The sequence below is a fragment of the Geotrypetes seraphini genome, chromosome 3, assembly GCF_902459505.1.
Source record: "Geotrypetes seraphini chromosome 3, aGeoSer1.1, whole genome shotgun sequence".
Lineage (NCBI taxonomy): Eukaryota > Metazoa > Chordata > Amphibia > Gymnophiona > Dermophiidae > Geotrypetes > Geotrypetes seraphini.
This window is the reverse complement of record NC_047086.1, coordinates 183,371,439-183,443,527: the sequence shown is the minus strand read 5'-3', so window position 1 is coordinate 183,443,527 and position 72,089 is coordinate 183,371,439. Positions and strand designations below refer to the sequence as shown.

The window sequence follows — 72,089 nt, the reverse complement described above, 5'->3', positions numbered from 1 at the left end:
TGTTTTGCTTTTTCTTTCACGATTGTAGTTCTTCCCTTTCTTTCCTAATGTTTGAAGTAAGTCCATATGTCTTATTATATGTTTTATTAAGCCACTTTGGTTTTGTCTAGTATCCCTGACTTTTAAACAGTTTTTATGTAAATTTTATATTGTACACCGCTTAGAAACCTGATTAAGCGGTTTAAAACATTTTTTAATAAACTTGAAACTTGAAGCTGTGGTAACCTAAAGAAAACTGTCCTGATAACTTTATTAATTTGAAGCTCCAGTGTAAGATGAATACCTAGAGTAAAACCAAGAGCAGAAGAAGATCTATTAACCTGTAAAACTAGGCCTGTTGTTAAAGTCAGAGTTTGACTAGAAAAAATTCTAAAAGTACACAAACTAAAATGTCTGTCCACTGGGTTCCAGTTAATGTGAATACTGAAGTAACAGTGATTAGGTCCCAAAAGTATTTCCAGTATATTTAAAAAAAAAAAAACCACAGATTCATAGTCTGTGACTCTGAAGAAAGAGCTAAGGCACGTGCAAACAGTAAGTCATTCTCATAAATGTATTTCTTTTAATTATATTTATTTCAAAGTACTATCTGGATTTCTCTTAATTTTCAGACTATGCATTAAGGGATAAAATACAGACAGCAGAATCCAGTGATGAACTAACATTCAGAGGGATACTCTGTAAAGTAGATTACGTCGAAACTTAGCTTACATAGTACTTTGATCCTGCAAAACGTGGCCAGACTAATATTTAAAACGAAGAAGTTTGACCATGTATCTCTACTACTGATCAATAGTCATTGACTCCTGATTAAGGCTCAAATTATTTTTAAAGTTGCCTATTTCATTTAAAAAATCAGGATCTGATTTCTTTTCTCATCAATAGAGTTACCTCTAAATCAAGAAGCTATCAGTTACTGAATCTTTCCTCTTTTACCTCCCCCCCCCCCTTTTTACAAAACTGTAGGGTGGTTTTTAGCACCGGCTGTAGCGATACCAGTTCTGATGCTCATAGGAATTCTATGAGCGTCAGAGCTATTATAGCCATGGCCAGCACTAAAAACTGTGCTATGCTGTTTTAAATGGGGGGGGGGGGGGTTAACCCTTTAATTGGTAGATGGTGATATGACTGCTTTACGTAATGGGCATTTGGAGATGCAGATCTCCCATAAGAGTCATAGAAACACATGTTGCTTCTGAGCAACAATGCCAAATAAAGGGTTAAATAGGTTTGTTATAACAAAGTTATGAACTCATATTTTTTCCTACCAGGCAGTTTTAACTTGGAATAATACACCTTTGCAGACCAGTCTTCCTCTTATGTGATTTTTCAGAAGTATCTAAAAGCTTATCTGTTTCAAAAATTCTCGGTTTCCTCTGATAACTGTTGAAAGGCATTGTTTTATTCTTTCCCTTTTTTTGTGTTTTGATACTTTCTTAATGTAAACCGCTTTCAACTTTAATTTGTTGGGGATAAGGTGGTCTATAAAAACTGAGATTAAATTAGAAGCTTTTTTTGAGTTATGTGGGCAATGATGTCTAGCCACGAAGCTTACATTCCTGTACAGTATAATCCCGTTATAACGTACTTTAAGGGACCTGGCAAAACAGTCCGTTATATCCAGAGTTGCATAGTCACGTACAATATCCACTTGTGTTTACTTTTTTGTTTCGATTAAAAGAACAATTTTGCATTTTAAATCTAATGTTATAGAACGACGCTTCATAGCAGACTTCTCAGCCATTTTGAAAATAACTATTAATGGGGATGCGCAGACATTTCTGGCGCGTGTTGTAATCTTGACCTCATTGCTTACTGCATCCCTCCAGCTGCCAGCATCGTCTGACGATGCACAATGTGCCTGGTGATGAACAGCGACATGGACCAATCAGCGTTTCCTGCTGTTACACCAGGCCTAATTTTTTGAGCGTGACGTATCTGCATGTCCATTATAGCCAAACAAAACTACAGCCAAAAGCAGCTCTGGGGACCAAATTGTTTGTCCATTATATGCAAAATTCCATTATATGCGAGTCCACTATATGCGTAGTTTTTCTGCATGGTCATAAAGGCGCACGGCCGGGACCAGCGGACCTCGTCCGCTATAGACAATATTCCGTTATAAGCAAATCCATTATAATGAGATTATACTGTATATACAAAGTTTGTAGTTCCTCTATGAATATGAGGACCAGCATGTACAACACAGGTACAAAATGTGCTTTGACCGCACAGAAGAGGCACAATAATCAAAATATAGAGATCCTCTAAGAAAGCTGCAGTAGAGGTTTTTTCTACCACAGACTGGAGAGGTAAATATTCCAGCGCTCATAGGAATTCTATGCGAATAAGAGCATTTACCTCGCTGGCTTGCAGTAAAAACCTCTACCACAGCTCTTTGTAAAAGCCAGCGATATATTTATTGTAATTTTATAAAGCATTTTCTATATGTAAAGCATGTTCTTGTCACATTAGGTAGATATATATGCCTGTACAGGCATACCTACTTGCAAAAGTATTTGTGCAGACCTGAGGTGACATTGTGAGATGTGTACACACTTTAAAAAACAAACATGTGTCCACCTATACACAGTTATGTACACACACGGGGGGATAGGCGTCTATCAGGGCCTCTTTTACAAAGCTATTTAGCACAGGTCGCTCTAGTAACTGCCCCAAAACCCATAGAGATTTAAAGGGCTTCAGGGTCATTGCCGCATGGCAACTGCTAGCGCAGCTTTGTAAAAGGGGAGTTAATTAGAAAATTGGCTTCAATTTTTAGCTTTAACAAGCTCATAATTGAAAAAATAAAAATTAATTGTGCGATAGTTGCCTATCTTCTTAGGCATGATTCTAAAAAAATATATGCGCCTAGCAGTGCCTAACTCCAAAGTAGGCGTGTTTAGGGGTGGAGAAGGACTTAGATGCCTAGGTTCCACTAGACACGATTATCTAAAGGACTTAGACACCTATAATGTAGGCCTTTAAAACCTTGGCCTACAATACAGGCAACTACGTTTTAAGTTAGACGCTGCTAAGCGCAATTCTATAATAGGTACATGACAAGAGATAGGCTCCTAACTTTAGGCGCCTTTGGCGCCATCTACAGAATCTGGCTCACGTAGGGGTCCTTTTATTAAGGTGTACTAACTGATTTAGCGCATGCTAAATGCTAAGACTTCCATTATAGTCCTATGGGCATTTAGCGCGTGCTAATCTTTAGCACGCACTAAATCAGTTAGCGCACCTTATAAAAGGAACCCATAGTGTTGTTTAATTTGGAGAAGATGCAACATTACGCAAGATAATTTTTGTGCTACTGGGGATGGTTCTGGGCGCCAAGTTTATAAAGACACTTATACACATGCATATGATGCCTTTATATAGTATGTATAAAGTACAGTAGATGCTTTTTTTTTTCAATTTTTAGCAGCTTGCAACAACATTGCTCTCAGTGAGGACAGTTTTCAAATGTGCTCCCATTGACACAAAGTCAGTGGTGTTTTACCCTTTGACTTTGCACTGATTTTCAACAGGAATGTGCAAAGATATGTTAATTTTGAAAATTGCCCTGGCAGAAGTATCTGCATATAACATACATTTACACCCTCGAAAAGAGGAGACTGCGAGGGGATATGATAGAGACTTTTAAAATATTAAAAGGATTCGACAAAATAGACCAAGAAACATTGTTATTCACTTTCTCAAATGTGACACGGACAAGAGGTCATGGACAGAAACTGAGGGGCAGCAGGTCCAGGACAAATGTCAGGAAGTTCTGTTTCGCACAGAGAGTGGTGGACGCTTGGAACACTCTCCCGGGGAAGGTTGTGGCGGAGACTACCATTCTGGGATTCAAGCGCAGGTTGGATGCACACCTTCTTGCAAATCACATTGAGGGATACGGATAATCGAGGTCTCCATCAGGAAGCACCTATCTTGGCCTCCGCGTGTGTGGGTCGCCGGACTATATGGACCTAGGGTCTGATCCGGTGAAGGCGTTTCTTATGTACCTAATGTTTTTTTTCAGACACTTTTTCTCTTGAAAATAATAATCATATATTTGAAAATGTTATGAGCTTGCTTCATTTACTGACCTAAACACACCCACAAATTTGCCCTGTTTTTCTCCATTAGGAGGGAATTCAGCAAATGGCACCAAAGGTTTGGCACCAAAAAAACTGAGTACCAAGCACTATACTATAAAGAGAATGCGAACTTTATAGAATAGCGTTCAACACAGATTCAGTGCCTAACTTTTAGGCACCGTAATTACACATGCTAAAAGCAGGTGAAATACTGACGCCCAACTGAGGTGCACTTCAGGTAAATTCTATAATTACATATGCAACATTTTGGAATGTCCTGACACAACCCTGGTCACACCCTTTTTTCAGATACGTGTGATTGAAGTTAGTTTCTTTCATTCTTTATTTCAAATTTGCTATTCTGCTGCTAAAACTGTCATAACAGAGCTAAGGAAAAGGAACACCATCAATTGATAGGAAAGATATATAGATTTATTTATTCAATTTTCTATACTGTTCTGCAGGGGAGCTCAGAATGGTTTACATGAATTTATTCAGGTACTCAAGCATTTTCCCTGTCTGGCTTGGTAGGCTCACAGGTGACTTGCCCAGGGTCACAAGGAGCAGCGTGGGTTTGAACCCAAAACCTCAGGGTGCTGAGGCTGTAGCTTTAACCACTGTGTCACAATCATGTAAATTTATACACAAGATACAATCAATTACAAGATAGTATATGATACAGATAGGGAAGAAGAGCAAAAAGTCATCTGGGGGGTCTTTACAGAAGATGTCCAATTTGACCATGGTCGATTCCTCGGTTGGAGTAGAATAGCATCCAGCAAGATGCGCATGCAAATTTATAAGACCGCTAACTGACATCAGTAGTTGGTTGTTAGCATTCAATTAATAGATGTGGAAATTTGGACACAATATATAGAATTATGGGCTCCTTTTACTAAGGTGCGCTAGCGTTTTTAGCGCACGCAGGATTTTAGCGCACGCTAAACCTGCACTACACTTCTAGAACTAACGCCAGCTCAATGCTGGCATTAAGGTCTAGCGCGCATGGCAATTCAGCGCGCTAGTCCACGTGTTAAGGTCCTAGTGCACCTTTGTAAAAGGAGCCATAAGGGGTTAGTGTATGTCAGTGATCTCAAACTCAAACCCTTTGCGGGGCCACATTTTCAATTTGTAGGTATTTGGAGGGCCGCAGAAAAAATAGTTAATGTCTTATTAAAGAAATTACAATTTTGCATGAGGTAAAACTCTTTATAGTTTATAAATCTTTCCTTTTGGCTAAGTCGTAATAATAATATTGTAATTTATAGCTAAAGAGACATGTGATCAAGAAATTGTTTTATTTTACTTTTGTGATTATCATAAACATACTGAGGGCCTCAAAATAGTACCTGGCCTCCGGGCCGTGAGTTTGAGACCACTGGTATATGTGCATTAGTGATTCTTGAAGGTTATTTTAACTGGGAAAAAGCTAAACAATTTTTCAGACAGCCAAGTTCTATCACTAAATCAATATTTATCCATGTAACCAGCTTCTGAAATTTGCCCTTTATGGGAATAATTTTCAAAGCATCCTGCAAAAGGGTAAATCAAGCAACATATCGTCACTTTGGAAGTTATCAGAAGAAAAAAAACCCTGCTATGTAGGGAATATAATAGGAACAAACTTAGTTAGAGTCACAGCAAGTGATGTGTTATAGAGAGGAAAGGGATCTCAGAAACCTTATTTCAAATATTTCCTATCTTCCTTTGAGGAAGAAAAAATTGGTTGAAGATCAAATTGAACCAGGGACTGAAGCTCTAAATATAACTGATATTTTGGAAAAGTCTGATTCTGAATTAGTTCAATCAGCTACCTTGTTTGTACAATTAGCTTTAAAATCAGATAGAGAATGGTTGTTAAAGATGTTTTTTTTAAAGCTACAGAAAAATTGTTTATGACTTATAAGATTCGAATGTATCCAGATGTGTGTAAAGTAACACAAAAAAAGAGGAAGCAATTCCTATTATTGCGACCCCAAGTCTTACAACTGGGAGCAACATTTGTCTTAGGGCTCCTTTTATCAAGGCGCGCTACGGGGTTTAGCGCGCCGGACATTTCATCACGTGCTAACCCCCGTGGCAAGCCTAAAAACTAACGCCTCGTCAATGGAGGCGTTAGCGACTAGCATGGCAGGCGGTTGAACGCGCGGTATTCCGTGCATTAACCGCCTACTGCACCTTGATAAAAGGAACCCTTAAGTTTTCCATGTAAGTGTATGGTTAACTTCCAAGGGGATAGATCTTCACAACTATCTAGATTTTTAGTAAGTAAAAGGCAGTTTTTGGCTAGTACACCAGTCAATATTCAGGAATAAGCCCCCCAAAATAGCTTAGGCCAACCCTTAGGACTCCTTATTTTCCTGAGTTTGGTAATTTAATTAGATTAATCCGTATATTTTAAGGTTTTCCTCCTCCATTGTTAGAGGACTAATTATGGCCTAGCCATATTATAACTTTATGTTGAATTGTATTTGAAATTTCTTAAAATTTGTTTTGCTAACTAGACTGTTTATTTCAGTATATGATGTATTTTGGGATCATGTTAAATTTGAAATTCTATTTAAAAAAAAGAAACCTGCTCAGAGGAACAAGAGCTCAAATAGCCTGAGCCAAATTTTTTTTTCTCCCTACTTTCCTATAACAATTGTAGTTCTGCTTTTAACCTTATTTGTATTGAACACCTCAATTACTCAATGTGTCACACAATAATTGCTAATTTCATAGGCTATCGCCAAATTGAAACATTCACTTATTATATAGACTATGGAACTCAAGCGTCTGCTGGTATCACCTTCGGAACTAGTCCCGATGTGTAGCCAATTGTCTATTTATTGGATTTATATGAAAATTAAAAAATGTTTTAATTTTTCTTTTTACTCTTTTCTTCTTCTTACTTTTGTGAACTAACTTATGTATGAATACGTGCACAGCAAATATTGCTATATCTCCATATTTAAGTTCTTATCTATTACTTAACTTAAGCGTGACATTTTATGCAGCTGGTATGAAAAGGTCAGAATAAGCTGCACACTCAGTACTTGCTCTGTGGGTTGCACAGTACTTGCTCTGTGGGAAGCTCTAATTTAAAATGTAAAATATCCATTGTTCCATCATGATTCTTATCTTCTTCTCTAGCCAAAACCAAGGGAGTCCTTAGGTTGTCACCCTGCAAGCTATTGAAATTTGGAAATGTGCTCCAAGCAGCGTAACTTCCGCTAGAACCAGTTAAGATCAATCAATAACGCTTCATGCTGAAAACGGATAGTTGGCCGCTCCTCATAAATACTGTACTTTGTTTTAACCTGAACACTTGACTCCTAAAAGCCACCAGCAACGGAGAGATGTAGGTTAACACCAAAAGTAGCAATACAAACAAAGTAGCCTTGGAGCAGACACTAGTTTTATATTTAATCAATTTGGGGTGAGACTAAACCTCATATAAAGCCATTGGGGCATAAATTTCACACCGTGAAAGTAGACTTCAGGATTCACTCCTTCTCCTCAAAGAAGTCTAGGTGAAAAGTACAGTCCTTGTTAAAGTTGTTCAAATCTATTTTTATATTATATTATTATAGAATCTTTTTTATTATATTATTTTTATTATATTATATTATTATAGAATCTTTTCTCCTAAAATGTTCTCTTCTTCACTTTCACTCATACACAAAAACTCAGGGCTAAGAATACTTAAAAAGCTCAATGCTATTTATGCCACGCATGGTCTCCTCTCATTGCTCAGTGGAAGCATCTGCCACCGTTTTACTTAAAGGACCTACAGTTTGTTTGCATTTCTTCTTTGTCGTACTTATTATCCTGAAAGCTTCAAGAAGAGATATCTGCAATATGTGTCTATAAAGTGCAGCACATACCCGGGTAGCACTATACAAATGATAACAAATAATAATAATGCAAGGTATGTCTCCTTGCTATTGTAACTCACTGTATCTGTCTGTCTCCCTGCTTTTGTAGCTCAGTGTGGGTCTGAATTACTATGGCTCTGTCACCCATTCTGTTTCTCTTTTACTCCGTCGCCCAATATGTCTGTCTCCCTTGCCCTCTAGCTCAGTGTGCCTATTTGTCCCTTCTTTTACCCTGTGGCTCACTGTCCCATCTGTGTCTGTCTCTATTGTCCTCCAGCTTACTGTACCTGTCTGTATTTCCTTTCTCCTTTTGCCCTGTGGCTATCTGTCCCGTCTGTACCTATCTTCCTTGCCCTCAAGCTCACTTTGCCTCTCTGATTGTCCCTTCTCCTTTTGCCCTGTGGTTCTCTGTTCCGTCTGTGCCTTTACCTCCTGCCCTCCAGATCAGTCTGTCTATCCCTTCTCCTTTTGCACCGTGGCTCTTCTCCGAATGTGCCTGTTCCCCTGCCCTCCAAATCAGTATGTCTGTCCCTTTTCCTTTTGTAGTCTGGCTCTCTGTTCCATCTATGCCTTTCCCTCCTGCCCTCCAAATCAGTATGTCTGTCCCTTTTCCTTTTGTCCTGTGGCTCTCTGTCCCCCTTGTCCTCTAGCTCAGTGTGTCTGTCTGTCCCATCTCCTTTTGACCTGTAGCTTTCTGTCCCCTTTGCCCTCCAGCTCAGTCTATCTGTCCTCTCTCCTTTTGTCCTGTGGATCTCTGTCCCCTTTGCCCTGTAGTGCACACTGTGTCCTCCCCTCTTCCTTCCCCTCCCCACCCTGATTGATTGATTGTGGAACACCTCAAACTTAAATACTCATATCCTAATTGTGGCCCTCCAATGAAGCTGGCCTTACCAGCGAAACAGGTCCCGTTGGGCTTGGGCTATTATTTAAGATAAGTGTTGGATTATTTCCTATTCACAGTGTATTAGATATTATATTTAAAATTAGGAAATGATATGTTACACATATTGGCCTGGTTCTATAAACGGCGTTCTGACTGTAGGCAGCCAATTGCTGCCTAACCAGCCAATCGGGACTCACATTTTCTAAAAAAAAAAAAAAAAAAACAACCTCCTGAGGCAGGCTACCTACATTGGAGGCACCTCTGGGAGCCTAGGGAAGTACACAAGCCCCCAAGGCTAGGGGTGGGCGTGGCTTGGCCCAGAAGTAGCTTTAGACGGACCTAGGTGGCCGTACGCATCTCCCTAGGTCAGCAGTAGACACATACAATGTAGGCCAGAATTTTGTAAGCAGTCACGGCCGCTGAGCTTATCGTGGCAACGGATCTCCCTGCCACATATGTGTAGTGGCCGCCCATTTCCCTCCCCCCCATATATCGCTGGTAGAAAGGATGCACAATAACTCCTGCTAGAACATATACTCCCAATCACAGCAGGAGGGATGTCCAGTCCCTCCTACCAACACCTACCATGAACCCTCCCCCCCAGAATGATCGCGGCAGGAGAGATGTCCAGTCTCTCCTGCCCGGCATCCCCAAACACACCCCAATGTTCCCTGGCAGGAGAGATGCCCAATCTCTCCTACTGGAACCCCTCCCCCCAATGATCACGGCATGAGAGATGCCCAATTTCTCCTGCTGGACCAACCCCTCCCCCCCACCCCCCGAATGATCAAGGCAGGAGGGATGCCCAGTCCCTCCTGCTGACACAATCAACTCTCCCGTACATCGCCAGTAGTAGGGATGCCTAATCCCTCCTGCTGGAAACCCCTCCTCCCCAAAATAAAGTTTACCCCCACCAGGACACACACGCCCCACCAGGACCCCAGCCAGGATCCCCCCCACCCTAAATTTGATTTGATGGCCGGACAGCTTTTGCCTGCATTCGGCCGGCAGTCCCAATTCCGCTATTAAATCCCTGTGGAAGTCAGAGTGATTACCACAGCAGCATCTGCTACCGTGGTTTAGTAAAAGGAGCCCATTAAGATATGTTGGTATTGACAGTTGATGGACTGTCTGCTATATAACAAAATAATGTTATTTCTGTTACACAGCATTTATATTTCTCTTCCTTTAAATTCCAACAGATCAAGAATATTGAATCAATGGAAACGGAAAACAAGACCTCAGTTGCAGAATTCATTCTCCTGGGATTCTCTGACCATCCTCGCCTGCAGTTCCTCATTTCTGGCACAATTTTCCTGATCTTCCTGATCTCTGTGCTGGGAAACTTCATGTTTTTAATGTTGGTGTGTTCTGACCCTCACCTGCAAAAACCCATGTACTTCTTCCTCAGTAACCTGTCATTTCTAGATATTGGCAACTCCTCTGTCACTCTCTCTACACTGCTGCACAGCCTTATGGCGGGGGAGACACTGATTTCTTTTTCTCAATGTATAGCACAGTTTTACTTCTTTGTTTCTTTCACAGCAACAGAATTTTTCCTTCTTTCTGCCATGGCCTATGACCGATATGTTGCTATCTGTGACCCTTTACGTTACACACTCATCATGAGCAGGAAAACCTGTGTCCTTCTGGCATCTATCTCTTGGATATTTGCATTTCTGAGTATGGTACTCCTGGCATTTTTAATATCTCAGGTCTCTTTCTGCAAGGGAAATGTGATTAACCATTTCTTCTGTGATCTCACAGCATTGATGAAGCTCTCCTGTGGTGACATATTCTACATTGAAACTGTGATATTTACTGAAGGGGTTACTCTAACAATTATTCCTTCCATCCTAACCCTAATATCCTATATCTTCATCATCTCCAGTATCTTGAAAATCCATTCTGCCCAGGGAAGACTTAAAGCCTTCTCCACCTGCTCTTCCCATCTTACTGTCATTTTTCTGTTCTATGGGACTTTATTCTGTACGTACCTGAGACCATCTTCAACATATTCCCCAGGTCAAGATAAACTCTTCTCTCTGTTGTACACAGCTCTGATTCCAATGTTAAACCCCATTATTTATAGCCTGAGAAATCAGGAAGTGAAAAAAGCCCTCACTAAAGTTATTGGTATGAACCACATTAAGGATACCAGTTACCGTTTTCCTGTTGTCTTGCTAGAAATAATCCATTTCTTCAAATGTCATCAAATATGGAAACCTTTAGAAGCTTATTATAATGAATAACCTAGACCCATAGGTACAGTTTGCCTGCTTTGTTGATGGGAGAAGAAGGGCAAGGGGAAGGGAGATCTGATTAAGAACCTAAGAGTTGCCATACAGGGATAAACCAAAAATCTATCAAGTCCAGTGTCCTGTTTCCAACTATGGCCAACACAGGACACAAGTAACTGACAAGATCCCAAAAGAGTAAAATAGATTTTATGCTGCTTAACCCAAGAATAGACAATGGATTTTCCCAAGTCCATCTTAATAACTGTTTGTGAATTTTTGTTTTAGGAACTTATCCAAACCTTTTTTAAACTCTGCTAAGCTAACTGCTTTCACCTCGTTCTTAGAAAATGAGTTCTAGAGTTTAATTACACATTAAGTGAAGAAATATTTTCCCTGGTTTGTTTTAAATCTACCACTTAGTAACTTCATCACATATCCCCTAGTCAAATCTACCAGTTCCCTTCCACTCAGTATTTTATACAGGCAGTCCCTGGGTTAAGAATGGGTTCCATTTTTAAAAACTGTTCTTGAGTTGAATTTGTATGTTATTTGGATCCTAGTATTCTTCCCACCTTCTCCACCTCCTTCAGGCCCCTCTTGCACCCCTTTCCATCCATCCCACTGTTCCCTCTCTACCACCACATCCAACATTACTCCCTCTAATCTCTCTCTTCCCAATGCATCTCTACTTCACTCCTCTCCCACCACCGTCCAATAATTCTTTCTCCCTCCCTATGCCCAACAATTCTCCTCTTTCTTAATCTCCCCATGAGCACCATCTCTCTTTCCCTCTCATTCAGAAACCCAATTCTCCCTTTCTATTCCCTCCTCCATCTCCGCATCTCTTTCCCTCATTACCTCCATTTTTCCATCCTATGGCTCATGCTCCCCTCCCTTCATTATGTATCCCAAGTTCACACCCCCTCCCTCCTTCCTTCCATCCTTTGTCCGAAGTTTGTGCTCCCTCCCTCTCAAGTCCCTTTGCACCCTTATTCCTCCCTCCCATGTCTCAATGCACCCCTCTCTCTCCCTCCCACCCTCCATTCTGTGCCCCAAGTATGTGCCTCCCTCCGGTGGGTATTTACCTTCTTCAGACCGGCTCCCTCCTCCTTCCAGCCACAGCCATTCCTCTGTACAAAGCCATGGGAAGTGGCTCCTATGTGCATCCCATGGCTGAGCCGAAAGCCTTCATTCTGATATTGGAGACATTTGAAGACTGTATATGTATGCACTATATCTCAATAAATCCTGGCACTATGGACATCAGTTCCACAGTTTCTTCTTCCTTTGCTCAGGAATGAGGAGAACCAGCATAGTGCTACATCGTACTATTTCTAGTATTTTATCCATGCTCTCTCATACACCACTTGCTCCTAACTTCTTCTTTCCAACCTCTCTATAATTCAATTATTCTTCATTTATTTTTCTCCTCAATTTCTCCATTCCTCCATCTTTGCCACACCACAACCTTCTCTCTCCTTCCTTCTCTTTGCACTTTCCCCCTAACTAATCTCTCCTTATCACCCTTTTCTTGGCTCTTCTTCTTCTCTATTCTCCCTCCTTTCCTCCTCCCTTGCCCTCCATCTCTTCTCACCTATTCTCATATCTTATCCTTCTACTTCTTTTCCCTCTTCAAACCCTCTCCTATCTTTATCTTTCTTCCTCCTTTTTTCCCATGTCTCATCTTTACATTTTCAAATACTCTCTCAAGCACTCTATTCACTCTAATTCTGGCATCCCCAAGGATCCATATTATCCCCACTTTTATTCAATATCTTTCTTTCTCCATTACTATGCCTATGTCAATCTATAGGCTTCACTACCTTCACTTATGCTGATGATGTTAACCCACTTAACCCAGACAACAAAGATGAAATAATTGAAATAAATAGAAAGCTAGTAGATATTAAACAATGGCTTAGCTCTAATATGTTAGCTTTAAACATACAAAAATCCAAAACACTATTTTTCCCTTGGAAAAAAGACATAAGTCTAAGTGCTCCATTTATTTTAGACAATGTTCATCTAAAATCAATAAAATCCCTAAAAATACTAGGTATCATTATAGATGATAGGTTATCTTTCCACGAGCACATAACTAACACTGTCAGATCTTGGTTTTATAGGCTGCGTATGATCCGCTCAATTGCTAAATTTTTAGAACCAAAATCACTCAACATATTGATCCACTCGTTAATTATTTCGAAACTTGATTATTGTAACTCTTTACTAATAACTGTTACCCAAAAGAAAAGAGGAGACTACAGATAGTTCAAAATACCGCCATCAAATTAATACACAACCGTAAAAAATTTGACCATGTTACACCACTCCTGATCGAATCACATTGGCTTCCCGTCGCTCATCGCATTACTTTTAAAAATTTACTTTTAGTTTTTAAAACATTGTCCTCAAACGAACCTCAATTCATTAATAAGTTACTTATTCCATATAGTACATCACGCTCTTTAAGGTATGCCTCCCAGAGCCGGGCCTACCATATGGGATGTGTCGATACTCCATATTGTCTCACCTGTCATGCGGAGGTGAATTCTTACTTTCATGGACTTTGGGGTTGTGAGAGTATTCAGAGCTTTTGGGGGGCCCTGGCTTCCTTTCTTCAGGGTCTCTTACGGGTTCCTGTTCCTGTATATCATATGTTGTTCGCTCATTTTTCCTTGTTTTCTGTGTACACCTCTGCGGAGAAATTGTTTTTGAGCAAATGTTATATTTTGGAGAAAAAATGTATATTGAATTTCTGGCTGGCGGAGGTTCCTCCCTCCTTCTGGTACTGGAGGAATAAATTACATGCCCTTCTCGGCTGGGAGACCCTTCTGGCTTCTTCCTCCCGCCGACGGAGTAGAGACTTTGTTCATATTTGGACTCCTTATTTGGACAGTTTGCCTCCCCGGGTTCGTAGTCGTATCTTGAATAGACTACACTCATATTCCATCTCGCCTGTCTGATCGGGGAGGGGGGGGTTCTGGGTGTGGTTTGATGGGGGGGATTTGGGGGGCATTGGGGGGTTGGGATATTTTGTAACCTGAGAGGACATCAGAGTCCAGTGGGGGCAGGGAGCTTTGTTTTCACTATTTGAAATATCTTTGTCCTGCTGTTTATCTTTCTTATGATTGTTGCTTAATAAAAACAGATTTCACTCAAAAGGTCCACTAATCAAAAACTTTTAACAGTTCCATCGCTAAAAGTTATCGGAACTCGTCGTCTTGATATTTTTTCTGTAATGGCCCCACAATTATGGAACACTTTACCTCAGTATATAAGAGAGGAAAATGACCTAAAACTTTTTAAAGGCATTATGAAGAGTTTCCTTTTTAAAGACGCTTTTAACTTATAATCATTTTTTTTATCTGAATCACCTTACCTGCTGTTTTTACCATTTATGTTTCCTTTTATATATACAATTGTAGTTCTGCCCTTTCTTCCCTTATGTATCTGTTAATTTGTATGTTAGTATGTCAAACTTATTTAATCTATTATAATTAACCTAAAGTGTACACCTTTTTCTCTTTTTATTTGTAAATCACTTAGCAAATTAAATTAAGTGATTCAATAAGTTAAAAATAAACTTGAAACTATAAAAACTGAACTCCTAGGGCTAGATTCACTAAACTTACCTATGCGATCCGATTCGTGGCCAATCCATGGCCGAGTCTTCTCAGGCGACCGATTCACCAAGCCTCCTCATGCAAATTGCAACGATCGGAGGCACGCCCCACAGCGACCCATGAGCAATCCTGCATAGCGATCCTTTTTTTTTTTTTTAAAAATCATGTTTATTGAGGTCAACCAGAGTAACACAGGGCATACAAAGAATACAAAGGCAAGCAAAAGCGGCTGTGAACAATGCAAAACAATACAATCAGACTTGTAAACTCTAGTCTGATAGCCACTGATTTGACCGTTGGTTTCTGGTCTAACAATTTGAAATGCCAACATCCTACCTGATACTCCTTGCACTTCAGGATAATTTGAGTTGGACTTGACAGCTGGGCTACAGCAAGTAGTGCTGATATTGGAGAGATACGAGGGGAGCATCGCTGAGTTCGGCGGGGGTGGCAGAGACTTCTTGAAGTGGCTGGCTGTTGAGATCTGGAGACGCCATGTCTGAGGTGGTCTGCATGACACTGAAGTCAGAGAGGTTGCAGCTTCACGTTTTTCTATGGATGAAGTGACACCATCAGGATGGGAGGTCCGCTGAGCCATCTAGTCTTTCTGAAATTTCACGTCTGATTCTTGCCAGCCATGGGAGTAGTGTGATGAGAGGCGGGATCGGCAGCTGCGGGGGGATGGCGGAAAGGATCGCTACCGGACCTGGGAGCGGAGAGTTGAGGTCGGCGAGATCTGTGTGGAGGTTGGACTGTCCAGTGCACTGGTTGTTGACCTGGAAATTGAAAGCTGTTTCTTTTCATTGGAGGAGATTCCTGTGGTTGGTGTACATCGGATGATAACAGCGGCTGATTGGATATAACAGCTGAAGTACTTGGGACAGTGATTTGTTGGTCTGACTGAAGTGATGCTAGTCCCTTCTGACTCTTATATCATCATGTTTACCATATCTTAATTTTACTGTTTTTTATTTATTTGTTTTCTATCTTTATTTTTTAAATTTTTCTTCAGAATTCCATTGCTCAATGGTTTTGTTTTTCCACTCATATTCCCTTGTATTCATTCTTTTTCACATTTATTATGTCCATATATTTTTCTTTTAAAATTTTCCATATTTAGTTTTAATTCAAACAAATTTAATTCAATTTTATTAAGTTTACCCATTTAATTATTACTGAGATGTATACTTTACTTTAAAAGAATTATGGCCTTAGAGAGATCAGTGTACTCTTGTTAGGATGTTTCATATATTGTTTACTATTTCTGTCTTTATTTTTACTCCTACTGCTTAGTAATCAGTCTTCTAGGTACTTTAGTTAGATTGTGAGCCTTCAGGACAGTAAGGGAATTCCAAGTACCTATTCTTTATTAATCTTGTTTTTATTGTATCCTTTAATGTATATTTCTCTGTAAACCGCTTCGAACCTAACAGATTTAGCGGTATATAAGAAATAAATTATATTACATTACCCTCTTTCTTCCTCCCCTCTTAAAGTCAATCAATTTGTACCTTTGCTTAATCTTTGTAAACCGCATAGAACTTCACGGTATTGCAGTATATAAGCTGTTATTATTATTATTATTACATTACATTACATCAGTAGCAGCAGAAAATACAGTAGTAACGGTAGAGAAGCCACCCCCCCTCATGCGCAGATAATAATAACAACAAAAAATAGGAGGAGCCCACAGCCCCCCACCAGGACTGAATGTAAAAGCTCAGATACAATGGCCAGAGTGTGGGGCTACAGGACACCCCAGGCTCCCCAAGCCAGGAGGCATGAAGAGAAAAGTTAATGAGCAGCAGAGCTCCAGTCCGCGCTCTGAAAAACACTCCAACCGCATGAACAGCCCATATCCCTCAGGTGACCACACAATTTTCTTAAGGCGTAGTACCTATCCCAAGGAATCACCAACTCAAAACACAACACCCACACCAGGCAACTCAACACAACCCAGTCATACAGGCAGTCATACACCACACATACTCCCCAGACAAACCCCCACCCTAACTCCCCTCCCCAGACCGAGAGACTAGAGGTAACTGCAAGAACACTCGCCATAAAGCCAGGTATGCCCGAACCTCCGGACTGGTGGAACGGGAATGATAGCAGAGCTCAAACCGGGCCAATTCAGACATCTGAGTGAGCCAGCAATCCAGTGGAATATCCCCCTCTTGGATCCAATACTGTAAAATCGTGCATTTGACTGTGAGCAGGATCAAATATATAAAGCGATGCCGAGGTACAGTTAGGCCTTGGGCTTCTAGCAGGGTTTGGTCACCAAGAAACAGTGTTTTATAATCCCACTCCAGATCACGCTGCAAGACCAGTTGAAGCTGCGCAAAGGAAGAGTTCCACAGGGTGAGGGCAGGACACTCCAAAAAGGAATGAAGTAACGTCCCTGGGGCCTGTTTGCATTTAGAGCACAGATCCACATCCCATAAACCCATATGAGCCCCCCGCTCCTTAATAATATAAGCCCTATGAAGAATCTTGAATTGAGTCTCCTGCCAAGCCGCAAATTTCACAAAAGCATACAAGGTGTGGAAGTGCTCCAGAAAAGTATCTGGAGTATAGGATGAAACGACTAGAATAAGAGCATTACCGTAAAGATGTGCTAAGAGCAGAGTCAGTTCAGCGGTTGGCCACCAGGATGGTCTCGGGGCTCAAGGATCTCTCATACGAAGAGAGGCTGAACAAACTGCGGCTTGTCACCCGCACTCTCAGGGCAATGTGTCCAGGACTGCGGGGACAAGGTTTGTACCCTTGTGAGCCGTGGAAGGCTCCACAAGGAATGAAAAAGACACTGGTTTAGAGCAAGGATTTTGCCAAAAAGCCAGGTAAGTTTTCTTGAAAATCAGGACTGGATTTTATTTTGCTGCATAGCATTAAACAAGAAATTAAAAAACAAACTTTTTTGTCAGGATTCCAAACAAATAATGCAATCTTCAAAACCAAACTCAATTTCAATATCATATGCTTTAAAGTTCAAAATTCACACAGCAAAAAGGAAGAAGGGCTCTGGATTTATGAGCCTCAGCTTTAAAGTTCTTTCAAAAAGAAAAACTAACAAAAACAGTCTCTTTCCTTTGATAGAAACTTGTACAAAGATCAGTGACACAGCACTGCACTTCTTCAGCAAATGGAAATGCTGACCAGGTGGTGTGCTCCACATGTTGTAATTTCGCTACACAATTGAGCCCTCTATCCCACCTCAAAACGTGGGGCTAAATCCCCCACCACGCTGGCTGGAAAAAGGTTTATTTTCTCCAGAACAGGAACAAGCTCAGCAAACAAATGAACTTAGGTTCTTTCAGTCCTAGGCCCTGTGCTTCCCTGCACCAACTTAATAGGGTGGAATAAAGCACAGCTTCACAAAAAAGAAAAACAAAACAGTTCAGCCAACTCATTACTTTTGGAAAACTCCCTTAGGCGGTTTCTTTACTTGCCTTGGAGCAACATATTTCCATGGGTTGACTTTCCAGCGGGACCTCTGCACACGGTTCCGGTCCCAACTCCATGGCTTGTGGAATTTCAGAGAGGTCAGGTCAGGAGTCAAGTCAGTATCAGCTTCAGCAATCTCCATACATTCTGGGCTTTGTAGGTCCTGCAGAGCTCTTAGTCCTGAGCTAGGCTGCCAGTACTGTTCCTGTGACCGTTCTCCTTCTCTCCAGTTCTCCCTCTGCCTTTCCAACTGCCCAGCCCTGAGGTTAAGGAACTTACAGCCCCGCCCAACCTTCCCAGGTGCAAAGCATTTCCGGTCACAAGCCTTGGGAAGGTGAGGGGGAGGGGAAGTCTGTAGCTCAACCCCTAAGCTCCCTCTGCTGGTTTTAGTGGGAATATCAGGCAAGAAGGAAAATTGTTCTTTATCTTGAGCAGAATGGGAATTAACTGCTCTAGGCATGGGCCTTATACTAGGGCCAATCCTAGCAGGCCTACCTCGCATACCACAGGCTCTACTCTCTCGAGGAAAGCAGGGAGAGGGGAGACATGATTGAGACATTTAAATACATCACCGGATGTATCGAGGTGGAAGAAGATATTTTCATTCTCCAAGGACCCTCAGCCACAAGAGGGCATCCGCTTAAACTCAGGGGCGGGAAATTTCATGGGGACACCAGAAAGTATTTCTTCACCGAAAGAGTGGTTGATCATTGGAACAAGCTTCCAATACAGGTAATCGAGGCCAACAGCGTGCCAGATTTTAAAGGGTAAATGGGATGCCCAGTGGGATCCTTAAGAGGGTGGAGTTAAGGATGGGCCATTAGGAGAGGGATCTCCAGGAGAGCAGACTCAGGGGGGTGGGTCTGTAATGGGCTATGGCCCTTATCTGCCGTCATTTTTCTATGTTTCAATTTGTATTTACCTTGTTCTGCTGTTCTCACTACGGATGCATCCTAGAAGGAAAGCACACATACACAGACATACAAACGCACATGCAAATAAGCAAACAGATGTGTTCTTTATTCAGAGTACTGGAGCATTTATATAGCATTTTACATGCATCAGTTTTCTCAGGATACGACTGTAGGAAAAACCATATTTGGTAGCAAACACAAGAAGGGGCAGGGGTTTCCATAACTATGGCATATAATACTGTGCTTTATTGTCTAAGGTCTTTCTTAGCAAATGTTTCTTATTTCTTATCTAAGTGACTCACAAGAAGCAAAATCATCCACCAGTTTCATGAGAAGGAGTGATCTTGGCAAACTATTCAGCTACAGAAAACACAGAGCTTTTTTTTTTTTCACAAGCAGGAATAGAAAAACTTACAAAGAATATATACCCCTTCAATCCCCTCTTACATCATGAAAATGACATCATAAGTGCACAGCATGAGTTTGGAGGGAGAGATATATGTCCTATGAGATATATATTTCAATAAGAAGGTGTTTAACCCCTCTTGGGACACCAAGAGCAGCAATATAAACATGGGGGGTCAAAGCTTCCGGGAAGGTTGGGGGTCTGTGGTGGGAACCGGTAGGTACTAGCCAGGGCTGCAGGACAGCGATGAACAGCAGATTTGACTATATCATGGAATCACAGGGACCAGGCAAGTCAGGCAGCCAAGAGCGAAAGAGTCAGTCAGTAGGGAGGCCACGCCAGGTTCGGAGAGGAACATGAGCCAGTTTGGTGATGCGGTCCACATCGTCCTCGAGCATGGTACCATCAACATCTAGGGCAAGGCAGCATTTAGAGAAGTGGAACTTGCCACAGATGCCACCGTCCGCAGCCAGCAAGTAATTTAGAGACAGGCGATTCTGATACATGGCAGTGCAAAAGTTCAAGAACAGTCTGCAAGTGAAGTATGCAGTGGAGCAGGTAGATTGGGGGTCCGACAACCCCAGGAGCCATCTTTGGCCCACGTAGCAGGTCCATAAGCAGCAATGATCTGTGCAGCAAGCCAGTTGTCACCCCATTTGTCCAATCTGTATGGGGTGGAGAGTGCTAACTGCTTTTTGGCGACCCCTAGTGTCGAACACAGGGGCTCCCAGGCATTCACCGTCGGCCAGCAGTAGCAGGAAGGAGCTGGGATGGATCCAAGTACACATGTACCAGTCCGGTGAGCAGGCAGCCAAAGGTAAGCAAACAGGCCACAGAGCCAATAGCAACCATCAGGAGCTGGCCATCGGGCGTAGGAAGTTCCATGGAACAGGTGCTGAAGAGGAGGTCCTGATAAGGTGATTTACAAGTTAAGAGCCCCATAACGAAGCATGAGGAATAGTGGATACATCACATCAATGAAAAAGGGTACAATGCTGCAGGTGGATAGGGAAGTGGGGAGAAGATAACACTGCAAAGAAGGGAGAAAACGAAACAGTAAGGGTGGAAGGCAATCACAAGATTACAAATGTAGAATGGGGAGTGTAAACATTGAGGGGCAGATTCTCAAAAACCCACTTTAAAAAGCGAGGTCTGCTAATGCAGCCATTCAGCTACTGATTCGAAAAACCTGAGACATTATTAAAATATCACGTATGCAAATAAGATCGGTGGACAGCAGCAAAGATTTCCTAATTTGCATATGCCCATCACTGATGGACACATGTGCAGAAAAAAATGCTGCTGTCAACGACGGCTGTCAAAAAAAACAAATACAAGACAAAAACCCAGCAACCGGAATCTTAGGTCCCTCCCATTCAGGTCTTAGGCCCCTCCCTGGTGCATCCCACAATGCACCAGGAAGGGGCAGGCCCACCTTATTCAGAAGGAGGCGGGCTAGCCGGCTGGACGGAGGGAAGGCCCAGACCTTCAAAAAAGGTTAGAGGGGACCCGGGTGGAGTTAGGAGGGATTCTAGTGGGGGGGGGGGGGTACTGGAGGGGTGGTGCAATCTACGGGGGAGTTTCCTGCAGGAGGGATTGGGCATCTCTCCTGCCACGATCTATGGGAGGGGTTCTGGCAAGAGGGATTGGGCAACCCTCCTGCCAGCGTTTGTTTGGGGGGGATGGGCAGCAACAGCAGGGAGATTCCTTGTCGCAATAACCTCAGAGGCTGCGTCTACTTACAATGTAGGCCAGCATTTTGTTGGCCTACATTGTATGTGTCTCCCACTGGCCTAGGGAGATACATACGGCCGCCTAGGTTTGCCTAAGGTTATTTCCGGGCCAAACCATGCCTACACCTAGCCTTAGGCGGGCTTGCGCACCTCCCTAGGCTCCCAGAGGTGCCTCTAATGTAGGCAGTCTGCATCGGGAGCATTTTTTTAAAAAACCATGTGTCCCGATTGGCTGGTTAGACAAAGGTAGGACACCTACCGCCGCCTAGAATTGGGACGCCGTTTATAAAATCAGGGTCTTAGAGTTGTGCCGGAGTGTGTGAGGTATAGTGGAACCAGAATAATTTTGTTTTGGCAGTTTATTAGAGAGTGCCCAAGTAGATTTTTTCAGTGCCATTGGAAACTTTTCCTTAACATTAGAATTGGGAGGAATTAGGAGAAAGATATCATCTAGATAGTAGACTTTCAGCGTCATTGAAGGAGAGGTTGCCTAGGGTGCTCATAAATATGTTGACTAGTAGTGGAGAAAGTGGGGATCCTTGGGGCACACCATAGAAAGCTTTCCAGTTCTGAGAGAAGGACCCATCTTTCAAGAACTCTTTGAACCAGTTGAAAACTGTTCCGGTTAGACCCAGTTCATTGAGTTTGGTCAGAAGAAGCTCAAGATCGACACAGCCAAATGCAGCAGATATATCCAATTGTAGGAGAATTGATTGTTGTCCTGTAGGAATATTTATGGTAGATACTAAGCAGTTACATAAATAAATTACGTCTCTGATCGTTTTTGTCTAGGGAAAACCATAAACGCTGATCCAGGTTCAGCTCTATTGCCTGTTTACACGACACAAGACCCAGGCTAATGAGAAATACTTTTATTATAAAAATAGAAAAATATAATTCACAAGTCAGCTGCAATGTTTAAATATTGATCACAAAATATCTAATTACATAAATGAAACTCAATACATAATTATCACAATATAATTGTTAGAAACTAATTAATAATACTGGTTACACACACACTAAACAATTCCTTATAATAATTATAATCCCTGATTAGCAAATGATTATATTATCACCAATGGAGCTTTACGAACCTTGTCCTCTATCACAATTTGATCCTTATCTAACCCAGCTGATAAGACCGTAAATTCCGTATCCTCACCTTTTGATCAGGCCTCTGGCACAAATTAGGTGAAATGGAAACTTTTCTTGTCAGCCGTAGTAGATGGAAGAAGTCCTTTGTTAAAGGTACATGTTGGTCAGTCCTGGGTAAGGCAATAAATCATCAGCAAACAAGTTCCTATCCGTGCTGAATTCAGAGCTGTTTAAAAAGTCCGAATTTCTCTCTCTTATGCAGAGAGTCACACGAGGTAACTTACAGGTCTAATTATTAAAAGAAAAAGGTTACGTGTAGAACACCTGTGGGAAGATGTGAGTTCCCCCGCACCTTAACACAGACTAACTAATTAATTAGCACCTTCTTCTTTCTTGGAACTCATCAGATGACTTTCTCGGACCAATCCAGAAACAGAACTTGGATGAATAGCCTTTCTGTGGAAAGTATCATATAGGCTGAAAGACCCAGGGCTGTTAGACAGATAAGAGCAGAATACCTTCCCCCAGAATCACATAGTCCCATTATGAAGACACAGATGAATGTCCTTGAATAGTATAACATTCTGGTACATACCCATAATGCATCAGGCAGAAACAGCAAAGCTGTGTACTTCTTTCTTCTTGCAATTCATGCTGGAAAAATCTCTTGTTCAGCAGAAAGATTTCTTGAGACAATGGTTCAGGCATTGATGACATCATAGAGGCCTAACCTTCAGGTGTGAATACAGAAATACCCCTACAGTCCCCCCTCTTGAAGGAGAAATAACTTCAATGGAGTCTATTTCACCTTCAACCTAACTAAATAGGAAAGGATCGTCAAGACCCAAGGTGATACAAAATGCAAAAACATAAGCAATACCATATAAATCAGCAATAAATCAAAGATATCAATAATCAATGTAGAATAATCATAAAGGCACGGGTAAAATATGTGAACCCAGCCAAATAAATGATAACAAAATCACTGATTAATGGCAATATATGACAAAATCAAAAATCATAACTACTTAGCAAGGCACAAAAGGTATGCCAAAGCAAAAGTCAAGATAGACAGGTCAAAATCATAAATACGGCTAGCAAAATCACTCCTTCATAGCCGCAATGTAATCATGCATTCTTAAGTCCATAGGTGATGGATTACGACGAATAAGATGTCGAATCCAGATGGTCTCATAGAGTGCAAAAACATCAAGGGTAAAATTGATGGGATGTCCACGGAAAACATCCAGGATTTCCAATTCAGTCTCAGTAGGAGTAGAGTCCAAATAAAAAATGTGCTCAACATCTGTTTGGCTTTGGTGGTTAGACTTAGTAATAATAATTCAGTGCTGTGTTGGGCTTTGAACCCATACTGAGAAGGGGTGCAGGCAGGAGAATTTATCTATATATACTGTGAGTTTGTACAGACTAGCATCTCAAGTAACTTGGTAAGCAGAGGTATTCCAGCTTCAAGACTTCTTTGGACATCTGGAGTGTGCCTGAGTTCCTACACTATCTGCTCCCACAGCTTCCCCAGTGCTAAAAAATATGTTTTTTTTTTCACGTGGGTAGTGCACGCCGATCCCAACATCGCAATGGGACACCTGAGCTCACCCTATGGTGAGGCATTTTTTTGCAGCAGTAAGCACGTGTTATGCTTACCACAGCTTAGTAAAGGGCCCCTTAGTTTGCCACAATAACTTGATAAGAACTCCATTTTTTTTTTTTCAGCAAGAAATGTCACCACTTTTGTAAGGTAGAAAAAGTAAGTACGCAGCAAGTTCTGGCAGTCAATTATGAAGAGCGTTGCTTGATGTTTTACTAATTGGGATCTAGCTAGGTACTTAGGACCTGGGTTGGTCACTGTGGAAACAGGATGCTGGGCTTGGTGGACCTTTGGTCTCTCCTAGTATGGCAATTCTTATGTTCTTGTATTTATTTTGGAACAAATTAGCATATTTCTCACTATCTCCAACATTTCCAGGTGTCACTTTGAATTTTTCTGGCACACAAACTATGCCTATATATATCCTTTCACTGGATTTTCCTCCCAGTCTGGGAATGAGGAAAGCTTTTGGGACACTTTATCCTTGATTGGCCAGCCCCATGCCTGAAAGAATGGAACTAGGTTCCTCTTCACCTGCTCAGAAAACAGTTTTGCCCAAAGGTTCATCTTATCACTGTTATCTTTTCTGATGTTTGCCATCTTCTGGTAGTCTGAGAAGAGCTGAATGAAGGGCTTCCAGCCGAAACCTTCCTGCAACTGAAAGAACATCATATTTACAATTTGTAAGGTTGCAAACTTTACAGTGCGAAGCAAGGTAATTCACAGCAGTTTGCCTCAAAAAAGAATACTATCAATGTACCTGAAAAGACCAACTCCCCCCCCCCCCCCCCTTTATCAAGCTGCGTTACGGGTTTTTAGCATGGGCTGGTAGGGTAGGTGCTCAATAGTGCTCTGACGTTCATAGGAATTCTATAAACATCAGAGTATTTACTGTGCCGGCCCGCGCTAAAAACATCTTGCACAGCTTGATAAAATCCGGCCTAAGTTCATTGCAAAGAATTATAAATACTGCATACTACTTTAGATTGCTCATTCATAACTGCAGCTTCTACACAACAGGCATTTCTATCATTAAATCATCAATGAGAAATTAGAGAACATGTGTTCTCAGAAATTCTTTGTCAGAAATTCCCCACTTAAACTTTCCTGTGTTTGCCTGTATGTGTGTATATATATAATAATAAATATAAATGCTCCACTTTCTAGATTGAGAGCACTATCTCAACGGAAGAAAAGCCTCAGGTATTATTTTGGTAGAGCATAAATATCATTGGCAAAAACTTCTGAGGAGAATGTGCTATTACCACTATTCAGGGCTGAGATATAAAGCTGCCTGCTGTGTTGTAAAGTTACGAGTAGTATCTTAAACCACTGTTCTTCAACTGCCGGTCCACGGACTGGTGTCGGTCCGCAGGAAATTTTTGCCAGTCCGCACAGGGCCAGCGAGATTGACTCACTTCAATTTCCTGCCGGTCCGCACAGGGCCGGCAAGATCAACAGCTGAAGTCCACGCTGGGCCGGAGAGATCTTGGGGAGCCTCCGACAGTGGCTTTCTCCCCTCTCTGCAGCTCTCCTTTACTTCCCAGCGCAGTGATTCACGAAGGCAGCCTTGGGGCTTTTGCTGAGTCGCGGCTGCCTCTGATGATGCAACTTCCTCTTTCCTCAGAGGCGGCGCGACCCAACAAAGGACCCGAGGCTGCCTTCCTGAATCGCTGCGCTGGGAAGTAAGGAGAGCTGCTGGGAGGGGAGAAAGCCAATATTGGAGTCTGGGAAGCTGCTGGGCAAGGGGAAACAGGAACAGCTGCTACTGGAGAGGGAGAAGGAAAGATGCTGCTGGGAGGGGAGGAGGAAAAGGAATCTGGGAAGCTGCTGGGTAAGGGATAAAAAGGACAGCTGTTACTGGACCTGGAGGGAAAGAGAAGGAGAGATGCTGCTGGGAGGGGAGGAGGAAAATGAGTCTGGGAAGCTGCTGGGCAAGGGAAAAAGGGACAGCTGCTACTGGACCTGGAGGGAAGGAGAAGGAGGGATGCTGCTGAGAGGGGAGAAGGGAAAGGAGTCTGGGAAGCTGCTGGGCAAGGGGAAAAAAGGGACAGCTGCTACTGGACCTGGAGGGAAGGTTAAGGAAAGATGCTGCTGGGAGGGGAGGAGGGAAAGGAGTCTGGGAAGCTGCTGGGCAAGGGAAAAAAAGGGACAGCTGCTACTGGACTTGGAGGGAAGCTGCTGGGCAAGGGAAAAAAGGGGACAGCTGCTACTGGAGAGGGAGAAGGAGAGATGCTGCTGGGAGGGGAGGAAGGGAAGAGAGTTACTGCTGGACAGGAGGAGGAGGGAAGGGAGAATGAAAAAAGGAAGGAAACAGCTGGCAGGGAGATTAGAGGAGGGGAAGGGGAGAGACAGGCATGAGAAAGTAGAGAGAGGGGTCAGCAGAAAAATAAGCAGAGAGGGACAACGATGGTAGATCTGGTGTAGGAGAGATAAAAATAAAGAGAGCAGTAAAGCTGGAATGAATCATGTAAAAAGGAGAGAGGGGGCGCAGGTTGGATAGAAAGGGGAGAGGGGCATAGAAAGAAGACAGATACCATATGGAAGGTTGAGAGGACAGACAGTGGATGGAAGGGGCAGATGCTGGATTGAAGAGACAGAAAGGGCAGATGCTGGAAGGAAGAGAGTGAAAAGAAGATGAAAGCAGAAACCAGAGACGTCAAAAGGTAGAAAAAAATAATTTTATTTCTATTTTGTGATTAGAATATATCAGATTTGAAATATATATCCTGCTAGAGCTGGTGTTAGACATAACTGGGGACTGCAAAGCCCAGGCAGTGCTTTTTTAGCTTCCAGCTGGCTTAGGGCGCTCTCTGACCAGGGGGCAATTGCCCTAGTTGCACTCCCCTAAAACTATTCCTGTCATGTGTGACTGCAGTATTCTGTTAGCATGATATTTCTGAGTAGCATTCTGTAATAATTTGGCTTGTTCAGTTTTCTTGATAGTAGAGGGGATAAATGTGAAGGGGAGGGGAGACAGGGTTTTTGTTGATCCTTCCTCTATATTATTTGTATTTATAAAATGACATTTGTACAGAATATTGTTTCTTTTTTTACTTTAATAAAATACATTCAATATAAAATCATAACTGAGGCTTGTGTGGATGGGATCAGATGATTTGTGGGGACCGAGCTCGCGGAGATGGGGCGGAAACGGGTTTTTAAATTTTAGTCCTAGTAGTTTGCCGGTCCACAAAATAATTCTTTTATTTCTGCCGGTCCACGGGTATAAAAAGCTTGAAAAACACTGTCTTAAACAATAGCCAACGTTTCACGGTATATGACCGTTTCTTCAGGGCTTATCGACTTTCACTTTCCTACACAGCTTGCTTACTCGATCTCACCAGCGTCCTGTCCTATGGAGGAGGTCTGAGCATTTATGCTCTACCAAAATAATACCTGAGGCTTTTCTTGCGTTGAGATAGTGCTCTCAATCTGAAAGTGGAGCATTTATATTTATTATTATTTATTTACCCACTTCTACCATTTTAGATACTATATATATATATATATATATATATATATATATATATATATATATATATATATATATATATATATATATATACACACACACACACACATACAGAGAGAGAGCAAAAGAGAGAGAAAGAAGAATAGCTATGTATGGACAGATGGAAAGATCAATAGGTATAGACCACAATAGTATATCATCCTGCTGTTTTAGGTTATGCTTCCCTATAAAATTTCAATTCTCAGGTTACCTGCAAGTAAGTCTCAAGACATGTCCACACCTCCCATTCTTCCAGTCTTCTACCATTTTCCATATACTTTTTAATCCTTTTGGCTCTTTCTTTTGGATGGAGGGCACAATGGGCCTTATCTCTGGGAATCCCTATTACTTCTTCATGGACATAAACTGACCAGAGATTGCAGGTGGCCTCAGTTGTGTGAGGAGGAATCTCCCATCCATATCGCTGCTGGTTGTGGCCCAATTCATGGATAACACCCCAGGTTCCTTTGGCTTTTATATAGTTCAAATCCAGCATTTCTTTTACAGATGCCAAGTGACACATGATGGGGTAGCCTGAATGCATCCATCCTACAAACAGTAAATGCAAAACTTCAGGTTGATTGACTCAAGCAGAAGATGCAAAAAGTTAACAAGTCATTCTACAGAAGAACAATTTAATGCAAATATTAGGGACAGCAAAGATCATTCTTTAGTTACTCTAACCATCTTTTCTCTGTTGGAATTCCCAAAATGTATGTCCTGTGTCTGCATTGAGACTGTAAAAGATTAGATAGCCATTCCTTTTTGGTCTAAAAAAATAGCTTTATTACATGGATTCAACATATTGAACAAGTCCTGAGTTCCGCATGTCTAAAAGCAAAAATAAAAGCTACAGAGAAAGTGTTGTAGTAATGCTAAAAGTTACAGACTAGTCACTGACATGCATTTCTCAAAGCTTCCATTGTTATAAAAGACCTAGACAAACTGCATCCAAATTTAGAAGCCAGCTCAGAAACTTAGGAGCCAGTATGAGACCTTTCATCCCTCCTTCCCATTGTTTCCACCAAAGCTAAACAAAGAGAGAGATCCACCTCAGAGATCTTCCACAGCTACTCTAAGGGCTGAGTTACTACGGTTGTGTTCTATTCGGTCAATATTCAGCCAGCAGCGGTCAGTGTTTATTTAAACATTAACCACTGCCAGCTAAATTAGCCCTGGATATTTAATGCCAAGCCACATACTGGTATAAGCACTGAATATCAGGTCCAACAGCTAGTGGCTGCCAAAACTTAGCAAATCCCAGACGATATTTAGCCAAGACCTGCAAAAGTTATTCATATGGGTCACCAGCTGAATATTGATCGAAAACTACATAAGATTCCTTTCCAAAGTGCGTCTGATCCATCTCAGCCTCAAAGCTCCCCCCCCAAAGAGGCTCCAATCCTCCACCCCCTACCCACCCCCGGACTTCTGATCCACCCCTAAAGTGACTCCAAACCCTTCCTCACAAACCTCCACCCGCCCCTGAAATTCCTTGGTCTCCCTCAGAGATAGAAGAAAAGGCTGGGGGGGAATAGGAAATCTGGGGGGGAATAGGAAAATGTAGTTATTCAAAGCAATCAACTGACCCCTCCCCCCATCTGCACCCCACAGAATCCTCTCCCCCCGAACCAACAATGATTTTTAAGGTAGCCACTAGGGGAGTTAGGGAGAGCCATGGCTTTTGTGCAGTCCGATGCTCCTTGGTCACAGGAATAACATTGTGTGTGAAGTGGCTCACAAGCAGTGTTATTCCGATAAGATGGACCACCGCAGTTTGCTGAATCCCACAGGGCATCAAGGCGCAGTATATGCAAACCTTTACTACACCTTGATGAATCCCCCCTTAATGCCAGTAAGAAGAAGCATATGTGTGTATGTGCATATAGAGCCGCCAAAATTTGGGCACTGATCCCAGATCGAGCCTAAAATAATTAGTTAATGGGCTCCAATGATATAATGATTGGCGTTAACAAGCACTTAATTGACACTAATTATGATTTGGGTGCTGATCTGGCTGTGTACTATTCTGTAACAATAAGTGCCTAAACTGGATGGTGCACAACTCAAAAGGGCCATGAGAGAGGTATGGGCAGGTCAGGGACATTCATAAAAGATGCAGGCAGTGTGACAGAATAGCAGGGATCCACGCCCAAGTAGCATGCCAGGATTTACACCAAGTTTCAACTGGCGTTAAGGCCTCGCGCCCAAAGCGGAGCATGGAATTCGGAGCTCAACTCTTCCCTTCCAGCTTTCTCAACTCTTACATCCAGCTTTCAGCCCAGAGCCTCCGCTTACATCCAGCTCCCAGCCCATGGCTTCTTCTGGAGTCCCATGGGAAGTGGAGCTGCAGTGAAATTGAAGCAGAGGAGTCACTTTTGTAGTATCGGCCCGGGGTAGCCTGCCTTGATTTGTTTTATTGAATTTGAAGCTAACTGAGACTGAGGGTGGTGAGAATGGCTGGGGTTTATTTTTAATTTATTTTCAATTTATTTATTTTTTTGGGAGGGAGGTACTTTTTTTTGTTGGGCTTGTTTAATTTTGCTTTTTTTCCTCAGCTTTTAATTTTTAGGATTTTTCTTTGGGGTTCTTTGATATTTGAAGTTTTCCCTTCTGTTGTGCCTTTTACACACCTATAGTACTGAATTTATTGTATTATCTTTTCCCTCTTCCTTCTCTTTCTGTAAGTAAATGTAAGTAATTATTTCTTTCATAGGTACTATAGTTAGATTGTGAGCCTGTTGGGACAGAGAGAAATTCAAAGTACCTGATTAGATTTTTGGCCATTACTTAAGTAAATTTAATTGTTTTGTAAACCGCTTTGAATCCTTTGGGAGATTTAGCGGTATATAAGACATGACATTACATTAAACAGTGCTCATGCCAAAGCTCCCTTTATATAATAGCACTGAGCACTAAATGTTATCAGCACCATTATAGAATTTCATCCAATATGGGCTTAAGTACCAATCCCTCAACCACTATCACTCTGCCCCACTATACTTCTATGCAGGTACTTTTTATGTGCATACACTGCTGGGCAACTGGGCATAAGAATAGCCTTACTGAGTCATACCCGTGGTCCATCTAACCTAGTAGCCCACCCAATCCAGGTCACTATTTTATAAGATCCTACCTGAGCATTTAATACATTGTTCTATAACTCAAATCCCTTTTAAAAACATCCCCAGAAAGTATAGTACACGTTAATTAGCTGGAGAATTGGAATATTGTTTGGATGAAGGGCTCTACACATCTACGAACTATTATTCCTCTGGGTGTACAACAAACAGACCACACTTGCCACAAGATATCTGGACGTCAGCTACAACCCTCTCCTGGCGCTGTAGAGGTCCTGGAGTCGCAGCCAGTTCACAAACGCCTCTCATTACTTTATCCCAGAAAGAGAGCAGAGTGACAGGGTTCTCTATGGAGCGCACACTCTCAGATGGAACTGTGAAGATGATGCTCTCAGTAGCGAGCTCTGCCCACGGGGCAGGGTAATGGCGGATGGTCTGCAGCCAGTCAGACTGACTGGTCTTTCCTGTAATGTTGTGTGAAATAAGTCAGAAAGTGTAGTGTGAGATCACTAGGTGAGTTCAGCAAGATAACAGCAAAGGTGTAAAACAAAGACACTATAACAAAGCAGATGATTTAGAATTGATCTGGACAATGCTGACCATTATATAAGAGTATATTTATATTGTGTACAGTGAGCATTTATTTGTGTCTGTGCGTGCTTTACAAATCTCACAGACCTTAATCCATCTCCTTTTTTATATTCTTGTACTCATGACTAAGTAAGTGCCTGTCACTTACTTTCTTTAATTTTTTTCACTAATTTCTCCATCACTCCTATTAGAAAGATGTTTCTCTGGAAATATTATTTCTTCTGTTGCTTTTGAGTCTACTGCTCTCCAGCTTGATCCCTTTTCCCCCTCAATAAAGATTAGTAACAGTAGGAGAGAGAAAGAGATAATGGTTACTGTGGATGAGCAGATTAGATGGGCCTTTTGGCCTTTATCTGCCATCATGTTTCTATTAAGTGCTGTCCAAATCTTACAACTCCTGCGGCTTCTGAGAGGGAGCATCTCTGATAAAACCTGGTGGCTTTGGAGACAGTAGTTAAATCTAGACTCTTCCACCAATCAACTGATGAAATCTTGCAGTTCCTACAATCTCCAGGTGCGAGGAAGCTATGAAATCCCAGATCCTTCAGTCACCTCTCCAATGTCTTCTGCTGGCACCGCACTTTCAAAACTCATGAGCCAGTCCTCATAATCTCATGTATTGTCATATTAGCAAACCCAGTCCAAACATTTTACAAATGAATGTGGGGCTGGCATTACAGAGGGTGCAATATAGGATGACTGGACAGAAGTCCTTGGATGACATCATATGCATGCATGCCAAAGGTTGCCCACCCCTGTCCTAGAACTTCTATGTACTGAAAAAATGATTCACAGTTTTGCTTTATAGGAGACAATTCCATAACAGGTCCCAATATTTAAGTACTTAACCCCCTAACTCTATAGAGAAAGCACCATAAACTGTGCTTGCAGTTTTGGTTGTATATATTAGGTATATTAAAAGCAAGAAGCCAGCAAAAGAATCAGCTGGACCGCTAGATGACCAAAGGGTAAAAGGGGCACTCAGGGAAGACAAGGCCATAGCAGAAAGATTGGTCAAAAGTAAACTGAAAACCCACCAACTCTCAAAGTTAGGAACATAAAACCTTTCAAAACTGTACATTACCGTGTATAAAATAAGGAGCCTGCACTGCCCCTTCTATTGTTATGCTGACTTTGCCAAGCAGACAGTCAGTGGGTACTATGATGTACAAGAGACCTCCCCACAGACTAGAGATGACCATCTTCTCTTGGTTCACTGGAAATATCTGAACAACAACAGGGGCGCGAAACAATTGCTGAGCATTGTGGAGATCATCAGAATGGCAGCCAATTTGTACCTGAAAGAGAGAGCTTTTTTGTTTAATTGCCACACTGAACAAACATAAAATTAAGCTTTCATGAGCACAAATGTAAGAGAGTAATTTTGGGGGTTGGAAACTTTCAAAATAACTTTAATTAGGTCAACACATACCACATGATGAAAAACAGAAGTAACTATTGTTCTTCACTAGAACAGCTTGCAACATGACCTATGATGACTAAATTGTGTGAGACTCGCAAGAACTGATGGCAGGAAGCGACAGAAAGTGGCACGGGGCCAGGCAGGAGTACAAAAAGCTTGTTCCTGCCTTGTGCGCCATTCAGAAACAGCTCCAAGGAAGCTCAGACTGTGGAGCAAGTCTGGTCCCTATTCAGGGACACGGTAAGCGGGGCGCAAAACCTATATGTACCCAGATTTAGGAAAGGATGCAAAAAGAATAAGACTAAAGACCCAGCATGGATAACTAATGAAGTAAAGACAGTGATAGGAGACAAGAGAAAATCTTTTCGGAGGTGGAAAAAGGACAAAACTGAAGGAAATTGGAAAGAGCACAGGAAGCATCAGAAAGAATGTCACCGAGTGGTCAGAAAAGCCAAGAAAGAATACGAGAGACTAGCCAAGGAAGCAAGAAATTTTAAACCATTTTTCCGATATGTAAAAGGGAAACAGCCAGCGAGGGAGGAGGTGGGACCTCTGGATGAGGGAGACAGGAAGGGAGTGAAAGAGGTGGCTGATAGACTAAACGAGTTCTTTTCATCGGTCTTTACAAAAGAAGACACATCCAACATGCCAGAACCGGAGAAAATCTTCAAGGGGGATCAAGAGGGAAAATTATCATGCATGGAGGTAAGCCTCGAAGACGTTCTCAGGCAGATAGATAGATTAAAAGCTGACAAATCTCCTGGCCCGGATGGGAGCCACCCGAGAATACTGAAAGAGCTCAGAGACGAAACAGCGGAGTTACTGTGGCATATTTGCAACCTATCCTTGAGAACAGGGGTAATCCCGGAGGACTGGAGGATACCGAATGTTACACCAATCTTCATAAAAGGATCGAGAGGCGACCCGGGGAACTATAGACCGGTGAGCTTGACCTCAGTTCCGGGGAAGTTGGCTGAATCACTAATCAGGGAAGGTATCAATGAGCATATAGAAAAAAATAATCTGATGAGAGAAAGCCAGCATGGTTTCTGTAAAGGACGATCATGCCAAACAAATCTACTGCATTTCTTTGAGGGGATAAGCAAACATTTGGACCAAGGTGACCCCATAGACATCATATATCTGGATTTCCAAAAAGCCTTCGACAAGGTACCCCATGAGCGCCTGCTGAAGAAACTGTGGAGCCACGGGGTGGAAGGGGACGTCCACAGATGGATCAAAAATTGGCTGGTGGACAGGAAGCAGAGGGTAGGAGTGAAAGGACACTACTCTGACTGGAAAGGGGTCACGAGTGGTGGGACCGCTGCTGTTCAATATATTCATTAACGATCTGGAAACGGGGACGAAGTACGAAGTTATCAAGTTCGTGGACGATACAAAACTCTCCAGCAGGGTCAGAAATGTTGAGCAATGCAAAGAACTGCAGAGCGATCTGAACAAACTGAGTGAGTGGGCAAAAAGATGGCAGATGAGCTTCAATGTGGAAAAATGTAAGGTCTTGCACATAGGGAAATGGAACCCCATGTACAGCTATACGATGGGAGGAAGGGTACTGGGGAAAGTCAACCTAGAAAAAGACCTGGGGGTATTGGTGGATACAACAATGAAGCCAGAACGAAGGAAGTTATCCTGCCATTGTATCGAGCGATGGTGCGCCCACATCTGGAATACCGCATCCAATACTGGTCGCCGTACCTTAAGAAGGACATGGCGATACTTGAGAGAGTCCAGAGGAGAGCAACAAGGATGATAAAGGGAATGGAGAACCTTTCATATGCTGAAAGGTTAGACAAACTGGGGCTCTTTACCCTGGAAAAGAGGAGACTGAGAGGGGACATGATAGAGACTTATAAAATCATGAAAGGCATAGAGAAGGTGGAGAGGGACAGATTCTTTAATCTAGCGGGGACAACAAAAACAAGAGATCATTCAGAAAAACTGAGAGGGGACAGATTCAAAACGAATGCAAGGAAGTTCTTCACTCAGAGGGTGGTGGACACTTGGAATTTGCTTCCAAGTGAGGTGATAGGACAGAGTACAATACTGGGGTTCAAAAAGGGACTGAATGACTTCCTGGAAGTGAAAGGGATTGCAGGGTACAGATAGAGGGTTACTTTACAGGACATTAAGCGAGTAGGGTATGAGAGTTTTAGGTTATGAGCACTATCAGGTCATGGACCTAAGGGGCCGCCGCGTGAGCGGACTGCCGGGCACGATGGACTACTGGTCTGACCCGACAGGGGCAATACTTATGTTCTTATGACCTCAAGAGATGAGGAGGCAGCCATCCAGCGAGGGAGGGGCAGGAGCGCGGAAACCTCCTGCCAATACAGTGCTAGACCACCAGAATTAAAAAAAGGTACTGGGGGGCATTTCCACCCACTTTTTTTGGGGGGGGAAATGCGTCTTATAGAGCAAAAAATACGGTATTTCTTTACTTTATTTTGCCTGAAACATGTAATTAAAAAATGATCAATAAATTTTTTTTTAAAAAGAGGGAAACCAAAGCAATTATGTGATTGGTAGACCACTGGTGGCACCAATGAAGGTTTTTTCTTTTATTTTTTTAATCTCCAAAAATTCAATAGATTCTAACCAGAATAGGGCATGATTTGAGGCAGGATGAAACAATGAAAAATAAAAACAGATATATTCTCTCAGGGTTTCCGCAGCTGGCATCGTGCTTGATGTAGGTTTCCGGTCTCACTGTGTCTCGTCAAGTAGAAACCAACGCTTCAGCCATCATGTCATCATGCTATGACTTTCTTCAGGGTATTCTGTGAGATCTGAAGTTTGTCTTTGTAAATAGTGGGTCCACTGATCTGATTGGGAACGGAGCAGTCCGTTGGTCACCAATTTGAAATTTGGTGGTTAAGTCAGTTAGTCACAAATTTGAATTTTGATGGTTAGTATCTTTTTTCCCATAGAATGGAAAAATTTCTGGTGAGTTTAAAGATGTTCTCCCCATTTTCTCTGCCACGGTCCACCCCACTTCTAATACATTGGACAAAGGGAAAATGATTTTGGATAATGTAAGATTTGTTAGTGTGGAGTGGCATTTTAGAAAAGAAGACTAACTCAGAATATGGATATCCAAGTCAGTATGTCACAAATGGATGTCCATCTCACACTTATTTTGAACAAGATACAGCCTGTTTTAAAATACATGGATGTCCAAACTGAAACATCCAAATTAAGAACAGGGAAAATAAGGGGCATGTGTGTCTTTGTGGCAGCATACTACTATTAATTATTTCAAGAGTGCTATCGAACATACAAACCCAGTGCTGTAGAGTCAACTTAGATGCAAAGTGCTACAAAAATAATAGATAGTAAGTGAATCCCTAGCACAGAAGTCATACCACACCAGAAAAATTCTGCAGCATTTCTTTTAAATATTCACCTGAAGGCCTTTTCCAGCAACAGATGGGTGAAAGGTGACTACTGAAGTGGTAGTTGGTGAAATATAAAGTCCCGTGCTTCTCCAAACTATAGGGCCTAGAATTAATCAAATAGGTCATTACTAAGCCATCAAACTTATGAGTCATTCACTCATATACTCATCACACCTACCAGACAACTGACTTTGCATCATTATAGTAGAAGTATACTTACTGTATATACTCGAATATAAGTCAATCCGAGTATAAGACGAGGTACCCTTTTTCCCCCCAAAAAGGAGGGAAAAAGGTTGACTCGAATACAAGATGGGGCAGGGGTGTGTGTGCTTAATATTCATGTGCCCTGCCAGGATCTGTGCCCTGCCCACCCTCCCTCACTCCCTTCCCTGCCAGGCTCTGCACTCAGCTCTTTCCCTCACTGCCAGGCTCTCTATCCTGTCTCCCCTCCCTGCCAGGCTCTGCCCAGCTCCATTCCCTGCCCTGTACCCTGTCCCCCTTCTCTCCCGATGTCCTGAAAGCCTCCACCAGGCCTGCCATATGACCTGGTGGTTCGGAACAGGAGGGATCCCTCCCATCTCATAGAAACATAGAAGATGACGGCAGAAAAGGGCTACAGCCCATCAAGTCTGCCCACTCTGCTTACCCACCCCCTGTCTATGCCCTAATGACCCAATTTCCTTATCTTGACCCTCGTAGGGATCCCACATGGGTATCCCATTTATTCTTAAAGTCTGGCACGCTGTCTGCCTCGATCACCTGCACTGGAAGCTTGTTCCAATGATCAACCACTCTCTCTGTGAAGAAATACTTTCTGGTGTCGCCATGAAATTTTCCGTCCCTGAGTTTGAGCGGGTGCCCTCTTGTGGCCGAGAGTCCCTTGAGAAAGAAAATATCATCTTCCACTTTGACACGTCCCGTGAGGTACTTAAATGTTTCGATCATGTGTCCCCTCTCCGTACTTTCCTCGAGAGTGTAGAGCTGCAATTTGTTCAGTCTCTCTTCGTACGAGAGACCCTTGAGCCCCGAGATCATCCTGGTGGCCATCCGCTGAACCGATTCAATTCTGCGCACATCTTTACTGTAATGTGGCCTCCAGAATTGCACACAGTACTCCAGATGAGGTCTCACCATGGCCCTGTACAACGGCATTATAACTTCAGGCTTTCGGCTGATGAAACTTCTATTGATACAACCCAATATCTGCCTTGCCTTAGATGAAGCCTTCTCCACTTGATTGGTAGTTTTCATGTTTGCACTGATGATTACTCCTAAATCTCGTTCTGCTGAAGTCCTAGTTAAAGTTTCTCTGTTCAAGAAGTATGTCCTGCATGGATTTCCGCTTCCGAGGTGCACCGTTCAAGAAGTACGTCCTGCATGGATTTCCGCTTCCGAGGTGCATGACCTTACATTTCATAGCATTGAAGCCTAGCTGCCAGGTTGAGGACCAACTTTCCAATGTAAGCAGGTCCTGCGCCATATAATTCTGTAAACTGCATTCACTTACTATATTACATAGTTTGGCGTCATCGGCGAATAGTGTTATTTTACCTTAAAGCCCTTGAGTCAGATCCCCTATGAATATGGTGAAAAGGAGTGGACCCAGGACCGAGCCCTGCGGTACTCCACTGGTCACCTCCGATGTTTTAGAGAGGGTACCATTAACCACCACCCTCTGAAGTCTGCCACTCAGCCAATCATTGACCCATGCAGTTAGTGTCTCTCCTAACCTCATCGATTCCATCTTGCTTAGCAGCCTGCGGTGTGGGACACTGTCAAAAGCTTTACTGAAGTCCGGGTACACGACGTCCAAAGACTCTCCCAAGTCCAACTTTCTTGTTACCCAGTCAAAGAAGCTGATGAGATTGGATTGGCAGGACCTACCCTTGGTGAATCCATGCTGACTGGGATCCCAAAGATTCCCTTCATTCAAGATCGTGTCCAATTTGCTTTTAATTAGTGTTTCCATGAGTTTGCACACTATTGATGTGAGACTCACCGGTCTATAATTCGCAGCCTCTGCCCTGCAACCCTTTTTATGCAGAGGAACGACATTAGCTAATTTCCAGTCCAGGGGAACTTTCCCCTTACTTAGGGAGAGATTGAATAGCTCAGCCAACGGTTTCGCCAGGACATCGCTCAATTCTCTGAGCACTCTTGGGTGCAAATTGTCTGGTCCCATGACTTTGTTCACCTTGAGTCTTGCCAGTTCACTGTAAACTTCACCTGGTGTGAACTCAAAATTCTGAAACGGGTCTTCTGTGCTTTGTGTTGCCTTCAACTGCGGACCGTGTCCCGGTGCCTCACAGGTGAAGACTGAGCAGAAGTATTCATTCAGTAGTTCGGCTTTATCGGAATCTGCTTCCACGTAACTTCCGTCCGGTCTTCTAAGGCGTACTATCCCGCCTGTGTTCCTTTTTCTGTCACTAATATACCTGAAGAAGGATTTGTCCCCCTTTTTAATGTTTTTTGGCAGAATTTCTTCCACTCGAAGTTTTGCCTTCCTAACTGCCATTTTGACCGCTATAGACCTGGTCCTATATTCTACCTTTGCCTCTCTTTTCTCTGTACGCTTGTAGGAGAGAAACGCTTTTTTCTTCTTCTTAATGAGGTGCGAGATCTCCGCAGTGAACCATTGGGGTTTATTGTTTCTTTGTCGTTTATTTACTGATTTTATGAAGCGGCTAGTTACTTCATGTATGGTTGATTTCAGTGTTAACCACTTAGCTTCTACATCATCATCTCCTCCTGTGTACCTTTTTGAATCCCTGGTGGGTCCCAGCAGTATACCGGACAGGAGCGAGCTTTCCTTGCTCCTGCCCTGCTCTGAGCCTCTCCCTGAATAGCTGCCTTGAGTTGTTGCGGCCCAGCGGTGTAACAGGCATGAGCGAGCTATCCTCGCTCCTGCCTGGCACTGAGCCACTCACTGAATGGCAGCCCCGAGTTCTTACGAGAACTTGGGGCAGCCATTGAGGGAGTGGCTCAGTGACGAGCAGGAGTGAGGAAAGCTCGCTCTTGCCCGGTACACCGCTGGACCACCAGGGATTCAAAAAGGTATGCGGGGGGAGGCAGGACACACATCGAACATAGAAGTAATATTCGCAAATTCTTTCAACTCCTTTAGTTCAACACTGGATTGACAATAACTATGCAATTAGTGAGTTGAAGTTTTTTCTATTTAAAAATATCATTCCAAATCCAAGAGGGGAAGACATTGATTCAATACTTCAGGCTAGGAGAGGCACGAGGAGAGCAAGGAGAGGCAAGAAGTGAGCAGGGAGAGTGAGAGGAAAGCGCAAGAAGCTGTAACTTACATCGGGGCAGCGGCGAGAGTAACTCCGCCCACCCACACCGCATCAGCAGTAGGCGCCCGGGCCCCTCCATAAAAGGAGGCGTGCCAATGGCGCGCGGTGAAGGCGAGCGGCAAAGGCGCTCATCTTAGCGACAACGCCTTTGCGAAGGGCCTCGAGAAGGGCCTCTAAGAGGGCCAAATCCAAATTCAAGGTTCTCCAGAAAACCGCCTAGGTAAGGACTCAACTTACAACAGGGCGGAATAAGACCATCAGTCACGTACAACTAACTAATTAATTTTCAAACTATCTCTTAAACTAATTAATTTTTAAACTCTCTCTTAAACTTTCCATCTATCTTTTAATCCTCCTAACAGGCAGACCATTCTAGCTTACTAACAAGCAGGCAGTCCTCTCAAATTATTTAACAGGCAGACCTTCTCAGACACCCTAACCTTTCAAACTCTTAACAGGCAAACTTTTCATTCAAACTCTCAATCAGGCAAACTTTGCTAGCAAACTCTCAATCAGGCAGTCTTCTCTCTAATCTCTCAAACTTTTCTTTCAAACTCTCAAGCTAACTAACAGGCAGACTTTGCCAACTAACTAACAAGCAGGCAGACCTAAATAACAACTTGAAAATGGCAGGGAGAACACGAAGCATCAAGACTACTATCCGGTCCAGCAATCCAGTCACTGGAGGGATCCAGGGGATGGCCATGGCCTACGTGCAGACGGAGGATGATACAGGACGGTGGGCAGAGGTCTCTTTGCAGACTGAGGCCATCCCCCAACAGTACACTACAGTCTCTACGCAGACAGAGGAGGTGGATCAGCTAGACGGAGACATCTTACAGGAACTGTGGAGCCTTAGAGAGGAAGTGAAGCGCTTGAGAAGCATCAGAGAGGATGAGGCCTTCATAGACGGAGTCATCCAGGAGCTGTCCCAAATCACCAAGCAGGCGAATGACAAGTCCATCCTCAAGACGCCCAAACCTTCAGGTTTGAAACCAACGTTTGAGGTACAGGAAATGGTTGGTGACGCTGGCTCCTCACAGCTGGTAACCTCCTCCAAGGGCAAGCACAGAAGACTCCCCCCTTTCTCAGTTTCTTCTTCTTCTTCTTTTTCTTACAAACAGCGCAGTTTTACATCAACCCCACAACTCACCCTGAGGAACAGATTCCAGATCTTACAGGAAGGGACTGCCGATGAGATACTGGATGAGGCACAGGAAGATGTCCAGCACATGGCTCCAATTCCGGTGTTAACTGATCGACTCCCCCTGAAGAAGCACAGAGTGGTAGTCATTGGGGACTCCATGCTGAGGGGCACCGAAGGACCAATTTGCAGATCGGATATGCAATCAAGGGAGGTCTGCTGTCTGCCTGGAGCCAGGATCCAAGATGTTACGACCTGTCTAGATAGACTTCTCAAGCCCCAAGACCACTTTCTTATGCTTCTCATCCACGTCGGAACGAACGACTCTGCCAGGAACACCCCGGAGAATATACCCACTGACTTTGGAGCCCTGGGTGAGAAGCTGAAGAGGAGAGGAGCGCAGGTGGTCTTCCCCTCGATCCTCCCAGTAAGAGGCAAGGAAGAGCCAGGGAAGAGCATATCCAGAGGACTAACGAGTGGCTACACAGATGGTGCAAGGAGATGAACTTTGGATTCCTAAACCATGGAGAGGCGCTGCAGGGACTTCAGGGAACAGACGGACTCCACCTGACCAGAAGAGGTAAGAACGTCTTCAGACATCGACTAGCTCGTCTACTTCGTAGGGCTTTAAACTAGGTAAGTAACTATCCTGAGGAGGTGAGTCGCAACTCCACTTCTGTCCGAGGTAAGTACACACACTAAAAACAATACTTTAGGAGTCACACTAACTCAGACGGGAAACTCTCCACAGGGACTTAGCAAGCATAAGGTATAGAGGGCTATGTATGTTAATGCACACAGTTTGGGCAATAAAATTCTGGAATTGGAGACGGAAATAATGAACGCCTACCTAGACATGGTGGCGATATCCGAGACTTGGTTCACGAACTTACATGGGTGGGATATGGTTATATCGGGTTACAACCTACTTCGTCGAGACAGAGAGGGCAAGTTAGGAGGAGGGGTAGCACTATACACTAAAGAAGACATCAAAACTACCAGAATCACAGATGTCAAATACACCGTGGAATCCCTCTGGGTGAACCTAGCCAGAGGAAACGAAAAATGCCTATATCTTGGTGTGGTATACAGACCTCCAAGACAACAGGAAGACAAGGATACAGAATTAATCAAAGACATAGAGAACATCACTTTGCGTGGAAACACAGTACTGTTAGGGGACTTCAATACGCCCGATTGGAACACCGTTTCCGCGACTAGCAACGGCAGCAGAAGACTATTAACCTCCATAAAGGGAGCACGACTCAAACAAATGGTATTGGAGCCCACTAGAGACCAGGCGATACTGGACCTGGTACTCACCAATGGAGAAAGCGTCTTGGAGGTTTCGGTAGGCTTTTCGGTAGGTGTCTTGGAGGTTTCGGAGGTTATGGTCGCTGGCCTCCAGCGACCATAACATGGTATGGTTCAACCTCAGGAAAGGTTTCACTAGATCAAACACAGCAATGAAGGTCCTCAACTTTCGGGGCACTGATTTCAAAAGCCTGGGAGATTTCGTCCAACGGGCGCTGCAAAACCTACACGAAGCAACTAACCGTTATATTAAAACAGTAAGCAAACGATGGAGAAACAACAGATCCCAGTGGTTCACTGCAGAGATTTCGGACCTCGTTAAAGACAAGAAAATAGCATTTATTTCTTACAAACAATCAGGAAAAAAGAAGGCAAAAGAAGACTATCTGACCAGGCCTAAAGCTGTCAAAACAGCAGTCAGAGAGGCCAAGCTTCGAATAGAGGAGAATCTAGCAAAGAACATTAAGAAGGGGGATAAAACCTTCTTCAGGTATATTAGTGACAGAAAAAGAAACACAGATGGGATAGTACGTCTTAGGAAACCGGACGGGAATTATGTTGAATCAGATTCCGATAAGGCCGAGCTACTAAATGAATACTTCTGCTCGGTCTTTACCTGTGAGGCGCCAGGATCCGGTCCACAGTTGCAGACAAGGGAAAGCTCGAAAGACCCGTTTCAAAATTTCGAGATTACGCCTGGCAGCGTCTACTGCGAACTATCAAGACTTAAAGTAAACAAAGCCATGGGACCGGACAACCTACACCCCAGGGTGCTTAGAGAGTTATGTGATGTCCTGGCGGAACCATTATCCGTGCTCTTCAATCTTTCCCTGAGCACGGGAAGAGTCCCCTTGGACTGGAAAACAGCTAACGTTATTCCACTCCACAAAAAGGGCTGCAAGACGGAGACTGCGAATTACAGACCGGTGAGTTTCACATCCATAGTGAGCAAACTCATGGAAACACTAATCAAACAGAAATTAGATACGATCCTGGATGAGGAGAATCTACGGGACCCCCCTCCAACACGGATTTACCAAGGGTAGGTCCTGCCAATCAAATCTAATTAGCTTTTTTGACTGGGTAACAAGAAAGCTGGATGCAGGGGAGTCCCTGGACGTCGTATACTTGGACTTCAGTACAGCTTTTGATAGCGTGCCACACCGAAGGTTATTGAACAAGCTGAAGTCAATGGGATTAGAGGAAACATTAACTGCATGGGTTAAGGATTGGCAAAGCGGTAGACTTCAGAGGGTGGTGGTAAACGGTACCCCCTCCAAAACGTCGGAAGTGACCAGTGGAGTGCCGCAGGGCTCGGTCTTGGGCCCGATCCTCTTCAACATATTCATAGGAGACCTGACTCAAGGGCTTAAGGGGAAAATATCATTATTCACTGATGACGCCAAACTATGCAACATAGTAAGTAAAAGCACTTTGCCCAACAGTATGACGCAGGACCTACTTCTGTTAGAACATTAGTCATCGACTTGGCAGCTAAGCTTCAATGCTAAAAAATGTAAGGTCATGCACTTGGGCTGTAGAAATCCGTGCAGAACTTACACACTAAATGATGAGACCTTAGCTAGGACTAAGGCAGAACGTGATTTAGGAGTGATCATTAGTGATGACATGAAAACTGCCTATCAAGTGGAGAAGGCTTCATCCAAGGCAAGACAAATGATGGGATGTATCCGTAGAGATTTTGTCAGCAGGAAGCCCGAAGTCATAATGCCGTTGTACAGATCCATGGTAAGACCTCATCTGGAATATTATGTACAATTCTGGAGACCACATTACCAAAAAGATGTGCTGAGAATTGAGTCGGTTCAACGAATGGCCACCAGGATGGTCTCGGGGCTCAATGATCTCCTGTATGAGGAAAGGCTGAATAAATTGCAGCTGTACTCACTCGAGGAACAAAGAGAGAGAGGAGACATGATTGAGACGTTTAAATATATCACGGGCCATATCGAGGTGGAAGATGATATCTTCTTTCTTAAAGGATCCTCGGTCACAAGAGGGCATCCGCTGAAAATCAGGGGCGTGAAATTTCATGGCGACTCCAGAAAGTACTTCTTCACCAAAAGGGTGGTTGATCATTGGAATGAACTTCCACTGCAGGTGATTGAGGCCAACAGCGTACCAGATTTTAAGAGAAAATGGGATATACATATGGGATCTCTAGGGGGTAAAGTCAGGCGGGGGGGGGGGTCATTAGAGTGGGCAGACTTGATGGGCTATGGCCCTTTTCTGCCGTCATTTTCTATGTTTCTAATGTTGAACAACGGACCATTCATGACCTTAAGACCCTCCAACCCTCTGGATTAAATACTGACTGCCGTGAGTTCCCGTAGTCTCTCGAGACTACGACGGGAGCTCATGGCAGCAATTTCCTATTGGCGATCTACACGGGGCAGGAGCGTAGGAAGATCGCTCCTGCCCCGAAAGCCCGCTAGAACACCAGGTAAGGAATAATCTGTGAAATGCTGAAATATATCTGAATTACTTTGAGATGTCATGTTCTGAATGAGGCACTTAAATATAAAAATGACATTTTGCTACTACTACTAATTACAGGTATTTCTATAGTGCTACTAGACATTTTAAGTCCTGAAGGGAGGCGGGAAGGTCCTAAACTATGCTTTCCCCCAAAAAAAAAATAAAAAATAAAAAAATTTGCGGATAATCGAAACCGCAAACCCCGAAACTGCAAATAGGGAGGGGGAAGTGTAGTGTTTTTCTCTAGACACACATTAAACTCCCTCAAGCTTCCCTTTTTCCTTTTTTATTTCGGCCTAGATAATTGCCTTTTTATTTGTATATCTTATATCAGTTTCTTTCCTGTCATATACATTCCCTCTGGTTCATATTTATAGTAGTTCAACCATTCTAATTACAATTTAGCAAAATCCTTTTTCTTGTGACATTCATTTTTCTGCTCATCCTTACGGATCTTTCAGTGTAGTTCAGTACAACAAATGCACACTTTTAAACAGATTAGAACATGAACATGACGGCAGAAAAGGGCCACGGCCAATCTAGTCTGCTCACACTAATGGCCCACCCCCCAACTACCTCCATGAAGATATCCCACATGCCAATCCCATCTTTTCTTAAAATCTGACACGCTGCTTGCCTCAATTACCTGTTGTGGAAGATTATTCCAGTGATCAACCACTCTTTCGGTGAAGAAATATTTTCTGGTGTCACCATAAAATTTCCCACCCCTGGATTTTCAACAGATGCCCTCTTGTTGCCGTGGGTCCTTTAAGGAAAAAGAGATCCTCTTCCACCTCGATACGGCCTGTGACTTATTTGAACGTCTAGATCATGTCTCCCCTCTCTCTGCGTTCCTCAAGTGAGTACAGCTGCAACTTACCCAGTCGTTCCTCATACGGGAGATCCTTGAGTCCTGAGACCATCCTGGTGGCTATTCACTGAACCGATTATACTCTCCGCACATCTTTTTGATAATGCGGCCTCCAGAATTGTACACAGTATTCCAACGGCATTATGATCTCGGGCTTACGGCTGACGAAACTTCTACGGATACAGCCCATGATTTGTCTAGCCCTGGATGAAGCTTTCTCCACTTGATTGGCAGTCTTCATGTCTTTGCTAATGATCACCCCCAAGTCACGTTCTGCTACAGTACTTGCTAGGATCTCACCATTTAGGGTGTAAGTCCTCCATGGATTTTTGCCGCCAAGATGCATGACCTTGCATTTTTTGGCATTGAAACTTAGTTGCCAAGTTTTTGACCAATGCTCCAGCAGGAGAGGTCCTGCGTCATACTGTCGGGCATTGAGCTTTTGTCGAGCACTGTGCTTTCATCTGTTGTGCGGTTGCCTACCATGTTGCATAGTTTGGCGTCATCGGCGAATAATGTAATTTTACCTCGGAGCCCCTCAGCCAAGTCTTTTACGAAGATGTTAAATAGGATTGGGCCCAAGACCGAGCCCTGCGGCACTCCGCTGATTGATTCTAGTGCATTTTTAGTTTGTTTCTTGTCTGCCTTAGAGCTCTCCTAACAATCGTCCTCTAATCTAAACAATGAATCTCTAGGTTCTACTTCTTGTTCTACTTCTAATATACCTATGAAGAAATCAGTTGTCATGATAGACACCTTTCTGTTTTATCAACCTTTTTATTGCACTCATGCCCCTTTAAATTTCTTACGCATGCTGACGCACACTGCCTTTATAACTAATCTAAATTGCATGTGTGGCACTTTTTGAAGTTTCCCAAGCGTTTAGCTTCAGCAAGACTACGAAGCGGTAAACTTTTTAATGCTTTTATTGTTTATTTTACATTTACATTGACTATTTGTTCGGAGTAGTTTCATGGGCTTGTTTACAGTCTGTTTTTAGCAGTGTCCGGCATTTAATTTTGTGTTTGGCCACCTTTTTCTTACAGCTTTCATTGTAGAAGTTTATTTGCTGGCCTTCATTCCACCTCTCTACACTTTACAGGTACGCCTACTATAATACGCTAATTAACTACTGCACATTGGACTGTTGCCCACCCAATGTAATGAAAGTTGCCCCGGCCACCTTCAAAGCCAAACTACACACCTGGATCTCTTCCCTTTTACTCTCAGGCACGTTTCCTGAGGACCAAGGCCAGATCCTAATCTCTCCGATTGTAAAAAACCCCAAAGAACCCATCAACCTGACATCAAATTACAGACCTATCGCTAACATCCCCTTCTTTGCAAAGTTAATGGAAGGGCTGGTCAACCAAGACTTAGTGACCTATCTGGACAAATTCAACATTCTAAACGATAACCAGTCTGGGTTTCGCCCTGGACACAGCACCGAAACCATTATAGCCTCTCTACTAGATTCCCTCCATCACCTGTTTAGCCAGGGCACAAGTGCACTAGTCCTTCAGCTTGATTTAAGTAGTGCCTTTGACTTAGTTGATTACACCATCCTCTTAGACTGCTTGGAGTCAATCGGCATCTCGGGCAATGTATTAAAATGGTTCCGGGGCTTTCTAAGTAAACGATCATACCAAGTTTACAATGCCAATACACTTTCCTTCAGCTGAGTAAACACATGTGGAGTCCCACAAGGTTCTCCCCTGTCCCCCTCACTTTTCAACATCTGCATGGCCGCACTTGGGAACCTATTACAAAGCCTGAAAATCAAGTTCTACATCTACGCTGACGACATCACCTTAGTTTTTCCCCTATCCACCATATCTCCGGAGACAACAAACCACCTGGCATCCACCCTAAAACAAATTGATCTGTGGATGATTGATTTCAAATTAAAACTCAAACTCTGAAAAAAACAAATTCTTCCTGGCAAGTCCAAACGACAAAATCAAAGATTCCACAATCTCCTTAAATGGTCATGTCTTTCCTATCACAGATTCCATAAAAATTCTGGGAGTGACACTAGACCGCAACCTCACCCTTGAAACTCACACCGACTTGCTGATCAAAAAAGGCTTCTCCGCCTTATGGAAACTGAGAACCATCAGAAAGTACTTCGATGCAATCTCTTTCCGACTACTTGTACAGTCATACATCCTAAGCCTACTCGACTACTGCAACATTATCTATCTGGGGTCCTTCAAAAAACCCATTCAAAGACTCCGCATCATCCAAAACTCGGCAATCCGACTGATCTTTGGGCTGAAAAAATGGGAACACATATCCCCCTACTACCAAAAACTCCACTGGCTACCCATGAAAGCAAGAATCCAATTCAAGTTTGCCTGTATCTGTTTCAACCCCCTTATACCTGGTTCCCCATTTCTCCTTAAACTGCCCTTCCAGGCCCAACCACCCAACTCTAAAGGCCTGCCGATACAAAAGTCACCTAAACAGAACAGTTGCCTTCCAAGCAGGTCATCTAAATGACTGGCTAAGCAGAATTATCTCACACTCCTCATCCTACCTAAACTTCAGGAAATTATTAAAAACTAGCCTATTCAACCGAACTATAACCTAGCCCTCTCTCCCTCTCGCATTTTTAGTGTATCTGTATCCGCTGACTGTAACATCTCGCTGATTGTCCAGCCCTTCTTTATTGTGAACCGCCTCGAACTACTACGGCTTTGACGGTATATAAGAAATAAAATAATAATAATATATTTCAACGTGAATGCTACTTTGTTTGTGCCACGTCTCTAAAGCTTACCTAGTAGTCTTATCTGCGTCTTTGATGTCTCCCGCTTTTAATGCTCTGTTTACCTTTGCAACCGCATCTTGAATAAGCTCTCACCGGATTTGTCTCTAAGCGTCGGTGTCATGGCTCTCCTTTTGCCATGTAATTGCTTCTGTTCTATTCATGTTCATTCTAATAGTCAAACTTTATTATGGAAGTGATTGGCAAATGTTTTAGGGCTCCTTTTACTAAGGTGCGCTAGGGTTTTTAGCGCACGCAGGATTTTAGCGTACGCTAAGCCCATGCTACGCTTCTAGAACTAACGCCAGCTCAATGCTGGTGTTAAGGTCTAGCGCGAGCGGCAATTCAGCACACATTAAAGCCCTAACGCACCTTTGTAAACGGAGCCCTTAATCTTTATTTTTATCTTTTTATGTCAGCATGCATAATTGTTTTCTTGCATGTTTCTTAACATCATTTTATGCTAAATCTTTATATTGTTGGGTTTTTTTTTTAATCTATCCATGTTTTATAGAGTGACTTTAAACTTGCAACATTCAGTTATGTTCCAGTCCTGTTCCTTTGAACTTTTATTCGACTGTGCCTTTCTGGAAAGGACTATACGCATGTTCTTCAGGAAGTTGTGCTATAACGCCTTGACTATTGTAATGTGGTACCCTTGAGCATTTCTTCAACTTCCATGCATGCACTGCAAGTTACTCAGAATTCCATCATTCGGGCCCTGTTTGGGGGTGGCAAAATGTAATCACGTATATATTATATTACACTCTATTGGCTTAAAATGGAATATCGAGTGAAATATACACTGTTATCAATCTATCTGAGTATACATCAACGGGCACCAAGATATTTGATTGTGTTTCGCCTTATGTCCCAATACAAAAGTTACATTCTGCTGGACACTGCGATTTATTTATTCCGATGCGCAAAGAGCAAATATTGCATGCGACTAGAGCAGGCGTTTTCTCATGCGCAGGCCCTGGAGAATGGAATAAACTTCTGGCTTATATAAGGCAACAAGGGGATTTATGTACTTTTTAAAAAATTGCTGAACGGCATTTGTTTTGTGAAATGAAATATGGGTGTTGAAAAGGCACTTATTTTGTAAAGGAGACATGCGTATTGCTGTTTTTGTTTTAGATTTTATTTATTTATTTAATTCATTTTCTATCCCATTTTCCCCAAAAAGCTCAGGTTAAATATACATAAAATACAGTTAACAGGTTACAATATGACATAATTATAGGGTCCTTTTACTAAGGTGCTCTAACCGATTTAGCGCATCCTAAAGATTAGTGCGCCTTAGTAAAAGGACCCCTATTTGTATGTTAGTTTAATTTATTATGTATGTGATTTTGTAATCCACCTTGTTAAGTCTAGACTATAAATAAAAAAAACTATAAACTATTTAACCAAGTTAACAAAAAAATATGCTACGATCCACGTTCCAGATTATTACACGGTTGCATATTTGTAGCTTAAATACATGTCTAAGTTCCATTTGGACAAATGGCTGTGAACCAGTTGAAATGACCTTTATCTTATCAGTGAAAGGATACAGTAATCTATGATTTATTGGTCCTTCCAGGCAGAGTAGTTATAATTTTCAAGAAAGATTTCTCACCTGTATTTGTGCAGTTGAACTGAAGATTCATGGGATGAAGACTAGGCTGAGGTAGAATATGACTAATTTTCAATGTCTGGCCACATGGGCAGCTGCTATAGAGTTTTGTACTCAGACTCAACAGGAAGGCTTCCTTGGAATCCTTATGAATTGGACATTTTTCATCAACTCTTGGTATTCTGCTGCCAGAGACAATCTCCACAAGCTGACTGTGGATAGAAAAGAAAGCAGGAAAATCTTGATCCAACACGTTTACCAGTTCTGTGCACTCCTTTCTCAGTGTTTCCATCCAGGATGAGAGTTGCGATCCTAGTTCCTCCTTACCACCGATGTGCTTATGAAGCTGAGAGAGAGCTTTGCGGAAGTGGTAACGAGTGGACTCGTCACAATGGAACAGCGACTCACAGTTAGTGGAACTCACAGTATCATACAGGATGCTGATACCAAATTTATTGAGGATTTTGTTTCCCGGGTACTCGGCAATTACATTTTTACCTGGGTTCTGATAGGACCACCACCAGGCTTGACCTCCAATAAGCAAGCCCCCTCCCTCTGCAACAAACTCGTGTATCTGTTCAGCTTCATGATCACTGTAGGACATACAACAATACACACTAAGACTTGGAACCAGCTCTGTTAGTTCACATTCAATCTTCTCCTGTATTAGTAGATCGTAGAGAGCCTTTAACCTGGGCTCAACGCCAACCTTCCCTAGTTTTCCAGTGCCCAACCAGGATACTGCATTAAAAATAAACTTCTTTAACTGAGGACATGGAAGATGAGCTTCATGGCTTGTCACCACAACTCGGCCTTTACCATAACGTGCTGCTGCTAGCAAGGACTGGTAAGAATCATTCAGCCCAACAGAAAAAGCCAGTGGACCATGAACAAATAGTGCTGATGGAATGCCACTGGTTTTTATGTTAAAATCAGTCACTCCATCTAACAGAATCTTCAGATCTTTGGAAGTATCGATTCCATGCCTACAAAAAAAAAAAACAACAACGGGAAAAACAGGCTTTCAAATAAAGATCTGCATTAGGCTTACTAATGTGTATTACTGAATTAACATGTATTAATGCTGCTTAGTATGAATTATTGCTATTTAACACAAATTACTAAGCAATAGGCCCCACTTTTGTCAATGGGCCTTGCTTCAGAAACTCTGAGAACAAACAAAGCCTCTCTAGATAAGCGAGCATTATTGTTGTTTTATTTTTAATCTTTATTAATTTTCAAAACTAATACAAAGTGCCCGGAATTATACAGACATTAATAATCAACGTAAGCACTTAAATTCCACCAATAACAATGCAGAAGAAAAACTTCCCTCCCCTCCCATCCAACAATTTAATGAAGAAATAAACCAAAAAGATTAGTGCAGTATCTCGCAATCTTTCTCGAGCCGGGGCAAATTAAACCTAGTATCCGCGGCTCGAGACACCCGGAAGTGCGTGAGCAAAGACCCTTCAAACGGGCCCTGCACTGGCAGTGGGGGTGGGGGGGTGGGGCCTGCAAGGAAAAGGGCCGGAGAGAAGGAGAGGTGCTGGCACCGGCAGTCAGCCGGCGCCTCTCCTCCTCCCCAGTGTGCCGCGGCACGCCTGAAATCTCAGGACGCACACTGGTGTGCTGCAGCACACAGTTTGCAATACTCTGCCTTAATGTACAGAATACTAGTCCAAAATTGTTCTGACACATCGACAGGCACACCAACTTATGTTACATCAATGACTGGTGTAAGATGTTTCACCTAAGTTTACCATGCAATGAACAACTGATAGTATTATGGTACCACAAGGTGACACATCTATGCTCCCCCCACATCTACACACTTCTAGTTGCACACTAAAGGCCAGATTCTATAAACAATGCCTACCTTGGTAGGTGCTTAGCAAAGTGGACATCATAATGTTAGGTGCTGCTGTATTATGCCATGGTTTTCCTGAGCCAATATATCATGTCTAAGATAGATGCCTACTAGCGCCTAGCTCAATCCACACCCAAACTTCACCTCTAATCATGCCTACTTTACGTGCAGTCACCGGGAGGCACCTCCATGTAGACACCTACTGCGAGGTGGTAAGCACATACCAAGTTAGTTCCTACTGGCTAAATAATTTTTTTTTTAAATTGTACTTTAATTATTTTTAATGGCGCTTTCAATTATCAGTGCCAACTAAGCTAGTCGTGCCGTTTATGAAAGCGGACCTGCATGGGGCAGGAGTGTAAGAGGATTACTCCTGTCCCGGTTCACTACTGGACCACCAGGGCATTAAAGGTAGGCATTTGCAAGGTCCCAGAGGTGAGAGGGTGCAGCGCTGTCCTGGACTCGACATAGGAGGGGTCAATTTTGTCCCAGCTCACTGCTGGACCAATGGGGCTCTAGAAACCTGCAATGGGCATCAGGAGGGAGGGAAGAGGCTGGGTGTAGAGACAGGAAGGACAGGATAGGATGGGGCGGACTGAGCAGGACAGGATACCACACTTCAGGGAAGGCAGGAATATGGATCCACACTTCAGGGAAGGCAGGATATCATGGAAGGGGGGGGGAAGGAGAAAGAGGATTACCTATACTTGAAAATAAACCCCCGGTTTATATTCAAGTCAACCTCCCCACCTCCACCTTTTTTTGAGAGAAAAACATCTTACCTTGATTTATACTTGGATCGGTTTACATTTGCACCTATACGATAACACCTGGCAAAATAGCCCCAATAAAAAAGCTTTGTAACTATAAAAAAGCTTTGTAACAAAATAACCCTTCATAAAAAGGTTCCTAACAAATTAGCCCTTGACATAATAGACCCTGTAACACTATATCTCTTGACATTTCTGCTCCCTCCATGTCTGCCATATATCTTCTCTCTGCATTCCTATCTGTCGTATCCAGATTCTCTCCTCTGTGTTCCTGCTCAGCATCTGCCTTCTTAGTGTCCGTATTCACCCCTTTTCCAGCATTCACCTGTGTCCTTGTCTCTATTCTTACTCCGTGCCCAGCATCTCTTGTCTGTGTCCTATCCCTCATCTCTCTCTTCCATTCCTCCCACACACCAGATCTAGCATTTCTCCCTCTCTATCCCTGCACCCTCCAATCATCCAGCATAACTCCCTCTCGCCATCTGTGGGTCCAGCATTTCTCCTTCTCTTCCCCCTCCCCCCAACCACCAATCCCTAACCCTCAACCCAGTCTCTGTCTCTTCCCTTCTCCAGTCTGCAGGGTGGGGCACTGGATTCAAGGGGTCTTATTATTCCCTTTGCAATTCTCCTACCTGAGCACAGTGTATTGATGCACCTTCTTGTCCAATATGTCTGTCTTGACTAGATTGTTAGATCTTTTGATCAGCGACTGTCTCTTCTGTGTTTTGATGTACAGCATTACAAATATGTCTAGTGATGCTACAGAAATGATTAGTAGTAGTAGAAAGAGAGATGTTGTCTGGACCAAGGAAGGGTGTCCTTCATTCCCTTGCCTGACTGGCCCAGAGCAAGTACTTCAGCTCATAGGTAAAACAGTTATTGGCAAGCTTTTTTTGTTGGAGGCTTATTTGTTAGGGGCCAAACTGTCTGCGGGCCCTTTTGTCAGGGGCTATATTGTCAGGGGCTTCCTTGTTTGGGCTCATTTGTTGGGGCTATCCTGTCTGGGCTATTTTCATTGGGTACTATTTGTGTGTGCATTGATTTGCATGTAAAAGAGACACCCTCTTCGAAACAGTGCATACACTTGAAAAATGCTCAGGATTATCATCAAAAGAATGCCCATCCCTACGTATCTCTGACTTCACTTTTTGTGTCCTTTTCCCCCTCATCTTCCTTAAAATTGGAAGAAAGCCTAGACTTTTTTTAAAACTGCTGCATGGCAAATCTCTCAGTGAAGAAACTTTGAAATCTTTTACTCTTAAAGACACACAACATTATGCTTCCTTATCTTTCAGAATATAATATAATATTTAAAGGAATAGCTGATGAAATACTCACTTCACCATCAATGGGATTAGAGGCATTTTTTCAGAGATTGAAAAAACCCCAGTAGCTGCATAGTTGGATGTGAAATGGATTCCTGCCAAGGATGTAATCTTATTTCCAGGAAATGACAATATATCTTTTGTGGATTTATTCTGTTGGGCCCACCACCAGGCCTGGCCAGCTATCAGCAGCCCCCCTCCTTTCTTCATGAACATCACCAGCTCCTCTGCCTGGTCATCATCGTAAGCATCCATACAGTACACCCCAAAGGTATCCAAGAACTTGGCATTTGACTGTGTGCGGATGCCATTACTGGAAAGAATCTTCTCCAAGAACTTAAACCTCTCTTGGATTCCTACCAAGGCCTCTGGAGAGGGTTTTAGCCAGCCAATAACATTCTGAAGAAATAAGGAAAACTTGGGGCTGTTCAGATATCCCTCATGGGAGATCACCACTATTCGCCCTTCTCCATACTGAGAAGCAGAGATTAGAACTTGATTTCTGGGGTTCACCAGCACGGGGAAGGATTTATCTCCAGTCAGCAGCAAGTCACATGGAACACAATCTCCAGTAAAATCCAACTCAATAATACCTTCAACCAAAACTTCAAATGCTTCCAAGGGTCTCATTTTGCTTCTGTGGAAAAAAGAAAATGGTTTTATACTCTTCATAACTTATTAGTCTTATTTCAGGGGCTTCTCTTGGCTGTCGAGACCAGCTTCCTCTTCTCCTGTCGGAAGCCAAGTCCTTGTTGAGCCTTCGGGCGGTAGAGCCGGTTCCCCAGAACCAAAGGGGACGGGGGTTTTACTCCCGGTACTTCTTGGTCCCGAAGAAGACAGGGAACTTACGCCCAATTCTGGACCTCCGAGGGCTCAACAAGTTTCTTGTCCGGGAGAAGTTCCGTATGTTGTCCCTCCCAGTCCTGTACCCTCTGTTAGACTTGGGGGACTGGATGTGCTCCCTGGACCTGAAGGAAGCATATACTCATGTTCTGGTGCATCCCGCCTTCCGCAAGTTCTTACGGTTCCAGGTGGGGGAGTTGCACCTCCAGTATCGCGTCCTTCCCTTCGGGCTGGCCTCATCTCCTCGGGTCTTCACGAAGTGTATGGTGGTGGTCGCGGCTGCCCTGAGATCCCAGGGGCTGCAGGTCTTCCCCTACCTGGACGATTGGCTGATCAAGGCTTCTTCCCGGGAGGGGGTTATCTAAGCGACCCGACAGACTATCATTTTTCTTCAACGTCTGGGGTTCGAGGTAAATTTTCCCAAATCGCAGCTGTGCCCGGCTCAATCCCTTCAGTTTATCGGGGCCGTGCTGGACACAGTTCGCCTTCGTGCGTTCCTTCCCTCGTCGAGACTGGAGGCTCTGCTTTGCCTGGCCCGTCAGATTTTGCTGCAGCGCTCTGTTTCTGCACACAGGCTGATGATTCTACTCGGCCACATGGCTTCGACAGTTCATGTCACGCCGTTTGCCCGATTGCATCTGAGACTCCCTCAGTGGACCTTGGCCTCCCAGTGGCGTCAGGATCGAGACCCGCTCTCCCTTCCTGTAACGGTGACTCCTTCCTTGAGACGATCGCTCCGTTGGTGGACCAACTCTTCCAATCTTTCCGGGGGTTTGCTCTTTCTTGTCCCTCCACATCGCAAGGTCCTGACCACGGACTCTTCGGAGTACGCGTGGGGAGCTCACCTCGACGGTCTGCGGACTCAAGCGCTATGGTCGGCGGAGGACCATCTTTGTCACATCAATGTGTTGGAGCTTCGTGCCATTTTTCTGGCAGCTCGAGCGTTCGGTCATCTGCTGCGCAATCAGGTGGTCCTGGTACGGACGGACAACCAAGTGGCAATGTATTATGTCAACAAGCAAGGGGGGACGGGCTCTTGGTCCCTGTGCAGGGAAGCTTTGCGCCTTTGGGAATGGGCGACCTCCCAGAACATCTTCCTGCGGGCGGTTTACATTCAGGGAGAGAAGAATTGTCTGGCCGACAAACTCAGTCGTCTTCTCCAGCCGCACGAGTGGTCGCTAAACTCCCGAGTCCTGCGCGAGGTCTACCGCCGCTGGGGGACTCCTCAGGTGGATCTGTTTGCCTCCACAGAGACTCGCAAACTGCCCCTCTATTGTTCACGGATTTACTCCCAGGACCGTCTCGAGGCAGACGCCGTCCTTCTCGACTGGGGAGGGAGATTCCTTTATGCGTTTCCTCCCTTTCCTCTGATCTTGAGGACGTTGGTTCACCTCAAGTCATCCGGAGCCACTATGATTTTCATTGCGCCTCGTTGGCCTCGTCAGCACTGGTTCTCCCTGCTCCTTCAACTCAGTGCCAGGGAGCCTCTACTTCTGCCTGTGTTTCCCTCTCTACTGTCTCAGTCGGGGTTCGCTGTTGCATCCCAATCTTCAGTCATTACATCTGACGGCTTGGTTCCTTTCCCCCTGACTTCGGCGGTCAGGGAGGTGTTAGAAGCCTCGCGCAAGGCCTCGACTCGGCTTTGTTATTCCCAGAAGTGGACCAGATTTTCATCCTGGTGTACCTCGCACCATCTGGATCCGAGTTTGGTTCCGGTGTCCTCGGTTCTGGAATATTTGTTGCATTTGTCCAAGTCTGGGCTGAAGACGACTTCCATCCGGGTACATCTCAGTGCTATTGCTGCTTTCCATCGGCATCTAGAGGGACGTTCTCTCTCTCTTCATCCTCTGGTGGTTCGTTTCATGAGGGGTTTAGTTAATGTTAATCCTCCTCTGAAACCTCCTCCTGTGGTTTGGGATCTTAATGTGGTCTTGGCTCAGCTGATGAAACCTCCTTTTGAGCCGATTGATAAGTCTCTTCTTAAGTTTCTCACTTGGAAGGTGGTCTTTTTACTTGCGCTCACGTCGGCTCGTCGGATTAGTGAGCTACAGGCTTTGGTTGCGGACCCGCCCTTTACTGTGTTCCATCATGACAAGGTGGATTCTTCGCATCCATCCTAAATTTCTACCTAAGGTTGTGTCTGATTTTCACCTCAATCAGTCTATTGTTCTTCCGGTGTTTTTCCCGAAGCCCCACTCTCATCCTGGAGAGGCGGCACTTCACACGCTTGACTGTAAGAGGGCGTTGGCTTTTTATCTCCAACGTACCAAGTCTCATCGGAAGGTTCCTCAATTGTTTTTGTCCTTTGATCCTAGTCGGTTGGGACATCCTGTTTCCAAGCGCACCTTGTCCAACTGGTTGGCTGCTTGTATTTCTTTTTGCTATGCTCAGGCTGGTCTTACGCTCCATGGTCGAGTCACGGGGCATAAGGTCAGAGCTATGGCAGCTTCGGTTGCTTTCCTCCGGTGTACTCCTGTGGAGGACATATGTAAAGCTGCCACTTGGTCTTCGGTTCATACGTTCACCTCCCACTATTGTCTGGACACTTTGTCCAGAAGTGACGGCCGGTTTGGCCAGTCGGTGTTACGTAACCTGTTTTCCTAAATTGCCATCCTCCCACCTGCCCTTTTTTGGTTGGCTTGGAGGTCACCCACATGTGAGAATATCATGCCTGCTTGTCCTGGGATAAAGCACAGTTACTTACCGTAACAGGTGTTATCCAGGGACAGCAGGCATATATTCTCACAACCCACCCTCCTCCCCGGGGATGGCTTCTTTGCTGGTTATGGAACTGAGGACCACGAGGTGAGGATGCGCCCTCTAGTGGGCAAGAAGGCATGCACATGCGTGGTGCAGTGTAGCAAACTTGAAACTTCAATCAAGTTTGCTTGAAAAGCTGTCCGCGCTGGGGCTCCGTAGATGACGTCACCCACATGTGAGAATATATGCCTGCTGTCCCTGGATAACACCTGTTTCGGTAAGTAACTGTGCTTTATGGCATGTCCCTTCGTTTTGTACTTTTTGAAAAAACATATATTCATTTTTTTTTTTTACTCACTCAACTCCATTCAGGATTTTATAGACCTCTGTCTTATCTTCAGTGGCGTACCTAGGGTATGTGGCACCCGGGGCCCATCATTTTTTGACACCCCCCCCCCCATGTAAAAATTTTTTTTTTTTTTTTTTTTTGCAATAACCATGAAATGGAATAAATGGTCAGAATAGAAACAGGCAGTGAAAATTTTCTTTTATTGAACCTCATATATGTAACCATTATTCCAAACATAACATAACATAACATAAATTATGTCTAAATTGTCATGACATTAGAAGTACATATGGAGTAGTTGCAGGTGATGCTTGGGACAGTTCTGATTGTGTTAGTTCGGTTTTATGTGTTTTTTGAATAGAAGGGTTTTTATTTCTTTTTGAAGGTTTTGCAGTCTGTGGTTGATATCAATTGGTTGTAGAGTTGGGGGTCGAGTGTTGCAGCTCGAATGGCTAGGAGGTTGTCGAACAGTTTTTTTCTTTTGACGTTTTTGGTTGGAGGGTGTGTGAATGGTGCACAAGTTCTCCTATGTCTGTTTGAAGTGGATTGAATTATTTAGCTGAAGAAATTAGTTACCCCCCCATTCCACACACATTAATTCTCTTCCATTTTTGTTCCCATTATAAAAAACACTGATAAGTTCCCAGAAAAAAAATACATTAAAATAAGAAGTGAAAACAAAGGCCCCTACAGATGAGAACATAACATAAGAATAGCCTAACTGGGTCAGACCAATGGTCCATCATGCCCAGTAGCCCATTCTCATGGTAGCCAATCCAGAACACTAATACCTGGTCAAAACCCAAAGAGTAGCAACATTCCATGCTACTGATCCAGGGCAAGCAGACACTTCCCCCATGTCTTAATAACAGATTATGGACTTTTCCTCCAGGAATTTGTCCAAATCTTTCTTAAAACCAGCTACACTATCTGCTTTTACCATAACTTCTGGCCACTTCATTTTTAAGTTTAGATCTTTCCTTTCAAACAGAGACCTTGCTAGATGTCAAATACAGCACAAGGTAACTTCACATGGACTTAGCTGTGCAGGAAATGTGAATCTCCTCATACACCCACCATATAGTGCAAAAATGTGCAAAGGTCTGTTTTTTTTCTTTCAATCACTACATAGCCTAATGCCACACAAGCAGCGCTGTTACAAACATATTCTGTAGGTCAATGCTAAGGATAACAAAGTTTCCTTCCTTGGACCAGAAGGAGATAAACCACTGGAAGAGATCCCAAAACAACACCCAAAGACCCACTCAGTGTGTGAATCAGTTGAGTGGAGTGGACTAACTGGGGGGTGGAAATGGGCCCGGAGTTTGCTCAGCAGAATTTCCCAGACCACCTCTTCCTCTCAACACATTGACACGCTGCCACCATCACCACTAGGAACACCTCACTGGGTAGGCCAGCTATGCTATAAACTTTATAAAACACATTATTATATTTTCTTATAAAGCACATATTTTAACTGACCTCTCTGACATCCTCAGCCTTTCCATTCACAAAAATAGAAGGAAGAAAAGTTCCCATTTCCTGCTGTCTCATGTCCCCGGCCTATACAATATTTTTTTTCTGCAGACCCTTCAAAAGTCTGACCAAATCCTCGTTTCACTTGCATTATAAAGTACTGAGGATGCCATCTCTCCCCAATCCCAGGTCCTAAAGTCTAAGACAGTAGCGCAAACTAATGCTGCCAGATACAGGAAAAAAAAATTTTGATTCGATTCAGCCCTATTGAATTGGTTTTTCAATTCGATTTTCCTGCCCAGTTGGGTGATTTTTTTCAAAACTCCTGGTGGGTTTTATAGCTTTTTCACCCCCTTTGGCTTCTCCTAACCACACTGGCGCTGTGGTGTAAATAAAATAAAGAAACAAAAAGGACTTTTCCTCTTTCTGTTAAATCCTAGCTCACGTTTGCAGTCCAACACCAGCTCTGGCAGGATACACATTTCAAATCTGACATGTTATAATCACAAAACAGAAAATAAAATTAATTTTTCTACCTTTTGTTGTCTGGTTATATTTCAAATCTTGTTGGTCCAAGGCTCTGGTTTTCTTCTGATAACTTGCTTGCCAGGGTCTCCTTCTTTCTGCATGCTAACCATCCATCTGCCAACTCTGTCCTCCCTTTCCATTTCCCTTCCCTTCCCAGGAAGTCTGGTATCTTTCCTTTTTTTCATCTCCCTCCACAGATCCACCTTTTCTTAAATACCCTTTCATCCGGCATCTCTCCCTCCTTCCCCACCATCCCAGAGTCCACCATCTCTCCCTTTCTTTTCCTAATTACCCTCCTATCCAGTATCTCTATCCCTCCTCCACACCATCCCTTGTGTCCAATTTCTCTCCCTTTCTGTTCCTTCCCTCCCTAAATCCATGGTCCATCATCTCTCTCCCTCTCCTCTATTTTCAGACCCATTATTTCTTCCCCCCCCCCAAAGTTTGGCATATGCATGTCTCTTTGAACACCCCCTTCCCTCCGTGTACTTCTAAATCATGGTCCCCCCCCAAAGGCCTGTCCCCCCTTAAAGGTCTGCCTGTCCCACCTTGAAGGCCTGCACCCCCCTTGAAGGCCTGTCCCTTCCCCTTGTAGGCCTGTCCCCCCCTTGAAGGCCTGCCTGCCTGTCCCCCCCTTGAAGGTCTGCACCCCCCGAAGGCCTGCACCCCCCCGAAGGCCTGTCCCCCACTTGAAGGCCTGTCCCACCCCCTTGTAGCTTCTCCCCCCCCCTTGTAGGCCTGTCCCCCCTTGAAGGCCTGCCTGCCTGCCTTTCCCCCCTTGAAGGCCTGTCCCCCCTTGAAGGCCTGCACCACCCCCCTCGAAGGCCTGCACTCCCTTGAAGATCTGCACCCCCCCCCGAAGGCCTGTCCCCCCCTTGAAGGCCTGTCCCCCCCCTTGAAGGCCTGTCCCACCCCCTTGTAGGCCTGTCCCCCCCTTGTAGGCCTGTCCCCCCTTTAAGGCCTGCCTGCCTGCCTTTCCCCCCCTTGAAGGCCTGTCTCCCCCTTGAAGGCCTGCACCCCCCTTGAAGGCCTGCACCCCCCCTGAAGGCCTGTCCCCCCCCTTGTAGGCCTGTCCCCCCCCCTTGTAGGCCTGTTCCCCCCTTGAAGGCCTGCCTGCCTTTCCCCCCTTGAAGGCCTGTTCCCCCCCTTGAAGGCCTGCACCCCCTTGAAGGTCTGCACCCCCCCAAAGGCCTACACCCCCCCCGAAGGCCTGCACCCCCCTGAAGGCCTGCCTGCCCCCTTGAAGGCCTGCCCCCCTTGAAGGCCTGCACCCCTTGAAGGTCTGCACCCCCCCCCCGAAGGCCTGTCCCCCCTTGAAGGCCTGCCTGCCTGCCTGTCACCCCCCTCCCCCTTGAAAGCCTGCTTGCCTGCCCGCCCGCCCCACCCTGAAGGCCTGATGCCCCGACCCACCCCGAAGGACCGCTCGCCCCCCTGGCCTCCCCGCACCACCTATGAAGCAGCCGCAGCAGGATCGCGAAGTCAGCGTCAGCGATCCCTGCGCTGCTTCCTGCGCCACGGTCCCGCCCCTCCTCTGACGTCAGAGGAGGGGCGGGATCGCGGCGCAGGAAGCAGTGCAGGGATGCTGACGCTGACTTCGCGATCCTGCTGCGGGCTGCTTCACAGGTGGTGCAGGAAGGTCAGTGGGGCGAGCGGTCCTTCGGGGGTGGCGGGGGACTGAACGGCAAGGCCGGGAACACCCCCTTAGGGCTGGCACCCGGGGCGGCCCGCCCCCCCCGCCCCCCCCTAGGTACGCCACTGCTTATCTCCCCTCAGCCATCTCATCTCCAAGCTGAAAAGCTATAACTTCTTTAGCCTTTCTCATATGAAATTTGTTCTGTAAGCGAATTATCAGCCCAGGCACAGCCTAAGGCGCATTTATTTCTGATGAGCTACCTTTTCTTTTTTTCCAAAATCTTTTTTATTGAAATTTTTCAGAATACAATCCAAACAAAAGCAGCATCATTTTCCTAACAACCCACCCGGTCCCTCCCCTAAATCCCTCCCCCCCCCCTTTATACAAAACATTCAGAAAGACTGAAAAGCAAATTATACAACCGTAAGCTGATAACCCAACCCAAACCCCTCCCCCCCACTTCCCACCCACAGGACAAGAGCACACAGGTTTACAGCTATAACGGAGAGACCCACCATATTCTAATAAGGCTTTATCAAAGGACACAACCACTCGCATGTTGAAAAGACCACAAACCTCCACAAGACCTCCAACACAGATTCTCATGATGACCATAAATCTGGGATAAGCGTTGAGGAGCCATACACCATTGCTAATACAGTACAACGGGGATTTGTTTTATTAGGTCAGAATGAAGCTTGCTATTCTGGTGTTTAGAACCCACAATTCTAGGCAAAGTCAAATGATGTTTTGAATTAGTAGCGTTCGCAAGAGGTCTAAATTCTATGTACTGTACAATAAAAGCTACAGATTAGAGTCATGAAACTCCTAGCTATAATTAAGTCTTACCATTAAAGATACAAACCTTCTTAATCTACCTGAGGCAGGGCACACGATGCATTTGTTACGTTAAGGAATGTCAAACAATCCACTGGCTGAGAAAGTTGTTTGAAAATTATTTAAGGTGAATTGGAAACTAACCAGCTTAGAGAACAGAAGGAGATCACTCACTTCCTCCTTTGACAGGTTAGCCCAGACTATGAAGGTAATAGAATGTAAACATTTACTCTGTTCAAAGATAATCAGGAATATCACTTTTACTCTCCCACCCCACCAAGTAACCCCCTCAGAGGAATTAACTGATAATTCTCCAGGTTGATGGGAGAGGACAGAATTAATCCCATTTTACCCAACCACTTATTAGAGTAAGCCCCAGTAATTACTTAAACATTCTTTGTTTAATAAATAGGTTGTTATTATTGTTAGCATTGCTTCAAGCTATCAGCTTATCTAATAAATTATATCCAGATTAAAATATACATTTTATCTCAACAACTGTATAGCATGGGTCATAGTATACAGTAGAGAATGACACAGAGAAATTGGTCCCTGTCCCTGCAGGAAAGCAATTTCCCCATCCCCACGAGTTTTGTTGCTGTTCCTGCCCCATTCCTGTAAGCTCTGCCTTAACCACACAAGCCTCGAGCACTTACAATTTTAAAGTGTTTGAGACTTATAATATGAGGTCCTAAAGCGTAGCTTGTCTAACGTATAAGTAAATCCTGCCCTGCTTACAAGGAGAAAATAGCTCTCTCAAGCCATCGTTTCTGCCGTTTCCAAAACAAGGCAGTAGGAATCACATTCCTGTATACAATCAAGAGATAAATGGTGAAAAAAAAGAGACCTAGTAAACCAGAATACGTAATTACTGTCCTTCAAAAACTATACCCTAAGAAGAAAAAAACTTTTAAATTACCTCCAATTGAACGGAGCAGCTCTCTGGACTCGGTATACCTTTAAGTTTTACTTTTGTTTTCTAATGTGTTTTTCCCTGTACAGAGGTGAATCATCAGAAACCCCCTGGCAGCTTTGTTGGAGTCGTTTCTATTAAATATTACCTTGAGAGTTGGCAAAACTGCTCTCTTCATGTGGGTGTAATTTTAAAAGATTTTTTCTTCCTAGGGTGTGTGTTGTTGTTTTTTTTTAACTTGAAACTTTATTGAAAAATTAAAAAGGTAACAAAAAATGTCTTTTATTACAATCAAGGAAACAACAGACTTTCAAGTAAGAGTTATTTATTCTCCACATCCAGTGAATTGTGGTATATAAAACCTTAATAAAACTTGGAAACTCCTTATGTCAATCCCCACTTTACCCCATACATAATTGCAAATAATTCGGGAACATATCCCAAACTTTCTCAAAAAAGTCAGATCTACTATATAACGTAGACTTTGGTGGTTGAAAGAGGATGATTCGTTCTCCAGTTAGAAGTAACCAGGAAGTGACTTCAGAGGCAGAGCAGAGGTCGACATGGAGGCAGGTTGGAGACGCTGCTCACGCTGGCGAGCAGTTAAAGAGATACAACAAATGGGGGCGGAGAGGAGAGGTTCCGCGCCCCCACAAAGGCAGTGTTCGAGGAGATCTGCTTCCACCCGCCCCCTTACTAGGGTTACCAGATTTTCCCAAAGGAAAATCTGGACCTATGGCCACGCCCACAGGCCCACCAAGTCTCTCCCCATTCCACCTGTTCACCCTCTGTTCCGTTCTCAGCCCTGCCCCAGACGGCATCCGCACATGGGTGGATGCAACGCAATGACGTAATGTCACCGCATTGCATCCGCACATGCGCGGATGTCCCTTCCCGACGCGATTTTGACAGAATGTTTTTCAAAACCCGGACAAAGTGCCAGGTTTTGAAAAGCCGTCCAGACATGTCCTCGAAAAAGAGGTCATGTCCGGGGAAATCCGGACATCTGGTAACCTACCCCTTACTATGCCACTGATTTGCGTACAAGAAAATCCTTTGAAATACTGGTGAGATAAATCCCCTGTAATTTCTTATTCTATATGTTCCTGTGATATAAGTACAAATTGATTTTGAATTAGCTCACTTTTGGCACTTTCGAGCAAAAGCACTAATTGCCAGGGCTGCAACCTTGATGAATGGCAGCATTGCTCCTCTGATAATGCATCTCTTTGTCTTTTGCCATGTGTCTAACACAAAGGTAATCTAACAGGGCACCCGCTATAGGCTGGTTATGGCACCTGTTTTAAGCCAATTCAATATCAGAAAGTATGTGCTCTGTTAAATAATTCCCCTCTATGGAAGAACAATAACCTTCAGAACAACAAGAACAGGGTGAACAGATGGATTTAACAACTATGTTGGGATTATCAATGAAGGAGGTAGCTAGTCCAGCTACCTTATCAGCTACGGTGGTTTTATCACCAGATAAGAATTGGATATTAAAGTTGTACTTCAAGAATAGGCACAAAGAATTTCTTGGACTTAAAGTTCAGATATTTCCTGATGTGACAAAAGAAACTCAGAAACATAGGAAGGAATTTTTGCTTCTTAAGCCAGGAGTCATTGCAATGGGGGCATTATTTTTATTACGATACCCATGCAAATGTATTGTAAAGTATAAGTCCTTGAATTATATTTTCTTCGAACCTTCACAATTAACGGGATTCCTCTCCAGGAAACGCCTTGAAGAGGAGATACTAACAAAGTAATCTATTGGACACTCTTGTATCATTCTCATCTATCCACCTAATTAGTAATTGGATATTTTCTTTTTTTGTTAATCTCACTCATGATTACATCTTGGGACTTTAAAATGATTGAATAATTTTGTATTTCATTATTTTTTTTTTCTTGGTTGATATTAATGATGTCTTAATCATATTCTGTACAAGAAGTTTATTCTTGATAATTTGTTTAAATAAAAATAAGTAATTAAAAAAAAAAAAATAATTACCCTCTAACAGTGTCTTACAAACTTTTTCGAGCCGGGCACACTAAACCTTATGTCTCCAGCTCGAGACACCCAGTAGTTTACTGGCATCGGTGTGATGACATCATATGCATGTCAGCGCATGCGCAAAGGCCCTTCAGAGAGAAGAGCTGGAGAGAAGGGCCGGCAGAGAGAAGAGGTGCCATCAGGAGATTGCATACAGGACGTGCCTCTCTTTGCGAGAGGCACGTCCTGTAGACAGTCAGCTGGCGCCTGCATCTCTCCTCTTCCCCAGTGTACCGTGGCACATAGTTTGCGATACACTGCTCTAACACCTATTGCGACTAAAGTTGCATATGCTAATTTGGCTGTACGGCCAATCTATGCACACAACTTAATTAATAAGCCAATTGGTGTTAATAATTGGCCACTAACAAGCAATTATCAGCACTATTAGAATTTACATGCACAACTTTCTAAGCGTATTCTATAAATTCAAATACACGGATCTCAAAAGGGGCGTGCTCTGTGACTAGACATAGGGCTTGGTAGTAGGAAAACAGCCTGTTCGCCCAGTTCATACGTCAAACCAAGCGGATGTTTGGAGGCGATAGAGAGTGCGGTACTGTAGTAATCCCAGCCCAATCCCATTCAGGTTTCAAAATACAACCAGTTTATTATTACTACCCTTTCCTTTAAGCCAGTGGTCTCAAACTCAAACCCTATGCGGGGCCACATTTTGGATTTGTAGGTACTTGGAGGGCCGCAGAAAAAATAGTTAATGTCTTATTAAAGAAATGACAATTTTACATGAGGTTAAACTCTTTATAGTTTATAAAACTTTCCTTTAACAGTTAAAAGGAAAGATATATAAACTATAAAGAGTTTTACCTCATGCAAAATTGTCATTTCTTTAATAAGACATTAACCATTTTTTCTACGGCCCTCCAAGTGCTCTATTTTTTTCTGCAGCCCTCACATTTAAAGTTTAATATCTTTTCTTTCTCAAAACTGGCACATTTCAATCACTAAATTGAAAATAAAATCATTTTCCTACCTTTGTTTGGTAATTTCATCAGTCTCTGACTATGCATCCAATATTTCTTCTCTTCTTTCAGCCTCCTGTATGCTTCCTCTCCTCCAGACCTCATTCCCTCCCCCAACTTTTTCTTTCTGTCTCTATATCTGTCTTTCTTTGATTCCGTATCCCATTTTTTGCTTTGTTTCTGGCTCCCTGTCTCCCCCTTCTTTCTTTCTTCCTTCCTTCCTGCCCTCCCCCACACCACCGCCGCCGGGGAATAGGCTGCTGCCGCTGCCGCCATCAGGAACAGGCCGAGATCTCCCTCTTTCTCTTCTCCACGGGGCCGACCAACTCTCGCCGCCCGACGTCAATTCTAACGTTGGAAAGGACGTTCCGGGCAGCCAGGCAGCGATTGGCTAGCCAGAATGTCCTCTCGACGTCAGAATTGACATCGGGTGGCGAGAGTTGGTCGGCCCCGAAGAGAAGCAGGGAGATCAAATAACATGGTGCCGGCCTGAGAAGGGAAGGGAAGCAAGTTGGGCACCACTGCTCTAGACGAGCTGCACTCTAGGGAGAACAGTGGACCGCCTCCCCCCCTTGGTACACCACTGGAGCAGCAGCATGTCTGGCTGCCTCTTCCGTGGATAGCGCAAGGAGACGCCAACCCGTGGCTTTGAACGGAACGAGCTGGCCAGACACGCTGCTGCTCCAAAAGGAAGATAATGATCCAGTCCAGACCGCGGGCCACAAATAAAATCTGGAGAGCCACATGCGGCCCGTGGGCCGCGTGTTTGAGACCGCTGATTTAAGCAGATAGTAGCAGATTAGCAGTCTTTTCACTGCTTATCAAAAATATATCTCCTGCCTTGCAACTTCAACAAACTTAGCAGGTAATCAGAGGGAAATTCTATAAATGGCAGCTGTGTCTAGAGTTAGCATATTTTCATGTGTGGGTCTTTGGGAGTGGAATAAGCTTCCTGGATATTTACGACAGCAAACATGCTTGAGTAGTTTTAAGAAAATGTGGAAGAAACACCTCTCCTGTAAGATGAAATATGGGACTTGATTTATAGTTTTTTTGATGCGAGGCGCTGGTAGCCTCTCTGTAAGTTTAAGAGAATTTACATTATCACTGTTATGTTTTATTTATGTTCAATTTGTTGTACTGTATGTGATTCTGTTTGGGTATGTACTCTATTGTGACCCGCCTTGGGAAAGGCGCGGTATAAATAAATAAAACCAAATACAAATAACTAGCCAACTGGGACACACGTTTTAAAAAAAAACACACCGCAAGGCAGGCCGCCTACATTGTAAGCGTTTTTGCGAGCCTAGGGAAGTGCATAGGACTCCCTAAGCTCACCCTATGCTAGGTGTGGGTGTGGTTTCGCGAAGACGACCAGTAGTAGGAATACCCACTCCCTTCTGCCAGAACCCCAAATTCCTCCTGCTGCCATCGTGGGATGCACTGGGGAGAGGCCTAAGGCACCTTGTCCAATTGGAATCTTAGGCCTCTCTCCCAGTGCATTGGGGAGGGGTTGTTGGGGGGCATGCCTTAAAGGGGGGTTCCATCAAGTGGGACTGGGCATCCCTCCTGCCGATGATCTTAGGAGAGGGGGGGCAGGAGGAATTCGGCACTCCTCCTACCATGGACATTCGGGGGGGGGGGAGCTTCAGGGGTTCTGGCAGGAAGGAGTGGGCATCCCTCCCGCTTGTCGCCTTTGCAGGGGGAATGGACAGGTTCTCTGCCGTGGTCGCTAAACTGATCGCAGCAGGGATATTCCCTTGCCACAGTCAGCTCAGCAGCCACTATTCGAAATGTAGACCAGCATTTTGCTGGCCTTCATTTCAGGCGCCTATTGCAGTCCTAGGGAGATGCCTAGGGCCACCTAAGCTTGCCTAAGGCCACTTCCAGGCGAAACCACACCCAGGCCTATCCTTGGGCGAGCTCAGGCGGCCCTACACACCTCCTTAGGCTCGCAAAAACACCTTTAATGTAGGCTGCTGCCTCAGGGATTTTTGATTTTTTTTTAAACATGCGTCTCGATTGGCTGTTTAGACGGCGGTAGGATACTTACCGCCGCCTACAATTAGGACGCCATTTATAGAATTTCCCCCTAAGTGCCAATGTCTGGATACGGCCCAGAATTGAATTGTCACTGTAACCCATTTGACTAATTATTATTATGTAACTCGTTTGTCCAAATATTACATACGTTACCTTGTAACTCGTTCTGAGCTCTCCGGGGAAGACAGGATATAAAACAAAATAAATAAATGAAATCCTGGCATCAGGTGTTTAAAAAAAATGCTGATCACTGCTAGCTGAATATCAGCAATTGAACTCTTAAGTTTAGGAGCATAAAAAGTGGGTAGAAATGGAGGGGGTTAGGGGGTGAGAAGAAGTTAGATCTTTAGCACTAGGCTTAGAAATTAGGTTCTTAAATCTAAGGGCTCCTTTTACTAAGCTGCTCTAGCGGTTGTAGTGCGCACTAGAAGCCAACGCCACCATTGAGCTGGTGTTAGTTTTTGGCACGTAGCGCGGGGTTAGTACGCATTAAGAACGCTAGTGCACCTTAGTAAAAGGAGCCCTAAGTAAATGAAAGGCAGGCTTACATTTCTAAGCATAGCTTTTAAGCTCCTAAATTAAGATTAATATTCAGCTTAAAAATTATTCTCCTAAATTTGGCTGAAAATACAGAACAATTGTTCTCATTCCTTTTAGTCTACATTTATTATTTTTGTTTTTCTTGTTTACTGTAGACTAGGTTTACAGATGTCCAGGAAAATCCAGACATGTCCTCTTTGTACAGGACTGTCCAGGTGCCAGGAGGAATCTACAAAACCCAGCAGCTTGCCTGGGTTTTGGAAGTCCCCAAGCTCGGGGCCACATCTGGAGGGCCTCTGCGCATGCGCAGACTTTGACGTGATGATGTCACATGCATGCATTTGTGCGTGACATCGTCACGCGGCCCTCCAAACGTGGCCCCAAGCTCAGGGAGGTTCATGTGGGGGCAGGGCGGAGCCATGTGTCCTCTGAGGAAATCTGGCAACCCTACTATGGACCTATGCCTTTCTCTATGTCCAGCCTAAAAATAATTATAGGCACATCAATGGATTTGCTCAAAGGAGTCTCCTTTAAACCCTAAGGAACGTGTTTATATATATATATCAATTTTCAAGTTTATTAGGTTTTTATATACCGCCTATCAAGGTTATCTAAGCGGTTTTTACAATCAGGTACTCAAGCATTTTTCCTTATCTGTCCCGGTGGGCTCACAATCTATCTAACGTACCTGGGGCTATGGAGGACTGAGTGACCTGCCCAGGGTCACAAGGAACAGCGCCTGGTTTGAACCCACAACCTCAGGGTGCTGAGGCTGCAGCTCCAACCACTGCGCCACACACTCCTCAATATATATATATATATGGTAATATTATTAAACTATTTATGTATATTAGGATTCATGCTTAAAAAGAGGAAAATTACAACCATAGAGTAATGAATAAAAATAAAAAAAAGCATAAGATACAACTTTAAAAATAAATATGGGCAGACTGGATGGGCCATTTGGCCTTTATCTGCCATCATGTTTCTCTATATTATCATAAGCATTTACAGTAGCTACTGTGACAAACTGACAATATACGGTTGCATGGCTAGTGACATGCAGGTTCCAACACAAAGGGCTCCTTTTACTAAGCCGCATTAGGGCTTTAATGTGCAGAATAGCGCAAGCTAAATTGCCGGGCGCGCTAGACGCTAACGCCAGCATTGAGCTGGTGTTAGTTCTAGCAACATAGCGCGGGTTCAGCACATGCTACAATGCTGCGTGTGCTAAAAACGCTAACGCAGCTTAGTAAAAAGAGCCCAAAATATAGTGTACAAGAGATTCCTTAATAGAACACTATCATTCCAAGCAGGCAAATGGAATGAAAGTTTAACCAACTTTTTCTCGAACACACTTTCTTACCAAACTTTTAGGAAGTCAATCAAAAGTTATCTCTTTGATAAATCTCTCTAACTCCCCTTCTGCCTTGATGTACTTCCAGGAAAAATTTGATTCATCTTACTAATGTAATTTTGAAAGTTTTTTGTAATATCGCTGTCTGTATACAGTCTCTTCCTCTGTAAACTGCTCTGAACTGTTTATGGTATTGCGGTACATAAAAATAAAGTTATTATTATTATTAAATGTGTCCAGATTAAATAAAAATATACCCTCTTTCCTAATCATTTGATACTGTATGTTAACATGTAAGGGATCTTTTCTGGGTTTATTTAATCCAACTGATTTACAATCAGACCAGATTTATGTGTGTTTGGCCATTAAGCTGTAAAGAACACTCCCTCCCCCATCAACATCATTAATTAAGAAGTAAAGATTAGGTTCATTAATTTTCCATCCTTCTGAAAGAATATACATAAAATGGTCCATTCTTAAATATTATGAGGGGTTGCTGAAAAAGTTCTTAGCTCAACCAAACTTCCTAAATTTTGAGTGTTATTTTGCCAATGTAGCTGAGGGGTGTTATCTTATTTTGTTATGTACCAGTTTGCAGAAACGAAATTCCATGGGTTTTTGGGGTTTTTTTTTTTTTAATACATTGTCAGATCATTCATTGAACCATATCCAGGTCATTCTCATCTTGGCTGGGCTGAGAACTATTCAGCACCCCTCATATTAAACTAAAACAAATAATAATAACGAGGCTCCATGTAATGTGAGGTCTTAAATTGTATCTTGTCTTAACAGTAAATCCTGCCCTGCTTACAATGAGAAAATATTATGTAGCTCCCTCAATCCACCGTTTCATCTGTTTCCAAAACAAAGCAGTAGGAATCACATTCCTGTATACATTCAGCAGATAAATATATTTAATTACTGCCCTTCAAAAACTAAACCCTAAGAAGAAAAAACCTTTTAAATTACCTCCAAATGAAAAGAGCAGCTCTCCGGACTCAGAACACCTTTTTTTAGTTTTACTTTCGTTTTCGAACGTTTTTTCCCTGTACAGAGGTGAATCAGCAGAAATCCCCTGGAAATCCAGCATTTAAAAGAGTGCAGCTTTGTTGGACTTGTTCGCTATTAAACATTACCTTGAGAGTTGGTAAAGTTACTCTCTTCTGTGGGTGTAATTTTAAAAAGATTTTTTTTTTATTCCCAGAGGATGTGGGGATTTTTTATTTTTATTTTTTTTACTTGAAGCTTTATTGAAAAATTAAAAAAGGTAACAAACGTCTTTTATTACAATCGAAGAAACATCAGACTTTCAAGTAAGAGTTATTTATTCTTAACATCCAGTATTTGTTAACTTCCTATTTCCGCCCCCCTTTACCTAATTGCAAATACAGTAATTCTGGAAAAGATCCCAAATGTTTTTTAAAAAGAAAGTCTGATCTACCACATAATGTAGTCTTTGGTGCCATCTAGTGCTTGAAAGAGGATGATTAGTTTTCCAGCAATATAATTCAAAAGCAGTATAGTGTTGTCAGCTGAATGGGAATGCCAGTTATCTAATGAATAGCTTCCTGAATCTGATCCCAAAACAGAGATACAATTGCTACTGGTATTTTGGTCTACCACAGACGGACTAAACTATCAGGCAGTATTTCAGCAGTTTCTCCAACATAAAGGCTCATTTTGAAGAAGAGATATCCTCAAAACCGAGGTGTTAGTACTAATGATGTAGGATTTGTAAACTATTTTCTTTCAGCCAAGTTGAAATAGAATAGCACAGCTTATTCCTATTGTTTATCAGATAGTTTGGTTCTTAATTCTATTTCCTAGGAAGACATGTGACAGGATATATTCGATATGACATCTAAATCAGAGGTGTCAAACTTGGCCCACAGGGTAATTGTATTTGGCCCGAGATTTAGCCCTCTGTTCCTTACCTCCCTCCATCCCGGCTTCCTGGTCTCACCTTCAAAGCAGCCTGCAGAGGATCACCGCTCGGCTGTAGCAAGCCTAGCAGGCTGCTGTCTGCATCCGCAGCACGTTTCCTCTGCCGTGGTCCTGTACGTCAGAGGAGGGGTGGGAGCATGGCAGAGGGAACGTGCTGCGGAGGCAGATGGCAGTCTGCTAGGTTCGCTACAGCACCAGCAATCCTCTGCAGGCTGCTTTGAAGGTGAGACTAGGAAGCTGGAGGACGCTAGAAAGAAGGTGGGCCCTGGTGTAAAGAAAGGGGAAAACATGCAGGCCTTCTGGCGGGCCCTGGTGTAGAAGTACACGGAGGGAGGGAAGAAGGGGTCAAAACAGACATGCATATGCCAGAATGAGGGGGGAGGGGAAGAAATAATGGGTCTAAAAAAACAGAGGAGAGGGAGAGAGATGGTAGATAATGGGATGGAGGGAAGGAACAGAAAGGGAAAGTAGTT

The 72,089-nt window shown here is 43.6% G+C and overlaps 2 protein-coding genes across 3 annotated transcripts; one reads left to right on the top strand and one right to left on the bottom strand.

Moving 5' to 3' along the window:
* The first annotated feature begins 10,051 nt into the window (after positions 1-10,051).
* On the top strand, positions 10,052-11,083 carry LOC117357211 (olfactory receptor 1019-like). Its single transcript, XM_033937583.1, has one exon. It carries the CDS (start codon positions 10,052-10,054, stop codon positions 11,081-11,083), a length of 1,032 nt encoding a protein of 343 aa, XP_033793474.1.
* Positions 11,084-19,162: 8,079 nt separating this feature from the next.
* On the bottom strand, positions 19,163-70,817 carry LOC117357637 (TRPM8 channel-associated factor homolog). 2 transcript variants are annotated; one of them, XM_033938495.1, is made up of 8 exons: positions 70,642-70,817; positions 53,431-54,054; positions 49,456-50,438; positions 35,934-36,028; positions 32,171-32,384; positions 30,720-30,959; positions 27,627-27,964; positions 19,163-24,558 (listed from the first exon to the last, which is right to left on the bottom strand). In XM_033938495.1, the coding sequence occupies exons 2-8, from the start codon at positions 54,045-54,047 to the stop codon at positions 24,316-24,318; spliced, it is 2,730 nt and encodes a 909-aa protein (XP_033794386.1). In that variant the 5' UTR covers positions 54,048-54,054; positions 70,642-70,817; the 3' UTR covers positions 19,163-24,315. The 2 variants fall into 2 exon arrangements, with proteins under 2 accessions (XP_033794386.1, XP_033794385.1); XM_033938494.1 differs by lacking the exon at positions 70,642-70,817 and adding an exon at positions 62,703-62,747.
* Between the last annotated feature and the right edge of the window lie 1,272 nt (positions 70,818-72,089).

What these genes read in the sequence shown, in the direction of transcription:
- LOC117357211 (XM_033937583.1), top strand. Translation starts at nt 10,052, where the DNA reads ATGGAAACGGAAAACAAGACCTCAGTTGCAGAATTCATTCTCCTGGGA.
- LOC117357637 (XM_033938495.1), bottom strand. Translation starts at nt 54,047, where the DNA reads ATGAGACCCTTGGAAGCATTTGAAGTTTTGGTTGAAGGTATTATTGAG. An exon ending in TTGCTGGAAAAGGCCTTCAG is followed by an intron (nt 32,385 to 35,933) that starts GTGAATATTTAA and finishes TCTCTCTTTCAG; the next exon opens with GTACAAATTGGCTGCCATTC. An exon ending in GTCTTGAGACTTACTTGCAG is followed by an intron (nt 24,559 to 27,626) that starts GTAACCTGAGAA and finishes ATGTTCTTTCAG; the next exon opens with TTGCAGGAAGGTTTCGGCTG.